The sequence below is a fragment of the Lathyrus oleraceus genome, chromosome 1, assembly GCF_024323335.1.
Source record: "Lathyrus oleraceus cultivar Zhongwan6 chromosome 1, CAAS_Psat_ZW6_1.0, whole genome shotgun sequence".
In the NCBI taxonomy this organism is placed as follows: domain Eukaryota; kingdom Viridiplantae; phylum Streptophyta; class Magnoliopsida; order Fabales; family Fabaceae; genus Lathyrus; species Lathyrus oleraceus.
Window position 1 is genome coordinate 24920024 of NC_066579.1, and position 72089 is coordinate 24992112.

The 72089-nt window shown below is 37.2% G+C and overlaps 1 protein-coding gene across 1 annotated transcript; it reads left to right on the forward strand.

The window, feature by feature from the left end:
* The first annotated feature begins 25442 nt into the window (after positions 1-25442).
* LOC127088083 (uncharacterized mitochondrial protein AtMg01250-like) lies at positions 25443-25928 on the forward strand. Its single transcript, XM_051028999.1, has one exon. It carries the CDS (start codon positions 25443-25445, stop codon positions 25926-25928), a length of 486 nt encoding a protein of 161 aa, XP_050884956.1.
* The last annotated feature ends 46161 nt before the right edge of the window (positions 25929-72089 follow it).

Sequence of the window (72089 nt, forward strand, 5' to 3'; positions counted from 1 at the left end):
AAAAGGAAGATGGAAGAGTTGGAGTAGGTAATAAGGTTATGGGGGTAGCATGTGAAGATGTAATAGATGGTATTTCCAAGACAAGGTGATGATTTACCATAATGGGGGCACTTTATTTTAGGTAAATATACAATAATTTGATTACTTTTTCCACTCCATATTAATTGCTACAAATTTTCATAAATGCAAATCCCTAATTTCCCTCTCAGGAATTCAAATTGATTTGCATCCAAGGCCTTTGTAAAAATATCAGCTAACTGCATCTCAGTAGCAACATGCTCTAAGACTACAGTCTTATCCTCCACAAGTTCTCTAATAAAATGGTGACGGATATCAATATGTTTGGTCCTGCTGTGCTGAATAGGATTCTTTGAGATGTTTATAGCACTCAAGTTGTCACAGTACAATGTCATGACATCTTGTGTGACATTGTATTCAGTCAGCATTTGTTTCATCCACACCAGTTGAGAACAACTACTTCCAGCTGCTATGTATTCAGCTTCAGCAGTAGACAGAGAAACACAATTTTTCTTCTTAATAAACCATGATATTAAATTGTTCCCCAAGAATAAACATCCTTCTGATGTGTTTTTCCTATCATCAACACTTCCAGCCCAATCAACATCGCAATAGCCAAACAGCACAGAGTCAGATCCATGAGTGTATAGCATCCCATAGTCACAAGTGCCATTGACATATTTTAGGATCCTTTTCACTTATTTTATATGGCTCACCTTTGGTTCAGCTTGATATCTAGCGCATACACCTACAGCAAAAGCAATGTCTGGTCTGCTTGCTGTAAGATATAGCAGACTTCTTATCATGCTTCTGTAGAGACTTTGATCCACACTGACACCATTTTCATCTTTAGACAACTTCAGATGAGTAGGAGCATGTGTCCTCTTGTGGCTTGCATTCTCCATGCCAAACTTCTTAACAATAGTCTTGGCATATTTACTTTGAGATAGAAAAATAGAATCTTCCATCTGCCTGACTTGCAGGCCAAGAAAATAGGTTAGTTCTCCAACAAGACTCATTTCAAATTCAGACTGCATTTGTTCAACAAAATGTTGAACCATCTTATTTGACATCCCACCAAACATAATATGATCCACATAGATCTGAGCAATCATGAGCTTTCCTCCTTCATCTTTGACAAATAAAGTCTTATCAATGCCTCCCTTTTTGTACTCATTGTCAATGAGAAATATTGTGAGTCTCTCATACCAAGCTCTCGAAGCTTGTTTCAACCCATAAAGAGATGTCCTCAACTTATGCACATGCTTTGGAAGATTTGGATCTGTGAATCCCTTTGGTTGTTCAACATATACTTCCTCATTCAAGTATCCATTTAAGAAGGCACTTTTCACATCCATTTGGAACAGTTTAAACTTCAGAATACATGTCACTCCTATCAGTAATCTAATGGACTCCAGGCAAGCTACAGGTGCAAATGTCTCATCAAAGTCAACTCTTTCAACTTGAGTGTATCCTTGAGCTACTAATCTTGCTTTATTCCTAGTAACCAGACCTTTTTCATCAGATTTATTCTTGTATACCCACTTTGTTCCAATAACATTTATTCCTTCAGGTCTTAGAACCAATTCTCATGCTTCATTTCTCTTGAATTGGCCTAACTCTTCCTGCATGGCATTGATCCAGAATTCATCAGTTAAGGCTTCTTTAACATTCTTAGGCTCAATCTTTGACATAAAACAGGCATGTGAGATCACTTCCTTTGATCTAGTGGTGACTCCTTTATTTAGATCTCCTATAATGAGATCTTTAGGATGATCCTTCTGAATTCTGATAGAGGGTCCCTTGTTTACTTGATCAGCTTTAGGTTCAACTTGGGTGGACTCACTCTCACTACTCTTATCAGAAGGTTCAGTTGGGGCAACATTCAGAAATGTTTCAACATCGTCTGTGACATCATTCTCTTGATCATCAACAACAACATTGATAGATTCCATCATAACTTTAGTTCTAGAATTAAAAACTCTAAAGGCTCTGTTGTTTGTTGAGTAGCCCAAAAATATTCCTTCATCACTCTTGGGATCCATTTTCCTTCTTTGTTCACGATCAGCCAGGATATAGCATTTACTACCAAACATGTGGAAGTATTTGACAGTAGGTCTTCTTCCCTTCCAGACTTCATATAAGGTGGTTGAGGTCCCTTTTCTCAAGGTTACTCTGTTGTGAACATAGCAAGCAGTGTTCATAGCTTCAGCCCAAAAGTGGTAAGGCAACTTCTTAGCATGAATCATAGCTCTAGCAGATTCTTGGAGAGTTCTATTTTTCCTTTCCACCACACCATTTTGCGGAGGGGTAATGGGAGAAGAGAACTCATGTCCAATCCCTTCAGATGAGCAGAAATCAGCAAATTTACTGTTTTCAAATTCTTTCCCATGATCACTTCTGATTTTGATAACATGATTCTCTCTTTCTCTTTGAAGTCTTTGGCAAAGGTCTTTGAACACATCAAACCCATAGGGTTTTTCCCTTATAAAATTCACCTAGGTATATCTGGAGAAGTCATCCACCACAACATAAGCATACCTTTTTCCACCAAGACTTTCCACCTGCATAGATCCCATCAAGTCCATGTGGAGAAGTTCCAACACTTTAGATGTGGTGTCATGTTTGATCTTCTGATGCGACATCTTTGTCTGCTTTCCAATCTGACATTCACCACATACTCTTCCTTCTTCAATCTTTAATTTTGGGATTCCTCTGATAGCTTCAACAGATATGATCCTCTTCATCCCTTTAAGATGCAGATGACCTAGTTTTTGATGCCATAGTTTCACTTCTTCTTCTTTAGCTAGAGCACATATTGATGAATAGCTAGTTTATTGAGGAATCCACATGTAACAGTTGTCCTTAGATCTGACTCCTCTCATGATCACTTCATTTTTTGCATTAGTAACCAAGCATTCAGTTTTTGTGAAGTTCACATTGAGACCATGATCACATAGTTGACTGATGCTGATCAGGTTTGCAGTCAATCCTTTAACAAGCAACACATTATCAAGGTTAGGAACTCCAAAGCAGTTTAACTTTCCAATCCCCTTGATTTCACCCTTTGCTCCATCACCAAAAGTTACATAGCTGGTGACATGGGATTGAAGGTCAACCAGCAGATTTCTGCTTCCAGTCATGTGTCTGGAGCATCCACTATCAAAGTACCAATCTTCTTTGGCTGAGACTCTGAAGGAGGTATGAGCTATCAAGCTAGTAGCACCAACCCTAGGAGCCCATTGTTTTCTGTTAGAAGAGATGTGTTGTTTGAGTCTAGGTTGATGAGTAGGACTGGGATAACCATACAGCCTAAAGTAGAATGGTTTTATGTGACCAAATTTCCCACTGTAATGGCATCTTCATCTTTAGTATTTTCCTTTTGAGTGCTTATGTTGTCTTCCCTTGTGATGTTGAGACACCTGATGTGACATCTTTGGTTTGCTATCAGAGGGACTACAATCAGGATAAGATTCATTGAACCCAAGGTCAGTCATGTCTCCTGTCATCTTTCCATCCTGGAGGATTTTGTCTAAGGTGTCAGATCCACTGTTTAGCATTCTGACAGACTTAGTCATCTCATCCGGTTTGGAATTCAGGAACAAGGCTTCAATCTTCAAATTAGAAATGGTTTCTAAGTGTTTTGTCTTCTCAGCCTCTAGTTGGGTTATTAGTTTCTTCTGATTCTCCACTTGTTGACACACTTCTTCACTTCTGAAACACAACTTCCTGTAAGAAGTAGCTAATTCATCAAAGGTTAATTCATCATCACTGGAATCTTCATCAGGATCACATCTCCCAGTCAAGGCAATCACAAGATTGGCAGATTCTCCTTCTGTTTCACTTTCAGAGTCATCATCAGACCAAGTAGTAGTAAGACTTTTCTTCTGTTTCTTGAGATAGGTCCCACATTCAGCTCTAATGTGACCATACCCTTCACATTCATGGCACTGAATTCCTTTGCTCTATTTGAATTTTTCTTCAGATCTTATTCTTCTTCCAGCATCATTGGACCTACTGATGTCAAATGAGTTTTATTGACATTAGACTTTGACTTCACATCCATCCTCTTCAGGATTTTGTTGAATTGTCTTCCAAGTAGCACTAAGTCATTTGACATACCTTCATCAGTATCCTGACTACTTTCTTCCTTTTTATCTTCAGTGTTGGACACAAAGGTTATGCTTTTGGCTTTCTTTTCAGATCCATCACTCATTCCCAACTCGAATGTTTGGAGGGATCCAATTAGCTCATCCACTCTCATCTTGCAGATATCTTTAGATTCTTCTATGGTTGTCACTTTCATGGCAAATCTTTTGGGAAGTGACCTGAGAATTTTCCTCAAAAGATTTTCATCTGACATCTTCTTACCCAGGGCACCTGAGGAATTAGCAATCTCAAGAATATTCATATGGAAATCATAAATACTCTCATCTTCTTTCATCCTTAATTTTTCAAACTTGGTAATAAGCAACTGCAATCTAGACATCTTCACTCTAGAGGTACCTTCATGAGTGGTTTTGAGAATATCCCAAGCATCTTTAGCCACCTCACAATTGTTCACCAATATGAAGATGTTCTTATCAATCCCATTGAATATAGCATTCAATGCTTTAGAGTTTCCAAGAGCTAGTTCATCCTCCTCCTTGGTCCATTCTTCCTCGGGCTTCTTATCAGTTGTAACTTTTCCATCCTCAGTAATGAAAGGATGATCCCAGCCTGTTAAAACAGCTTTCCAAGCCTTATTGTCCAAAGATTTCAAGAAGGTTACCATCTGAGGTTTCCAGTAATCATAGTTAGATCCATCCAGAAATGGTGGTCTATTTATAAATCCTCCGTCTCTATCCATAGTACCAGAAAGTAACGTCCCAAGATCTCACCCAGAACCAGAGCAGGATGCCTGCTCTGATACCAATTGAAATTCTGGTCTCAGATATGAGATGTCGAAGGTAATGTCACGACACTAATATCTGAACAAGAAGTGAAATATGAACAGAATAAAAATCAGGAAATAATTGAAAAACGACACAAGTAATTGTTAACCCAGTTCGGTGCAAACACACCTACGTCTGGGGGCTACCAAGCCAGGAAGGAAATCCACTAAACAGAATTAGTTCAAAGACTCTCAGCAAACAACTTCAAGTTACAGTCTTTTCACCTAATCTCTACCCGTGTGATTTCTATCTAAGAACTCTTAGACATGAGACCCTACTCACTCCCCCTCAATCACAACAATGATACTAGAACAAATACCAACAAGAAAGAAGATACACTTCAAGGACACACACTTGATCTTTCTTAAAAGCTTCAATCAAGTAAACAAATACACTCGTACTTCAAAGCTTAGAGTGGACAAATTACAACTCAAAAACTCAGTCCAATTCACACATCAACAAGATGGATGAATGGCTCATAGTTCACAAACTCACACACGACTAAAACCCTAATCCTCACTCACTTCACATTCGTATTTTTTCTGGTTTAAAATAGGGTTTACATAGTCTTTAAATAGAAGCTTTCTAAATGGGTCTGGGCAGCATGAAAGCCTAATTCTATTTATTGCAAATTCCCTAAGAAATAGCAGTGAATCATTCCTTTTTGGGAAACAGAATATACTGGCTTTAAATAGAATTACTCATTGAATAATGCATGCAATATCCACATAAGCACACAAAGTCTTGCATGAAAAGCGCAACAACAAAATACATAACATTCAGACTGAATGTTATGTATGCACATGTCGTAACATCGGGTCTGACATCTTGAATAAATCTCGCACAACCATATTAAACAACCTGCAGAAGGCTGATATCACATATCAAGACTACAAGTGTGAGATCTTGTGATAACACTAAGTTTTACCAAAATTGATGCCAATTCATAGAACCAACACTTGTGTATTTGGTAAATCATGTAGGGAGAAGTTTAAAAAAGCTAAACAAATAACACATGGACCCCTTGATTATATCCATGTCGGTATTTGGGGGGCTGCAAGAAATCCTTCACACTCAGGTGCAAGATACTTTCTATCCATAGTTGATGATTACTCACGAAAATTCTGGGTATTCATTCAGAAAGCCAAGGATGCAACTTTTGAAAATTTTAAAAGTTGGAAGACCCTGGTCGAAAACCAAACTGGTAGGAAGGTCAAGAGGTAGAGGACCGATAATGGTCTTGAATTTTGCAATGAGGCTTTCAATATTTATTATGTTGCGTCTGGTATTGCAAGGCACAAGACTACTACGGTACACCCTAATAAATGGTTTGGCTGAAAGATTTAATCGAACCATTATGAAAAGAGTGAGGTGCATATTGGTTAGTACGGGATTAAAGAAGGTGTTTTAGGAAGAAGTTGTTATCAGTGCAACATACTTTATAAATAAATGTCCCTCGATTTCCTTAGGAAGGAAGACACCTAAAGAAGTCTGGTTGAGACATCCACCTAATCTCGATAGACTTAGAGTATTTGGTTATGTATCCTATGTTCATATTAGGTAACACAAGGTTGAACCTAAAGCTATGGGATGTATGTTTCTTAGATACACTAAAGGATTCAAAGATTATGGGTTATGCTTCCTAGAGCTAGATCACATGAGGTGTCTAACAAGTCAATATGTAGTTTTAAATGAAGCAGAAATGATGTTCAAGAAAACTGATGATATTGGTCTAAATGCAGTGATCTCTGCAGAAGAGTTGGAATAGGAAAAGATTCATGTTGTAGTGGAGCATAATGATGCTGAATTGCATAACCCAAATGAAGTAGAAGAAGAAGAACAAGGTGTTGATGAAGGTGAGGAGACTGATAATGACTACCTATTGGCAAGAGACAGGTCGAGAAGAGTTATCAAGCCACCTCAGAGACTTGGTTATGAATATCTCATAGCATTCTCCTTAATATCTACAAGTGAGATTCTTTTTGAAGAATCTAGAGACTACAAGTAAGTTGTGAGGAGTCGAAATAAGACAAATGGCTAAAAGCCATGGATGATGAGATGAAAACTCTTCATGATAATAACACTTGGGAGATGAAGGAGAAACCTGCTGGAGCCAGGTTAGTCAGTTGTAAGTGGACTTTCAAGGTTAAGGAAAGAATCGAAGGAGTGATGTCAAAGCGATTTAAGCCAAGGTTGGTTGTTAGGGGGTTCACTCAAAAAGAAGGTGTCGGCTTCAATGATGTGTTCTCATATGTTATAAAGGACATATCCATTATAATATTGTTAGCCATGGTGCAAAGTTTGACCTAGAGCTTAAATAGATGGATGTGAAGACAACCTTCTTGTATGGTGATTGGTGACTTATCGACAAGTGTACCGATAATGTCAAAATAATAAAAAGATCGAATCCATTGAGACTTCCTTCAAGCAATACAAAATGTGTGAAATGTATAGAAAACTAGTAAGGGGGTCGAGTTTCAGTGTGAAAAGTAAATAAACGATTAAACAATATCATGAAAGTGGTTAGGTTATGTTCTAGAATCCCATATTTCTCTTTTGTTGATGTCTGATTCCTTGTATGAATGGTCTTATCACTATAACACCATAGCGAATTAACAAAACTGTTATAATTGATCTTTCACGAAATAACACACTAACCACTACTCAGAGCTTTCTATCCCTAGTCCGCCAGCATAAGCAGGGTTAAGCAATATATAGAAAATTAATTCTCTATGTCACTACTCGGGGACTCCTCTTCCTATTCAACCAACGTAAGTACAACAATTTCCCTAGGTCCAACACATAGACTAATAATGGTCAGTATCCCCTATGCTCAATATCAGATTAAAAGAGTATCTCACATAAAAATAATTAAGAACAATAAGCAATTGAATGGCATTATACATCAAAAGGTTCATACAATAGTCAAATCAACATAGAATCCAACAATATAGAAATATGTTCATTATAACACAATCTAACATAGAGGAGCTTAGCTACTCATAATGAAATTAACAATACCATAATTGATAGATGAAAATAACATATGAAATCCTTTGAAGTAATGGCTTCCAATGGATTCAAATGCTCTAAAAATTACCACTTATGCTCTCAAAATCGTGCATTGATCTCCCAATTTCATAACCCTTGTGGAAGTGGAGAAAATCCCCTTTTAAAGGTGTCAGAATGGACCAGAACACGCCAGAATACCCAAGAAAAAGTACATATCGTGCGCGTGATACCTTGCATCGCGTGTGAGATGCAACCTTTATGTCACTAACGCGCGGGTGATGGTGTGTGTGATTATTCCAATGGCTTCACGCTTTTGCTCCCTTTTTTACTCAATTTTTCACCAAGTCCATAATTTTCACACTTGGCTATTTTTTCCTCATTCTTTGGTCATCCTTCTTCATTTTAGCTTAACTTTCACTTGTTTTGCTCCGATTCATCGACTAAATATATGCATTGATGGACTGACATCACAACCCCAAACTTGAATTGTTGCTTTTCCTCAAGTAACTCGCCTACAACTTCAGATTTCAACAGACAACAAGTTGAACAATAACAATCAAATATCACAAAATTAAATATTTCTTTTACCTGACCATTTTTCTAGCTCCCAACTTCTATCTAGCGAATTCGGAAAACATCCTCAACATTGACGAGTACTCTACTTGCCTCTCAACTTACTATGACTCACTCAATGGATAAAGTGATATCTCAATCAACATGCAAAATCAATTATACTTAGCTTGATCATGTTCTAATAGAGTTCATCACAGAAATATCAACACACACATTAGAGGTCTTTTTCAGGTTGTAACTTGGCTTATGTCAGGGTAGGAGATTTTTAGGAAACTAGGTTTAAACCTTTGGAGATAGGTGCCTAATTATCCTTCTATCATCATATCTATTTCTTCCTTTATGATGGTACTAGAGAGTTTTGGTCCTTCTTATAATATCATTCTTTTCTTTTCTCAATTTTTTGAAGAAGTGTCTTTTCCAACTTCTTTTTTTACAAAAATATTTGAAAATTTTTGGACCATCTTCTCTAGTACCCCAACCCCAAACTTAAAACTTTGCTCACTTTCAAGAGCAAACCCAAACTTAATCTTTTTCATATACTTTAGGAACTGTACTTCTACCTAACTCCAAAGAGAGGATGGAAAGAAAAGATCTTTCAAGTCATATGGCTAAGAATTTTAGGCTATCTCACCGAAAGAAAGGCTAAGGCTAAAATTGGCTAGAAATTGATAATACCTATTACTACAGGTTGGTTTATAAATGCTCAAAATTATAAACAAAAACAACCTTTGTGTGTGTTGGTCAAACCAGCTAACATAATCGAAAATAGATCAAACCATATAAAAGAATAATGCATGCATACACTCATACAGAAAAAAGTGAACAATGGAAACATTTGGCTCAAACCTTACTATATGAGGTATTTGTATGTTGAGTACAAGTCCATTGATTCTTTTCTCATTTTTCGCCTTCAAGTTACTAGTTTTATTGTGATGATCAAGTTTCATTTTTCTCATTTGTTCAATGCTAAAGCGCTAAAGTGCTAAACTTGAAAATCTGGAAAGAAAAATCAAAATAGCTACAAACTTGTTTATTAAAGACAATATAGATCTTCATGGAAGGGTTACACTTGAGTAGTAACTTCCTCTTATGGATGGTCTTGAATAAAAATAAAGTAAAATCTGCAACATAAAAACTGATTAAAATGATGGGTTGTCTCCCATTCAACGTTTCTTTTCCGTCGATAACTTATGTCCCAAGCTTAAAACACGTCAGGCGCAAGGGCTACCCTCACGCCGGTGAAAACTCTTTTTTTCATTCTTAAATAGTCTGATTGCTTTGCATAACTTTGGGCAGTGCCATGAAATGTCTTAAAGAGAGCGACCTAGTACGCGATTCGACCCAGTAATTTCTATTGTGGCTAATTTTCAAAATCGTGAAACAATAATTTTAAGATGTTTCAAACTGCCATGACTGCCGAAGAAATTACCTATGCTTCAGCGGTTGTCTTGGACAAATCATTCAAGTTTGAGGGAATGTATTTCAAATATTGGCAACAAAAATGAGAATTTTCTTGAAAATAAAAAATGTTGCCAATGTTTTGACCGATAAAGTTCCTATTGTTCCTTTTGGATTAGTCGAACAAACTAACAGAATTTTTTGTGTGGATTCATATGGAATAGTTAATTCTGATGAATCTGAATTTACTGCATAGATTAAAACAACGAATTTACAGCTAAGGAATGAAATCTCCTTATAGAAAGAGAATGACTATCCAATTCTGAATGGAATCATATATGATCTGTATGATTATTACAGTAACTACGATAGTGCAAAACATGTTTGCGAGGTTGTTAAAAAGAAGTATGACGTTGAAGAAGCTGGAGCTTAGAAGAATGGTTTTAGCAACTACCTGAAGTATCAAATGGTAGATGAAAGGTCTGTGGAGACTCAAATTCACAAACTTCAAAATATTTCTTATGAGATCATCACTAAAGGTATGTGTTTATAATAACAGTTTCAAATTGCTTTTATTATTGACAAACTGCCCATAGTTTGAAAGTTTTTAAAATTATGCTTTGCTGCAAAATAAAAGAATCTTTAATTGAGTGTCTGATTATTTTCCTGAAGAAGAATCTTAGAAACATAATCAAAGATAAAAAGTCTTGGTTGTTTCAAAAAACAAAAAGAAATTTTGTGTAGTTCTGAGGCCATTTGGAAAATAATTAAAGAATCAAAACCACAATGTTATGAACCGAATTAAGAATGAGAACCCTTAAAAGGCCCTGATTACTCCAATTGATAGGCAACAACCACCACCATAACAAAATGACATTGATGTTTTCTCTTAATTCAATTATAGAAAACTATATGATTAAAAAATGTAAGGTCAGGCTTGAACCTCGTGCTGCCCCTAATGCACATGTTAACCTGACTGATGAGCAATTTATTGCTCTGATCACTGAAATCAACGTGATTGGTAATTCTGGTGGTTGGTGGTTAGACGTTAGCTCCTCTCGTCATTTCCGTTATGATTGTGCAATGTTTAAAACATACACGAATAAGAAAGTGTTGTTGGGAGTTGCCCACAATATTAATGTTGTCGGTATTGGAGAAGTGGAACAGAGTCCACCTCTGAAAAACTATAATCTTGAAGGATGTCATGTATACTTTAGAGATTATAAAGAATCTTGTTTCTGGTTTTCTTCTGAATAAGACATGGTTTAGTCAATCTATTGGAGTATATTTGTACAATCACTAAAAATAATATTTTTGTGAAACTGCTATGTTTAAGACTTTTGTGAATGAAATTGAAATTCAATTTAGTAATAAGATTAAGAGAATTCGTAGTGATAAGGGAACTAAATATTATTTCAGTTTATTTAATGAATTTTATAAATAACATTGATTTGTACATGAAATGACAACACCACATTCTCCTGAAATGAATGGTAAAGCAAATAGAAAGAATATATCTCTTACTGAACTAGTTGTTGCTATTACATTGAATTCTGGTGTTGCATCTCACTGGTGGGAAGAAATTTTGTTGACTGTTTGCTATGTCCTAAATAGAGTTCCCAAGTCAAAAAGTAAGATATCTCCTTATTAAATATTAAAGAAAAGACAACCAACCTTGTCTTATTTAAGAACTTGGGACTGCCTGGCTTATGTCAAAATTATGGATCTAAAGCGAGTCAAACTCGTTAATAGAGCCTATGAATGTTTATCCATTGGATATGCAGCAAATAGTAAAACATATAGGTGTTATGGCCTAAATGGTAAATTGATAATAGAATCGAATGATGTTGAATTCTATGAAGACAAATTTCCTTTCAAATTGAGAAATAGTGGGGGCACTTAATCGAGTCACATTTATGTGATAAGAAGCACTGAAAGCAACAATGAAGTAGAAATAGAACTTTGACGAAGTAAAATAGTAAGAGTTTCTAAAGACTATGGGCCATATTATGCGGCTTATAATGTAGAAGCAGATCCAATAAATCTTCAAGAAGTCTTGTCATCTCTGGATGCAGATTTGTGGCAAGAAGCTATTTATGATAAGATAGATTCTCTGGAATCTAAAATGACCTTGCACTTAGTAGACTTGCCTCATGGTTGTAAAACAATCGTTTGTATGTTTTAAAAAAGAAACTAAAATCTGACGGAACAATTGATAAGTACAAGGCTCGCCTTGTAGCCAAAGGTTTTAGGCAAAGAGAAAATATAGATTTCTTCAATAATTTTTCTCTAGGCACTTGAATTACATCCATTAGGGTACTTATTTCAATGGATTTTATTTATAACTTAATAGTACACCAAATGGATGTTAATACAACTTTTTTTTAAAAGGTTACTTTGAAGAAGAAATCTATATGGACCAACTGGAAGGGTTTGTAATTCATGGGCAAGAAAACAAGGTCTGTAAGTTAGATAAGTCTTTGTACGGTCTAAAATAAGGTCTAACGCAATGACATGAGAAGTTTGATAACTTAATGATATTGAGTGGGTACAAGGTGAATGAAAGGCACATATGCGTTTATTACAAATTTGAGAATCGCATTTGCATTATCATATGTCACTATGTAGACGATCTACTCATGTTTGGATCAAACATTCAGGCCGTTAATGATGTGAAATTATTGTTGTGCAATAAATTTGATATGAAAGACCTCGGAAAAGCGAGCGTGATTCTTGGTATCAAGATCACGAGATCCGAACAAGGAATTTCTTTGGAGCAATGACACTATGAATATGTTTAAGAACACTAGTGAAAGTGTTAGGCAAACATAATATGCGAGCATCATTGGCAGTCTTACGTATGCCTCTGATTGTACTAGACCTGACATTGCATATGTCATTGGATTGTTATGCAGGTTTACTAGTAAACTGAGTAATGAGCATTGGCAAGTTATTTAGCGAGTCATGCAGTATCTTAGAAAGACAGTGTATCTTGGTTTGCATTATCATAGATTTCCTGTTGTAATTGAAGGATACAGTGGTGCATATTCGAATATCTTATCATATGATTCTAAAGTAACTAGTGGCTATATACAATATAGTTCATGATGGAGTCTAAGATGATGGCATTAGCAACTTCTAATGAAGAAACAAGTTGATTAAGATGCTTGCTAGCTGAGATCCCTTTGTTGGAAAACCTATGACAGTTATGTTGATCCACTACGATAGTACCACGACTATTGCAAAAATTAAGAACCAATATTATAATGGTAAAAGACGTCAAATTAGAAGAAAGCATATCATTGTTAGAGATTGTATCTCTAAAGGAGCTGTAAGAGTGGATCATGTATGCACTGGTGTAAATTGAACAAATCCATTAACGAAAGGATTAGTTGGAGAGAAATTCCATAATACATGAAAAAGGACGGGACTAATGCCTATAGAGAAATGATTTGCTCATGATGGTAACCCGACCTAAATGACTGGAGATCCCGAGAAATAAGTTCAATGGATAATAACAAGTTATGAGTAATATGAGATGATCATGCAAGTATAAATAAGTAAAGCATGATTCCTGAAGCAATAAGAGGATGAGATAATAGAAACTCTTAATGAGATCTATACTTTATATGAGGGAGTACCTAGGCTACATGAGTACTCTTGATAGACTCACTTATGTGATTGTGGAACTTAGGTCAGTTCTTATGGAATTTCAAGGCAGAATTCCTAAATCCTTCACTAAACTGGGATACACGTGCAGGGTCATTAAAATATGGGATATTAGAATAGACCTTAAGAAAAGGTTGTGTGGGGGTTTGACGTATGAGATAGAGTTCAATATATTTGTGTCACTCTTGTTGAATCGGAATCTTACTTGTTACACGAAGGTTCAAGTTGTAGACACCTTTGTTTATGCACAATCTTAGAAACGTTTGACGATAATTTTGGAACACTTTTATAAATTCAAGTGGAGGATTGTTGGAACATTATATCAATATTCAAATATAGGGAGATGAATTTGAAAAAGTTCCTTAAGTCAAGTCACACATTGTGTGTTAGTTGAAAAAAAATTTAAGTCCCACATTGCTTAGGTGAGATATATTTCCTTCCTCACTTCATTATATAAGGAAATTCCTTTTTTCATTCCAAAATACACCAAAAACTTATTTCGAGTTTTTCCTTCCTCATTCTCATAACTCTGCGTCTTTCAAATTGTTGAAGCACCAACTTCTCCCCCTTTCTTTCTACTCGTTGAAATTTTTCGAGTATTTTCTTGAATTCTCTTTAGAGAATTATTTTAATTTCCCCTCGTTTGAGTTGAGAAATTATCAAGTATAATTTTGGAATTCTCTTTAGAGAATTATTTGAATTTCTCTATGTTTGAGAAATCATTTTGAGTGGTCAAATGACCGTTATTGAATTCTCTTTGGAGAATTATTGGAATTTCTCTTGGTTTGAGAGATTATTATGACTGATCGTTATACCAAATACCACGAGTGGTATTTATACCATATTTGAATGGTCTTTGTACCACCAGATGGTGTATTTTTAGACCGATTATCTACCGTGCAAGTAGTAATCGTACAATATAGAACTGGGTTGTTTTATCCTAGAGGCGGCGTGGTAGTTCGACTACTTTGCATAACTTTGGACAATGCCTCGAAACGTATTAAAGAGAGCGACCTAGTACATGACTCGAGCTGATAATTTCTTTTGTGACTAATTTTCAAAACCATGAAACAACATTATATTACATAAACATAATATTATTATATAGAAGATCATATGCACCCTCAAGATCAAAAAATATTAAGTATAAAAATAAATGAAATTCTATCATATCAATTACAAGACAATTTATTATTGTACTTGATCTATTTTAAGATCGGGATGTGATCATCCGGTCGAGTCCAAACCAATGAAATCAAATCATTAGTAAAAATGAAATTAGAGGAAATAACACAGTAGAATGGTGAACATATTACTTAATGTATTTTTAAGCACTTCTATTGATGTCAATGAAGCATCATCGTTCTCAAAATCTAGAAACTCTATGAACCATAAAAATCATTCCATCATTTAAAGGGAAATTGAACAAACTTGAGATTGTAAAATGCTCAAATGAAAGAAAGGGAAGTTGACGACAATAGTGGTTTGGGAAATCTCAGAAGCAGTAGCGACTTGTTTCAAGTTCTTCAACAGAGACGTGAGAAAAACAAAATATGATTAAGAGAGAGATCTTCTATTTTTGTAAAAATAATATTTATACATTAATGTTAATACAAAAATATTCCTTTATATATGTGTTAAGAGTTTTTCTATACTCTTAAAAAATAGAGAATTTAGTAGGGTAAAAAAATATATAACGGAAACAAAAAGAGAAGAAAAATGGTAAAAAGAAAGAAAAAAAATGAGAGCTATTTTGAATTGGACTAGTTTACAGAAATAGTGGCGGTTGAAACCGCCATAAATTTAACAGTCTTGTTTGAAAATTAACATAGTTTTCCGCAAACTTTGGCGGTTTATTTAACTGACCTAATAAAACCGCTGTTAACGCCATAATTGAATAAGTGTAGAAGTAAACAGTTGTTACATATATATTTTTTATGTCAGTTGTAAAATGTGATTGTAAGAGACTGTTTCCTTTTAAGACAACAAAAGAGATGTTGTTTTACACCGCATACAAGTTGAAAGATCAAAATACAACTGCCAGAAAATATTTAAAAAAACCTCTTAATATTATAATGGTTCAACCCAGAACCATGAAAGTGAATTATCTACCTCACGCACAAGTTTGAAACTTCGGAACTCTATTATGATCAAAATTTATTATAATAATATGTAAAATCATATTTATATGCTAAACAAACACTCTATATTACTAAAAGGAATCTATAAGTCCAAACTACATAATGGACTTCTAAATTGAACTAGTAGCCAACTAAGATATTAAAGTTAAATTTATATAATTTTATCACACTTCAATTAAGAATCTTAGTTAGAAATAAATTATACTTGAAATAATTTGTCTTCCCTGAGCTCTCTAACAAGTTTCAAACCCAACAAAATAGAAAAGTTTTCTTCCATCTCAATTTGGAGTCTCATAGCTTTACTTCTAATACATCTAACAAAGTTAAGTCACTTACATTAAAAGTGGAGCTTACCCCATAGTCATCGGGTTGATCAATTTTGTAAGCATTGTTCTTAATTTTTTCTAAATTTTGAAAGGTACTATCACTTCTAGGTTGGAGATTATATTTCCTCAATAAGGGAGATCTCTCCTTTATTAGGTGCACCCACACCTAATCTTCGAGGTTGAAACACAACTCGTTGTTCTTCCTTTATTATCCTTTTTTTGCATAGGCATCATTGTTAAATTTTATCTTTGACCTTTACATACAATTTTTTTTAAAATTCAACCTTAGCCTCACCATTAAGTATATTAAAGAATAAATAATAGGTAGAGGCAACAAATCAATGGGGTGAGGGGTTTAAAACCATACATAACTTAAAATTGGAAATGGGAAACGTTTCCATGTGGAACCTTATTATATGAAAATTTATCTATAGGTAAACAATCTTTCCAAGCTTTGACGTTATTTTAAAGAAGATATCTAAGAAAATTACCAAGAGTTTGATTTGTTACTTATGTTTTCCATATGTTTGAGAATGACATGAAGTAGAGAAAATAAATTTAGTACCAAGCTTATATCATAAGGTCTACCAAAAATGACTTACGGATTTTGACCTCTATCCAAAATGATGGTTGGTATTGAGAAACCCATTAGGACCAAGATCCAGAAAGTGAAAAAGTCGTCTCAGAAGGCAAGTGTTAAGTTAGCTCTTTTGAAAGACATAGTAAAATCTTTGAATCCAACATCTTTGAAACGCTTGACCCCTTTTTCAAAATCCAACATTCCAATTCCAACCAAAATAGTCAATTCACTTAGGGAGGAGGAGGAGGATCGATTTTTGGGAAGCTCCATCTTATGTTGTGAATCGACTACCAACTCGGATGTGAGGTAATGCATTTTTCGATTTTGAGAAAACCTAGAAAATATTGGAAAAAAGTTCGACAAAAAATCATTAATTTGGGAATTATGGAAATATGAAATTCTGGTATGCAAATATCAGATGTCGTATGCGATGTCACGACACAAATATCAGGACATGTCACACCAAAAAAAATTATAGTTTAAAAAGTAGGAAGTAAATAACACAGGTCAATTGTTAACCCAGTTCGGTGCAACGTCATCTACATCTTGGGGCATCCAAGTCAAAAAGAAAATCCACTATAATAATATTAGTTTGAAGTTCTAAACAATCTCTAGTATTAAAAACTTCTCACCTAATCATTACCCTTGGAATTTCTATCTAAGACTCTCTTAGATATGAGACCCCTTTCACTTTCCTTCAATCACACAATAGTGATAACAACTTAAAACAATCAAAGAACAAAAGACACACTTCCAACGAAACAGAATACACTCTTTCTTAAAAGTTCATGAGTGATTCACAATTACAACTCAATAAACTCAGACCAATTCAAGTATCAAAGAGATACTGGAATGACTCACAAATAATAACGAAAACTAAACTCTAACAATAACAATTTATAGTGCAGCTTTTTCCTTTTCTAAGATTTAGAATCGCCCTTTAAATAGTCCTAGAATAGCATGGACTTCAGGCTAAAATATTAGCAGATCCAAAATAAATCAAATCAAACCAAAACTGATCAAATCAAATTTGATGTCTCTTTAAATGTTTTGACATATGTTCTGCATAATATTTGATCAAACCAAATATGATGTCTCCTTAAATATTTTGACATCCATTATGCAGAATCAAATTTGATGTCTCCTTAAATGTTTTGACATCTATTATGCAAAATCAAATCTGATGGCTCCTTAAATGTTTTGACATCCATTCTGCATAATCAAATCTGATGTCTCTTTAAATATTTTTACATTCATTATGCATAATCAAATATGATGTCTCCTTAAATGTTTCGACGCCCAATCTGCACAATATTCTGCAGAATCAAATCAAATATGAACTAATGTTTTCTTAAAATGTCTCAACATCCCTTTTTATTAAACAAGTGCATAGATAGAAATGGAACAAGAGTTCCTAAAATAAACCTTCTTGGACAGTCAGATATGATAGCTGAATATTCAGAGAATCTACTGATATCTCATAATAAAATAAGTCTTCCAAGAAGTAAAATAAAACCTGCAAAGATGTCTGATCAACATGTCCCGACATCTTGCTCAACATCTTGCTGTGATACAAGTTTTAACAAAATTGTTGTCAATGATTAAACCACAGACCTAACAATCTTCCCCTTTGGCAAATTTTGGCTAAAAGAATCTTTGCAGCATATAGTTGGAGAAAAGATAAAACAACATTAATAATCACAAGCACAAAAACCAAACAACCAAACACTTTATATAACACCAAGACATATCAGAGGCACACGCGACATAAATAAGTAGAAGAAACCCAACCTCACAGAAAATACATAGAGAGAAATAAACTCTCACACTCTAAGCCTCCTTCAGAAACAAAATGTCAATATATTATGTTTGACATCACAACAAGCACACAACAGCCTAAGCACAAACAAAATTCTCTGAAACAAAATGTTAAGATATTTTGTTTGAGATCACATCAAGTACACAACAGCCTAATCACAAACATAATTCTCTGAAACAAACTGTCAAGACATTATGTCTGACATCACAACAAGTACACAACAGCCTAAGCCCAAAAAAATCAAACTCCCCCTGAATGTCATGATCAGTAACACATAAATAACTCCTCCTATCACACATGAAACATACTCCCCCTCAAAGAAACAACCTTCACACAGGAAAAAAATCAAGAGCACAACTAGCACAACTCTACACTACCCACTCCCCCTTTTTAGACAGACAGAATATGATAAACCAAGTATACATTCATCAATGGCAACAAAAAAATAGAGAAAAGCAGTAGCAGGCCATGTGAATTAGAGGTACATACCATGGCAACAAGAGGTGCAATATTTAGGGCAAATGCCCACAAATCAAACCATATCAAATGTCAGAACTGGCATCTATTTCAGTAGCAGCATCTTCATCAGCATTCTCATTAAGACTTACTACCTCCTTACATTCAAGGGCATACTTTCCAAGTTCTCTTTCCAAAGCCAACATCCTTTGCTACACAAACTTCCATTTTTCAACATTCTCAACATAGTGAAAAGAAATGTTGTCAATGGGGACTTCATCCACATTAGCAGGGACCTTTTTCCTAACAACTTTCTTTAGAGGCATGATGTCTTGGACATTATGTTTGACATCATACTCAAAGTCACTATAAGGTTCTTCCTTCCTTTTGTTAGTAAGAGCTATAACCTTGATTCAACCTATAGCAACTCCAACAATAACACTTTTCTTGGGAGCCTTAGATAGCGTGCTTGCAGATGCAACACTCTTCCTTGTTTTATTCCTTAATCTTTTAGCAATACTTGAAGCCAGTCTATTTCTAATAGGCTCATCATCAGAATCTAGATCATCAACATTTATAATATTAATATACTTATCCTTCTTCACATCTTTAGGTTCAGACCTTGAGACAAAGAAAGCATTGTATATCACATATCTAGATCTAATGGTGATCCCTTCATTAAGATTTCCAATAATGAGTTCCTTTGGATGATCTTTCTGAATTCTGATATAGGGACCTTTGTTGACTTAAGGGTTATCTGATTTAATCCTTGTTGGCTAAATGTTGGACTCAACGTCTTCCATATTTTCTAAAGCATCAGTCTGCTGAGGTGATGTTCCAACATCTTCATTGACATCAGTCCCTTTTACAATAATTGAATCATCAACCACAACATTAATGGATTCCATCATGCCCTTGGTTCTGGAGTTAAATACCTTGTAAGATATGTTGTTTGTAGAGTGACCAAGATATATCCCTTTGAGATTCAGATGTTCAAACTTCTGGTGCCACAACTTGACTTCATCTTCCTTGGACATTATGCATGTGGAAGAACAGGTAGTTTCTTGTGGTATCCATAAATAGAAATTGTCTTTAGACCTAATTCCTCTCATCAGAACATCATTCTTCTCATTTGTAACCAAACATTCTGACTTGGTGAAATTGACTTTTAAACCTTGATCACATAACTTACTAATGTTGATGAGATTTGCAGTCCATCTTTTCACAAGAAGAACATTATCTAGTATAGGAAGACCAATACAACCTATATTTCATATACCCTTGATTTCACCTTTAGCTCCATCACCAAATGTAACAAAACTAGATGAATAAGAATTAATGTCCACCAAATACTTCTTGACCCCTGTCATGTGTTTTCAACAACCACTGTCAAAGTACCAGTCTTGTCTAGATGAAACTCTAAGAGAAGTATGGGCTATAAGACTAGAGACAACAACCTTAAGTTTCCACTCCTTTCTAGTTTTAATCATTACATGATTAGCCCTAGGATATGTTGGATGTTTCGGATAACCATGCATTCTGTAGCAGAAAGGATTTATATGTCCATATTTACCACAATAATGACATTTCCAATGGAAAAACTTGACTTTAGTTTGAGTTTCCTGATGTCCGACAGGATGTTGTAACATTTGGTCGGACATCATGGGCTCATACTTCCTTTCTGGAGGAATAAATTTTGTCATATGTGTTTTTCCTTGTTTATTTTGATATTGGTAATTAAAACTTATACCTTTTAAGTTTCCATCCCTTTTTCCAACTTGAAGAATTTCATCTAGCATATCATACCCATTGTTCAACATTCTTATGGATTTGGTAATGTTTTCAAGTTTAGAAGACAATAGAGTTACCTCATTTTCAAGATCAGTGACAATAGATACAAGTTTTTCTTTTTTAGCCTGTAGTTGAGTTATGATTCTTTTATGCTTTTCTCCTGTCTTACACACCTCTTCACTTCTGACACAAAGCTCTTTGTAGGAAGCAGTCAATTCTTCATAAGATACATCCTCATGACAAGAATCTTCATCAGATTCATATCTACCAGTGAAAGCTGTAACATGCTTAGTAGTTTCATCATCAGTTTCACCTTCAGAATCATCAGACAAAGAAATAGACGAGCCCTTCTTTTGTTTCTTGAGATACGTGGGACATTCTAATATAATGTGACCAAAACCCTCACATTCATGACACTTAATACCTTTTCCTTGATTGGTATTTTTTTTTCTTGCTTTTCTCTTAGAATCATTGTTCTTGCTGATGTCGAATGACATGTTCTTGACATCAGGTCTCGACTTCCTATCCATTTTCTTCAACACCTTATTGAATTTCCTCCCAAGAAGCACAAAGGCATTAGAAATTCCGTCATCAGTCTCCAAGTCACATTGATCCTCTTCATCTTTAGTGTTGGATACAAAATTTATGCTCTTGTTCTTCTTTTCAGATTTGTCACTAATACCCAATTCAAAAGTTTGGAGTGACCCAATAAATTCATCTACTCTCGTGTTGTTGATGTCTTGGGCTTCTTCATTGGTTGTGACCTTCAGGTCAAATTTCTTAGGTAGGAACCTCAAAAATTTTCTAACCAACTTTTCTTCTGACATCTTCTTTTCAAAGGCGCTAGATGAATTTTCTATTTCAAGAACATTCATGTGAAAATCATGAATACTCTCATCATCTTTCATATTTAGTGATCAGTGCATTTTGATGCACATTCTTTCATGTTTGAACTCAAGCATTTCTTCGGTTTGCTTTGATTATTTTTATGTTTTAATGTGTTTTCATAATTTATGTTATTTTTGCACTTATTTAATTTTCGTATTTAATTTTCAGCATTAGCAGCTTTTGCGAGAAAAATCATATCTTGAGCTAGGAGTATCGGATTGAGACGTGCTACCAGTCGATGGAAAGCTAAGAAAAAGATCTATAACTTTTGTTCAGAAGTCGAGAGCTGAATCAGATTGTAGCAGGGCCAAAAAAATTCGTTGAAGTTGCAGCATTAGTTTTATTTAAGTTTTGGGTCATTAGTTTTGGGCTTGAGTTATGTTTTCGATCCAGTTGGGTTGTAAACCAAATTCCTTGTTTTCCATATACCTAGCAGCCGCATAAGATTAGGGGAGGATGACTATTCACGAAATACTTGAAAACTTTGGCAAGAATTCTCATGAAGAACTAAACGATCTAAACAATTTGCTGTATTCGGGTTCCGATACCTTGAGATTTTAGTAATTCTTATTCGGGTTTTTTATTCCTTTCAATATTAATATATGTATTTTGTTTGCTTAATCCGATTTACATATGCTATATTGATTTAATCCGATTGATTGTGTGTTCCTAACTATAGTCACGATTTCGTTTGCTTAATTCGTTATCGAGTCCGTTTAATTCATGTTTGCTTAATTCATGAAACTTAATCCTGTTTGCTTAATTCGGATAATAGGAACATACAACTTATGTTATCAATTGCGCTTATCAGTTGATATTATAATCGAATAGGAATAGTTAATCTGCGGTTGGAATTACGATAGTCGATGATAGGCAAAGACCGAATCAGTAAATTGTTGTTAAAGCTTATTTCAATAATCACTTATTTTAATATATTTTTTTAATTGAATCCTAAACAAACCAAAACCCCATTAATCGTTACTATCATTGGTTAATTCATTCAAGAATCCTTGTGAGGACGATAATCCGAGTCAATTTGTCGCTAACTACGTTTTGTCAAAAATACTCGTTTTTGATCCGCGCGCGACAGCGGATCATTTAGATTCTCAAATCTGGTAGTGAGAAGATGAAGTCTAGACATCTTCACTTTACATGTGCCTTCATGGGTGGTTCTAAGAATTTCCCATGCATCTTTGGCCACGGTACATGCGTTTATTAACCTGAATATGTTTTTGTAAACTCCATTGAATAGTGCATTCAAAGCTTTGGAGTTTCCAAGAGACAGTTCATCTTTCCTTAGACCAGACCTCTTTAGGATTCAAGTCAGTAGTAGCCTTCCAATATTTGTCCTTCATGACAGGATGTTCCCAACCCTTGGTGACAACTTTCCAAGTCTTGTTATCCATAGATTTTAGGAATGCCACCATACGTCCCTTCCAATAGTCATAGTTGGTTCCATCTAAGATGGGTGGTATGTTAAAAAATCCTCCTTCCATGGCACCAGAAAGTATCTCCCTAGATCTCACCCAAAACAAAATAGGGTGCCTGCTCTGATGCCAATTGAAGTTCTGGTACGCAGATATCAGATGTTGTATGCGATGTCATAACATTAATATCAGGACATGTCACACCAGAAACAATTATAGTGTAAAAAGCAGGAAGTAAATAACATTGATCAATTGTTAACCTAGTCCGGTGCAACGTCACCTACATCTAGAGGCATCCAAGCCAGGAAGGAAATCCACTATAATTATTAGTTTGAAGTTCTAAATAACCTCTGGTTTTACAAACTTCTCACCTAATCACTACCCTTGGAATTTCTATCTAAGACTCTCCTAGATATGAGACCCCTCTCACTTTCCTTCAATCACATAACAGTGATAACAACTTAAAATAATCAAAGAACAGAAAACACACTTCCTATGAAACATAATACACTTTTGTTTAAAAGCTCATGAGTGATTCACAATTACAACTCAATAAACCCGGTCCAATTCAAGTATCAAAGAGATCCTATAATGGCTCACAAATAACAATGACAACTAAACGCTAACAATAACAATTTCCAGTGCAAATTCTTCCTTTTCTTAGGTTTAGAATCACCCTTTAAATAGCCCTAGAATAGCACGGGCTAAAAAATAAGCAGATTCAAAACAAATCAAATCAAATCAAATTTGGTGTCTCTTTAAATGTTTTGACATCTGTTCTGCATAATATTTGATCAAATCAAATATGATGTCTCCTGAAATATTTTGACATCCATTCTGCATAATCAAATCTGATGTATCCTTTAATGTTTTGATATCCATTCTGCAGAATCAAATCTGATGTCTCCTTAAATGTTTTGACATTCATTCCGCATAATCAAATCTAATGTCTCTTTAAACTTTTTGACATCCATTCTACCGAATCAAATCTGATGTCTCCTTAAATGTTTTGACATCCAGTCTGCACAATCTTCTGCAGAATCAAATCAAATCTAATCTAATGTTTCCTTAAAATGTCTCAACATCCTTTTTTCTGAAACAAATGCATAGCTGGAAACGAAACAAGAGTTCCTAAAATAAATTTTCTTAGACAGTCAGATATGATAGCTAAATATTCAGAGAATCTTCAGATATCTCATAATAAAATAAGTCTTCCAAGAAGTAAAACAAAACCTGCAAAGATGTCTGATCAACATGTCATGACATCTTTCTCAACATCTTGTTGTGATACAAGTTTTAACAAAATTGCTGCCAATGATTAAACCACAGACCTAACAAAAAAGATAAAAATAAAGATTACAAAAAGAAGATAATGGAGATGGAGGCAAAAGACAAAATGATAAGGAACTTCAAGAAGGCGTCAACTAAATCAAATCAATTATAATTGGTTATCTCAACATCAGAGAGAGGGGGGATTTGTTGAAATGTAAGAGAATTAGCCAAGTTATAAGTTTAGGTAAAGCGGATATTTTCCTCATTCAAGAATATAAAATCAAGTATGTAGATTCATCAGTTGTTTGTAGCTTATGAGGTCAGGAGAAGGTGTGATGGTATTATGTAAGTTCCATAGGGAAGTCGGGAGGTTTGATAATGTTGTGGAAGGAGAGTTTGTTAAAACCCATCTTGAGTTTCAAGGGAGTTGGATATCTGGGCATCAAATTCAAATGGAAGGACAAGTTCTAATATGTAGTAAATGTGTATTCCCTTTGTAATTTAGTGCAAAATATGAGAGGTGAAGGAAGAGGTTCGGAGGCATTTCAGTGAAAAGTTCAAGGAGTTAGATCACAAAAGACCTCAACTTGAAGGTATTGATCTAACAGTTCTATCTCATTCTGAGAGGTGTTATCAGGAAGATCATTTTACAAAGCATGAAATTCAAGAGGCGGTTTGGGGCTGTGAGGGGTCGAAGAGTCCGAGTCCGGATGGCTACAACTTTTATTTAATCAAAAAGTGTTGGCATTTCATGAAGGAAGACTTTGTTAGGTTCATTAATGAGTTCCATAGAAAGGCTAAGATATCAAAATCAATAACCCCTTATTTCTTAACTTTTATCTCTAAGAGTAAAAGTCCTAAGAGATTAACGATTATCAACCAATATGCTTAGTAGGGTGTTTATACAAGGCGTTGATGAAACTTTTAGGTTTGGGATCGAAAAGTGTATTGGGTTCTTGATCACAAATTTCCAAAAAACTTTTGTTTTAGGAAGATAACTTTTAGATGGTGTTCTCGTTGCCAATGAGGTGGTGGACTATACTTCTTGAGGAAAGAATGAGTGCTTACTTTTCAAAGTCGACTTTGAAAAAGCGTACAATCGAGTGAGTTGGCATTTTCTTAGATATATGCTGAAAAAATGGGGTTTAGTAGCTTGTGGTTATCTTGGATAGAAGCGACCATCTTTTCAAGTCATATGTCGGTGTTGGTTAACGAGAGTCCAACGAAGGAATTTGCAGTAGGAAGGGGCGTAAGGCAGGGTGATCCTCTATCACCCCTTAGTTTTGTTATCTTGGTTGAAGGGATATCGGGGTTGATGAGGAAGGCAAAAGAGGTTAGAGAATTTAGAGGCTTTATGATAAATGGCAGGAGTAAAGTTGAAATGCTTCAATTTGTTGATGATACGTTGATTATTGGAGAAGGGAATTGGTCAAACGTGTGGGCTATTAAAGTAATATTGAGAGGATTTGAGCTAGTTTCAGGGATGGAAGTTAACTTCAACAAAAGTAGAGTGATAAGAATAAATTTAAGCAACCATTTTTTGAATTCAACAGCAAATATTTTATCTTGCAGGGTTGAAAATAAGTATTTTTCCTTTCTTGGTATTCCAATAGGAGCCAACTAGAGGAGAATCAAGATGCGGGAACCTCTCTTGGCCAAATTAAAATCAAGATTGGAAAAGTGGAAAGGGAGATTGTTATCTTTCGGAGTAAGAATTATGGGCCAGTTTATTTTAACTTTAAAAAAATAGATTTTTTCTTTGTATTTTTGAAAATGAATTCTACAAAAATGTTTTTCAAAATATTACAAGTTTTTCTAAATTTGATTTTTATAAATTAAAAGATTGAATTGTTTATTCTATAACATAAATATACATTATTGAAGATCAAATCATAGTCAAAATCACAATTTTTTCAAAAAGTTGTATCTTAAAAATGATTTTTATGAAAAGTTATTTGAAATAACTTCAAAATTAAGTAATTTTTTTGAAAATTTGATATCCAAAAAATATTTCGATAAAATGATGAAATATCTAAAATAACATTTTAAGAATAACTATTCAAATCAAATTTTCATTTGAAGCTTTTATAAAAAATTCTTTATAAATTTTTTTTACACTAAAATATGTAATACTATAAAAATCATTTTTAAAAAAAACCAAAACAAACGGGTCTTATATTATTAATTAAAATCACTTTTATGCAGCTTGTCGATATTTTGGTCTTCTTTTTATAAAGTGCCGGTGAAAATATGGAAATACATAGAACAAATTCAGTAAAGATGATAGTAGGAGAATTCATTGGGTTGGCTGGAATCAAGTGTGCAAATCGATTGGTATAGGAGATTTAGGGGTGAAGAGAATAAAATATTTCAACTTAGCTTTGATGATAAAATGGAGATGGAGGATTTTAGTGGAGAGAGGAAATACTTGCTCGTATTTTTTGAGGAAAAGATATGGAAACATAACTCATCAAACATTGACCGGTGAAAGCAGAAGTTTCAAGATTCCGAAATCATCTTGGTGGAAATATTTAATTAAGCTTCGAAAGACAAACGTTTTGAATGATTTTGATTTTGTAGGAAATGTTAAATAAAATGTTGGAAATGGGATTAATAGTCCATTTTGGACTGGAAAGAGCAACCTAAAAAATCTATTTCCGGATTTATACAACAGGAGCAGCAAGAAGGAGGAAGTGGTGAAAGGCATGGGTGGCATGAGCAGAGATGAATGGAGGTAGGGGGATTTTAGAATTTTGGAACGAATGGAAAGTTCAAGTTTTTGAGAGAGTTTTGGTCTTTTAAAGAAGATGAAGATACTATTGTTTGGTTGTCGGAGCCTATCGAGGGATATATTATGATTTCAGGCCACATTTTGATTAGTGAGGAATCAGATAGTGAAGAACAAGAGGAAGGTAAATCAGAAGTTTTTGAAAAGATATGGAAAGTTCAAGTTTTGTTTAGAATAAGGGTGTTCGGTTGGAGGGTTTTTCTAAACATGATCGCGTGTAAGGATCAATTGTTTAGAAGAGGTGTTTTATCTTCGAATATTGATATGTCTTGTGTGTTGTGCTTATATGGAGCACATATTTTTCGATTGTTAGGTGGCAAAAAGGGTTTGCCAGAAAGTGAAACATTGATTAGGAATATGAGCAGAGATGACTGTTAATTGTTATGATTGTCTTCAGGTTCACTTGTCCACTACATAGAACGAGCTATGATGATTCAATGTTAGACGTTTTAGCAAATATTTGCATGCATGGATTATGCATGCATGTCAATGCTATACAACAATTTAATATGCTTGAAAGGAGTAAACACACAATCAATGTCTCGTGTTTGTTTGCATCATTAGTTTTTATAAGAGTTATTGAATGTAACGTTTCTTTGAATGACAATGTTATATATAGATAAAAAAAACCTCAAACAAGATCAAAATCACCGGTGGTACTCAAGGTTCAGAATATATTCTTAGAAGTACCATATTGAAGTTTGGAACTTAGTAAATTCTCACAAACATCGACAAATATAATTTACGCACTTTGCAACTTGAGGTTCGATACACCTCCAATCTGGACAGTTCCAGTCTTCCTTGCATATTATAGTAATATCTTCTGTGATGTCAAATAACAAAAAAAATTAATGCTAGTAATAGAAAATAAATCATTATGAATAAGATATAGAAGAAAACTTTAGGAAAAAAAAAACAACAAACTAGCTCACCTTCCCCTTGGATTACAATGATAAATATGAAAAATATAGTAGTCATAATAATATATACAAACTTAAGTATTGTGACCATATTTTTCTCGTTTTCTTATAGAAATAAAAAATTATATCATCATCTTATAGAGTAAAAACCTGATTTAAAGAATTAAAATAATAGCTAAATGTCTCTTGGATGTATCTATATGGCGTGTTTGTCTTTTTAGGTCACGGAAATAATCAGTTAATTTTAATTAGTATAATACAAAAAAGACTTGACGGTGATATGATATCCTTTTTGTGGTCAGTAGTTAAAGTGACCGCCATTCATATTCTTCTCTTCTTAGCTGCTTCTAATAATTGTACCTCTGTCAATGAGATGTTAACACAACTTTTTTTTACATGGAGATTTGTAAGAAGATGGACGGAAGACATGGAATAAGAAAGAAAGCAACATATTTTTCCATGGTCCTCCTATGAAGAAGAGTATCGCCTTAGCCAACGCAAATTGCAAAACTCAATGGCTCTTTTTTCTTCTTCATGAATTGGGAGTTCAACGCACAAAGCCTGTTACCATATTCCATGTCTTCCATCCATAATGCAAACAATCTGGTTTTCCAAGAATGAAAGAAACACATAGAGATGGACTTACACATACATGACAAAATTAAAGCCAACATTATTCATCTCATGATTCACTAAACAAAACAAGTGGCTGACTTGTTCACAAAAGCTTTTCATCTTGGCCAGTTGTTTGTTTTATCTCACAAACTTAGAATGTATTGAATCCATTATAGTTTGAGATAGGGCATTAGACAAAATTAATTTAAGATATTGGGCCTTTTTCTTATCTCCAAGTCTATTGTATTTAGTTTGTAGGCATTTCTTTTCCCACCCTTAGGGGTGTTAGTTCACCACGATGAAAATTCATAAAAGTTTATGGATTCGGATTTTGAAGATGTGTCTCCATACATACTTAAATTATATAATTCCAATACTTTCTTAAGTGAGTCACTCCATGTTACTCAAAAATATTTTCGGAGATACATCTTCGAAGCTATACTAAGGTCAATCCAGAGATGAATCTCTAGAATACACTTTGTGTGGTCAAACCACAAATCAGCGGTAAGAGATGCAAAACCTTGAAGTAAAATAAATATTAAATTCAAAATATGCAACATTGCATAGATAATCATTAACATTACATAGATAACCAATAAAATAAATTTAATATTATATTTTATGAGGACGTTGTAACATCCTTAGAATATCTTCGACGGATCTTACAATCACCGCATCCACTTCGATTTTTCCATTTGCTTTGTAATGTTGAAATGTATTTCACATAACCCTTAAATTTTCATTTGTCTTCAATTCAAAATTGTTAAATCGAATCTTCCCTTCGTTGTCAATCAAGAGAATTGAGAATTGTATTTTAATTTTCTTTTTTCCCGCATAGCATTGTGTATGATTCCCTATGCATCGTCAACTCTTTTATAAGATCATGACGGACAAATTTGTGGTTCTCCTTTCCTTGATCGAGCAAATCTGAAATAACTTGAAAATCGCAGTTGCCATCACCTTTAACATCTACAACCAGCTCAATGTATTTATGCATAAAAAATGACATCTCTTTAATGTGGATATTTTTTTGTAACACTGGTGATGGAGATGGTTTGCTAGTGCCAAACCCTTGAAAACAATTTTTTGAGATTTAGGAGTTGGAGAATCCAAAAAACACGAGTCAACATGTTAAAAGTATGAAGGATACTGCTTTGTAAAATTTTCACTCTCGGTCTGTTTAACCTTTTTTAGGGGAAATATTTGATTTAAACGGTTCTGAGGGTGGCTTCAAATATGTGGTTTCAGGATAGACAATCTTTCTCAATTGCTCTTTGATGTGCAATTTCATGTTGTCATCTACTTTCATAAATCTCTCTTCGATCACTTCCCACTTGGTCATGATAAATATGTTTGATTTATCATCCTTCATCATACCATCAACATTAAATTGGAACTTTTTCTAGTGAGTATAAATCTCATCATATGTATCAGCGTAGAAACCTTCATCTTCTTTGCAATTAAATAAGCACATGAAAGATCGTACGTCTTCCTAAGTGTACAAGTACACTTTGAACTATTTGATCCTACTTTCTTTGCTCATTTGGCTTCATGATAAATAAAACTCAATCATGTCCTAGAGATGTTGCCAACCAAATATGAATAAAGGATGTTGTCTTTGAATCCGTGTTCTAATACAATAATGCTCCACCAAAAGATGTTTATATCTCACTATATTGTTTTCGGAACCTATGGTTCATGAAGTCCCAACCTCTACAAAAATCAGATTTATTGTTTCCTAACCAATTATTCAGTGTAGCATGTTCATATTCAACCCAGTTAGTTGTTGTATTGCCAAGGTGTCTAACTTGATCAGTCCAAGCACATACAATGTTCTCCTTCATCTGGTCTAGAATTGTGCTCTCAACATATTTCAGGAAATATGGATATCTCGCACACACCCTCCTAAACCGTATGACAAATTCTTAATGTGACTTTTTCATAGAAGAATTTATAATATCATTCCAATAATCCATTATTCTTTCCACTACTACACTAACTTTGACCATTTTCCCATCTTCACATTTGATTTGTTTAGTCCCTACTGCAGGTTTAACTTTGTTTCTCACATTTTTGGTTATGTGATACCTATAAAGTAATGCATAGGATGTAGGAAACACATTTGTAACTCAATTCATTAGTGTAGTATTGCAATAGGTTATAATGACCTTTGGCATATTTTCTTGGTCCTTCAATGTATGCATGCACATTACCAAAGCCCTTGTAAAGTTGTTCTCTTTTCTCGCTTTCCGAAAATGCAAAACTCACTAAAAAATTCATATCTTTCAAAGTAACACCAACAATAACTAGAAGTGAAAGTTGATACTTGTTTCTGTTGTATGTTGAATCAATCATGAGCACAATGGAAAATGTGTTGAATAGTTTGATGGAATCAGGATGAGTCCAAAATATATCTTGAACTGTGACTCCATCCTAACCCACTATTTACCTAGAAACATAGTGATCATCATTCAGATGCTTCAACAGATGTTGCATTTCAATTCTTGATCCTTTTATCGCCTTGTTGTTTACGACACAAACATTATCTATTTGCTTGATATTTGAGACATTTTGAGGGCTTTTCTGTTTCAGCGTTTCAAGTATGTTTTTGGGCGGCACCATATTAAATGTCATTTTTGAAACAAATACCTTCTCCTCATGATTAAGATGACATATAATGGGATGATCGGCTAACTTATGACACAAGTAATGATTATGTATACCATAAACTACATTAAATTTCCATGTATTATCCGCCATACAGTATCCACGAACATTAAAAGGATAATCACACTTTCTCGATTCGGTGTCATCCTGTTTCGACTTCTAAATAGGTTGTTGGTTTGTGCCACTTATCAGACCTCCTAATTACAACACCGACTCCAAGTTTGACGGCTTGTGTGCGGATTTATTGGGGCATATGTTCTCGCTCAACAAACTCTTGTATAGTTGTAAATTGTTCATTATCATCTACCTGAACAGAACTGGTTTAACATCCACCTCGACATCAACTAATTTAACATCATATCTGACTTCATCCGTTTAACATCAACTTTGACATCACTCAGTTTAACATCATCATATCATACACATTAGTTTTAAGGAAATTAATAATTCAAACTCAACTTTGATAATTTGCAAAAATACATATTCGGATCATATTTAACCTATTCTAAATATTCATCTCTGGACTCAAGGTTCAAGTTTCATTTCAACCGTCAAAAACCAAATTAATGTAGGTACAATGTAGATGGAAAAAATGATATTTATTTCGCTTATTTATTATTAGAGTGCATAGTACAATTGTGTAATGACATAACTTCTGAGAGAGATTGAATGTAACAACAATTACATAATACAATAATATAATACAAATTGATGATCCAACTTAATTAAAAGACCTAAGAACAAAGACTGAATTAGGAGAAATATCATAAAAGTATGAATATTGTAGTTTTAAATGTAAATATACTCTTAGAAGTGCCAGAAAATTATTTTAGAAGTTTTTTCTCTTTTGATAAACACATCGACAAACACTTCCTACACACGCTGGACTGTTAGGAACGAGACACCGCAATTTAATGCAGTTTTTATCTTCGTAGCAAAATTGTAAATCTGTGATGTCATATAACAAAAAAAAGAAGAATATTAATAATGTTGTGCATAAGATATAGAAGAATTTTGAGGAGAAAAGAGCAAATGCACTTACATCCACCTTCTGTTACAATAATAAACACGATAAGAAAAATTATCATAATATAAGTAAATTTAAAAATCTCTGTCATATTTTACTCATTTTCTCGGGAAAATAGAAAATTATACAATTATTTTATAGTGTTAAAAACCTCATTCTTTTAATTAAAATAATAGTTAATCGTCTCTTTTAATATATATATATTATTTGTCTTTATAGTGCATTGAATTGATCACTCAACCTTAAATAAAAATAATATTTAAAAATCAAGAGAGAAAGTGCCCGCATTTTTTTTCTACGTTTATGATAGTTTGTATAGAGAAAGAAGATGAAATAATTTTTTATGTTTGAAAATATGAGTTTTATTGAGTGATGAATAGTTATTGTGAGAATTGAGTGGGGGGAGTAATTTTTTTTTAATCAATATTTTAAAAATTGGGTTGAATCGGTCGGTTCAATCGATTAAATCAAGAATTGAAGATGAATCAGATTGGATCAATATTTCAAAGTTGTTAGTGGATCAAAATCAGAGTAAAATTGGAAAAATCGAATTGAACCGTTCAAAACCATTCGAATTAAAGAACCGGGGTCGGTTTTGTAAAACCGTTTGATTCAAAAAAACATCAAATTAGTCATTTTTAAATTTATTTTTAAATTTTAATATGTCAATATTAAAATTAATATTTATTCTTCAATCACAAAAAAAAACATATTTTTTTTAAATGATAAAAACTTTTAAATTTTATCACTCCATTATAATTTTTCTTTTAACTACACTCAGTCACCATCACATCATCTCTTTTAAACATAATCAGGATATTCAACTCAATATTGATTGTCATTCAACTCAATTTATTTGTCGTAATTCAACTCAAATTCATTTTTTTTAATTAATAAAATATATTGTATTATTTATTTTTGGTATCTATTTGAATTTTATTTTAATTATTATATTCTAGTATTTTAATTTTGGTTTGAATTAGTTTAACTTATTTTATTATAATTTTTAATTTAATCAAATTATTTTTAAATAAATGTTGAAATGAAGTGCAGACTATGTTATGTTATTATATATATTATGAAATTATCGATATTGTTTATTAATTTTGTAATAGATTTTTGAAATATTTATTTTAATAAGTTGTGAACATATATGATAAATTTAGTTTTATATTATTAATTTAATTAATAAATAGTTCGACCGTAAATTTAATCGGTTGAACCAATTAAATCTTAAGTCGTAAATTTTATCGATTTGATGTTCGATCTAATTTTTAAAACATTGGTGTGGATCGTGGGTTGTCTTTGATATTCTCCATTTTCTTAGAAAATGATTACTTTTATTTTTTTAATAAATATATGGTATAAATGCAGTGTATAATATAATTAGTAATATTAATTTGAAATGTATACACAAAATTTATAATAATAAAGATATTCAATTTTTCAATAAATGGGCCACTGAGGTGTGAATCGTGGTGATACAAAGCAATAAAAAGATATACATGAATGTGATCAAATATGAACTATTCTTTTTATCCTTTAAAAAGATTTAAAAATAATAATTTTAAAACTTCTTTTAAATTCATTTTTTATAAATTAAAAAGCAAAATTTAAAATTCAATATAATAAATATATTATTGAAGAAAAAATATAATCAAAATCACATAATATTTTAAAAATAATATTTTTTAAAATAAAAATAGATGAAGTAGTTCAAGTGTTATATGTTAATTGACTTAAATGAGTGTAATTTTTTTTGAAACAAAAATTCTGATTCTAGATAATAAAAAAAAAGTTAGATTACAAGTGGGTCAAAAACACCACTACCACAACCAAACTCAGCTAAAGAGATTGATTACTTATGGACTTGGACTCCATTAGGGCAACCCGGTTCATTCTCTTTCTTACTTCTAGTTACACAAACTCTAGCCAAAAGATGTGTTGCTTCATTGTTTGTTCTGAGAGGCGAGAAGATCCTCTCCAATGAATTTTTCATCCAGTTTAATCCTAACCATTAATTTATTTTACTGCGTATTAATTATATTATTAAAATAATAATTAAAGGGTAGATATATAGACTGGACTACCTCATGTGAGTTTTCCACGGGAGGGAATCCAAACCCGTTCTGAGAGTGTGTTTGAAATTTGTCTCTTCAAAGCTTTCCTTCCGTTTCTGTCAAATGCAATTAAATTTCTGTTATTACTTACTAGTTTTTCAAAAATAACAGAATTTAATTGTTGGGTCACTTTAGTTGTATTTTGAGTTGTATTTTTTGTTATTCTCTCAATGTATAAATACTCTTGTAATATTCCCAATTCCAATTAATGCCAAATTTACTATTCATCCAATATCATTATGTTCTCTCTAATTCTCTCTCAACTTCATCTTCCCCAATTTCTTATCTTTCATCATTGTCAAACCTTCAATTTGAGTCTTTATGCTCTAACATTTGGCATCAAGAGCTTTGATTGTTGATCCTAATCCGCTGCAACAATGACAACCGTTTCCAATGATCGAATTTCCACCAATTCCCCGATTCTTGATTTGAAGAACTATGATAAATGGGCGAAACAAATGAAGGTCTTGTTTGGTTATCAAGAGGTGCTTGAGATCGTCATCAATGGAGTTACACAATTAGGGGCAGAGGCTACCGACATTCAAAGAGCTACACACAAAGAAGAGAAGGAGAAGGATCACAAAGCCTTATTCTTGATTCATTTGTGTGTTGATAGCGACAATTTCGAGAAGGTCGGCGATTGTGAATCGGCGAAGCAAACATGGGAAATCTTGGAGAAAGCATATGCCGATGTCGTCAAAGCGAAGGTTGTAAGGTTACAAACTTACAAGCGATAGTTCGAGTTAACACAAATGGAAGACAAAGAAACGATAAACGACTACATTAATCGCATAACCCGGTTAGTTAATCAAATCAAATCTTGTAGGGAAACGATTCTTGAGCAGAATGTTGTATCGAAAGTATTGCGTTCGTTAACGTCGCGTTTCGACAACATAGTTGTGGCTATTGAAGAATCAAAGGATATAACAAATTTGAGCAAGGATGAATTGCAAAGTTCGTTAGAGGCACATGAACAAATGATGGAGGAGAGAGGCGCCGACAAAGCCAAAGCGGAGATTGCTTTGCAAGCGCATTTCAATGAAAAGAATAAGAGGTCGAAAGGAAAATTTGCGGCGAGAGGTAAATCAAATTTTCAGAATTTTGGTTCAAACGATTCGTAAAATTCAAAGCATTCGACGAGTGAAAAGGGTGAAAGTAGCTCTAAGGATAATGGTCATAGCAATGGTTTTAAGAAGCGTGATATGAGTAAGGTGCAATGCTACAAGTGTAGAGAGTTTAGACACTTTGCAAATTCGTGTCGTGGTAAATCGAATGAGAATCACAATAATGAAGCCAAGGTTGCTAGGGAAGAGGTAGATGATGAGGACACACTTCTAGTAATGATCACGAAGGAGAGTTATGGCATTACGGATGTTCCAGGCAGTAACTACAGTAGTGACAATTTGCGGGACAGCAGTTGTACCGTTCCGGAAAATAGCAGGAAAACGCATTCGGATCGAAGTGCATTGGTTACCGTTCGTGATGGAGTCCAAGGGAGAGATGAGTGGTACTTGGATTCCGGTTGTTCAACACATATGACGGGTCGAAAAGATTGGTTTGTGAAAATCAATCAAGCGGCAAAAAGTAAAGTCAAATTTTCCGACGACACCACTTTAAGCGCTGAAGGGGTAGGAGATATTTTGATCGGAAAAAGGAATGATGGACATTCAAGGATCAAATATGTATTGTATATACTGGGAATTAAGCGTAATATTTTAAGCATTGGCCAATTACTTTAAAGAGGATACAAAATTCGTTTGGCGAATAAGATTTTACGCGTTTTGGATTCAAATGGTGTGTTGATTCTAAAAGCGCCGATGGCTGCCAATAGAACCTTTAAGGTTGAGTTAAAGGTTATGGAGCATCGTTGTCTAGCTACCGCGGTAAGTAGAGATGAGTGGTTATGAAATTACCGTCTTGGTTACCTTAATTTTAGGGATCTAAGAATGTTGCAACAAAGTGAAATGGTAACGGGGCTGCCACACATTAATATTCCAATTGAATTGTGTGAGGAATGTGTGAAGGCTAAACAATACAAGAAGGGGTTCTTCCAACGAGAAGGTATAGACTATGAGGAGGTATTCGCACCGGTGGCTAGATTAGAGACTATTCATTTGGTTGTTGGTATTGCGCATAGCAACAATTGGATGGTTTACCAAATGGATGTCAGATCTGCGTTTTTGAATGGTCCTCTTGTTGAGGAAGTCTATGTGGGACAGCCACCCGGTTTCGTGATAAAAAAACAAGAGATGAAGTATTACAAGCTACACAAGGCGTTGCATAGTTTGAATAAGCTCCAAGAGCTTGGAACAAACGTATTGACGGCTTTCTTATTGACATTGGTTTCAAACGATGTGTATCCGAACATGGACTTTATGTGAGATCGGATACGAATGATGGTGTTATTATACTTTGCTTGTATGTTGATGATCTCTTGATTACGGGCAGCTATGACAAGAGTATTTCAAGGTTAAAAAGTGAGCTCATGAGAGAGTTTGAGATGACGGACCTTGGTGTCATGAATTACTTCCTTGGCATAGAGTTTCACAAATAAAAAATGGGGCTGCTTATGCACCAAAGGAGGTATGCTCTAGATATTTTGAAAAAGTGTGATATGGAGCATTGTAATGCTTCTATTACACCTCGTGAGGCTAGAGTGTAGTTGTCCAAAAGTGATGAGGAGGATGATGTCGATCCAACGCTTTATCGGAGCTATATTGGATCGTTACGGTATTTATGCAATACGTGACCGAATTTGGCTTTTAGTGTCGGTATTACGAGTAGATTCACGGAGAGACCTAAGGTGTCTCACTTGGAGGCGGTCAAGAGGATCCTTAGATATGTGAAAGGTACTCTTGGCTGCGGAATTCTCTTTCCCGCATCGGACACGGGGCGTAAGTGAAATTTACTTGGCTACACCGATTCTAATTGGTGCGGAGATAAAGATGACCGAAAATCGACGGAGGGGTACATCTTTATGTTTGGTAGTACACCAATCTCTTGGTGTTCGAAAAAGTAACCAGTTGTAGCACTCTCTTTTTGTGAGGCCGAGTACATTGCAGCGTCGTTAGGTGTGTGCCAAGCTATGTGGCTTATGAATCTATTGAAGGAATTGGGATGTGGTGATGATGTTGCCACCACACTGTTTGGGATACGGTGAACTGACTTTTATGTGTTTTTAATCGCAATGTCGCGGTTAGCAAGAGTCGCCACCGACTTTTCTTTTATCCAATAAGGAAAGGTGGAAAAGAACAGGAAAGACCTTAATTTAGATTCTTAGGTTCGGGAGGTACATTATACAAAGGGAAGGTGTTAGCACCCTTTGTACCCATGGTTATCCATGGGCTCTTAATTGCTCAATCATTTATGTTTTTCTAGTTTGAAAAAGTGTTTGAGAGATGTGTAGGAAATGTTTTGAAAAGAAGAATTTAACTTTGTAATGATTCTTGAATGAATGTATACAAAGTGGTTATCTCGTTTAGTTTTGAAAATAGTTTAGAAAAAATATAACTCGGCAATGATTCTAGTGCGAATGTATGCCAAGTGGTGATTTTCTGATGGAGGTTTTGAAAGGTGTAAGGTGTGAAAAGTAGTTTTAAATTGTGAATAAGCAATTAAGAGTTATACCTATCCGAGGTCTTTCCGGGCATTTCCTATCCTTATGAGGGTAAAACTGTCCTTACTATTGAGAAGTAAGTATTTTTATCCTTTGGATGTGAAAGGGTCATCGATTGGTCATTGAAGGCAACAGTTGTGAGGATACCTTAGCATTCGAAGGGACGATCATCATTTAACTGTAGGCTACACCGAAGGGTCATCGAGGGACAAAGGCAACATTCGAGGGACTATGATGATTTAACCGAAGGGTCTTTGCTAAGTGGATCCCCATATTCGCGGGACATGACCATAATACCGTAATCGTAGGGAACAAAAGAGAGGTCCACGATCGCATATTAAAAGGCAAAGTTTTACAATTAATTAGGTAACCGTAATCAAGTAGGTAATTAGGTCCATATTAAAATCAGTACATTAAGATCAATTAAGCCATTAGGGTGGATCTTCACCCTGAAATTAATACATTAAAATCAATTGAGTAATTCAGGATGAATCTCCATAAGGGTATCCCACACATAAAGTGGAATACCTAGCCGGCCATTTCCTCGGGAATATGTAAACCTTTACACAATTCAACACACGGGTTAGAGCATTGAGATAAAGTATGATTTGACAATTGCACCATAAAATAAAACATAACAGTCATGAACTCAGGCCAAATGATGCAGAACTATAATAAATCATGATTAGATAAACATAAGATAGAACAGCAAAGAGACAAAGCAGCCACTGTCCTGTTCGCCTCTGCTTCGCCTAGCGAAGGCTCAGCGAATGCTCGCTTAGCGATGTGCTAGCGAGCGGCCACGGGTTTGGAGTTTGACAGCAGCATGACCTCCGAAAACCTGAACTTTTATGGCATTTGATTACAGGAATAGCGTGGACAAACATTTATGATATTCAAGCATATTTAAATTCGCATGTGAAATCAAATTACATATTCGAAACTTCAATCATGATGCTTTATGTATATAGAGATTACCGATTAAAATCATAAAACAATAGTGATGCGCAAACCTGCTTGCAACTAAGCTGCTATGTTGAAGAGACTTATCGCTTTTGGTATCAGATGGAGTTGGGCGGCGGTAGCTTCGGAGCGGAGGAGCGGCCTTCAGGGTTTCTTCACTCGGAACTCTCTAAAGTAGCCTCCAGGGTTTCTATGCCAGGGTTTCCGTCCGTCTTCCTCTTGGTTCCCCCTCTTCATGACTGAAACTTGGCTATTTATAGTGATTGTGATGACCTAATGGGCTCAGAATGAAGCCCAGAAATTCTGCTATTCGCAAGCTTCGCTAGGCGAAGGAGTTGCTCACCTAGCGAGCCAGCTAGTTTGGGCTTTTACTGGATCTGATGCTTTGCTGGGGCGAGTGTCATAACGAAGTGTTCGCTAGGCGAAGGAATTGCTCGCCTAGCGAGCAGGCCAGTTTGGGCCATTTTCTGGATTGGGCCTGTTGTGAGCTGGGCTTTTGTTCCTTTGAGGTCAGTGTCTTGCAGAACAAGTCGGAGTGCCTTGAAAAATGTCTTGAAATATTAATGGGCAAATTTTGGGGTATGACAGCTGTCCCTGTTCAATATTCTTGAACCGAGAGAGTAGAATGGTATGTGCACCATTCGTGGTCTGGAGGTGGAAGATTATTGAACACTAAAATGCCCCAAAAATTTGCGCTTGTCAACCAGGAGCTAGTCTTGATGGAGATGGGCTTAAAGATGCCATCCAGGGAATTTGATGATGAGAACTTCAGAGTGCGTCGTACATTAGACGATATGGGTGTCGTACCGAGTCATACGATAGGCCGTATAGTGAGTCATCCATTATGCTGTCGACTTCGCTGGGGAGTCAGAGTGTGTTACACGCTGCTAGGGGTAAGGGATCAGAATGGATCATATGCTAGACCGTATCTGAATACCCGAGTGAGTTGTTCATCAGGCGGATGACTTTGCTGAGGATGAAAAATCAGAATGGATCGTACGCTTGATCGTCTCTGAGTTGCACAATGAGACCTCCATTAAACGGGTGATTTCACTGGGGATAGAAGATAAGACCGGATCGTATGCTAGATCGTATCTGAGTTGTAGATCCAAATGGGTCTTATGCTAGACCGTATTGGGGTTGCAGGATGAGTCGTCCGTTAGGCTGTGTCTGATGATGAAAGGGGGTAGTCATATGCTAGACTACACTTCAGAAATATACCGTACACTAGGTAGCATCTGAGCAGATGAAGGTCTAATTGGGTCGTACATTAAACCGTATCTGAGCAGAATGAGCCGTCCATTAGGCTAAATCTGATTATAAAAGGGGGTAGTCATATGCTAGACTACACTTCAGAAATATACCGTACACTAGGTAGCATCTGAGCAGATGAAGGTCTAACTGGGTCGTACATTAAACCGTATCTGAGCAGAATGAGCCGTCCATTAGGCTGAATCTGCTTATAAAAGGGGGTAGTCATATGCTAGACTACACTTCAGAAATATACCATCACTAGGTAGCATCTGAGCAGATGAAGGTCTAACTGGGTCGTACATTAAACCGTATCTGAGCAGAATGAGCCGTCCATTAGGCTGAATTTGATGATAAAAGGGGGTAGTCGTACGCTAGACTACAATTCAGAAATGTACCTGTCACTAGGTAGCATCTGAGCAGATGAAGGTCTAACTGGGTCGTACATTAAACCGTATCTGAGCAGCATCTGGTCTAACTTGGTCGTACATTAGACTGTATTTGAGCAGCATCTGGTCTAACTTGGTCGTACATTAGACTGTATTTGAGCAGCATCTGGTCTAACTTGGTCGTACATTAGACTGTATTTGAGCAGCATCTGGTCTAACTTGGTCGTACATTAGACTGTATTTGAGCAGCATCTGGTCTAACTTGGTCGTACATTAGACTGTATTTGAGCAGCATCTGGTCTAACTTGGTCGTACATTAGACTGTATCTGAGTGGCGTCAGAGGACTTGAAGGTCTAACTTGGTCGTACATTAGACTGTATTTGCAGAATCTGACTTGAGGGTCTAACTTGGTCGTACATTAGACTGTATTTGAGCGGAATCTGACTTGAAGGTCTAACTTGGTCGTACATTAGACTGTATTTGCAGAATCTGACTTGAACGTCTAACTTGGTCGTACATTAGACTGTATTTGCAGAATCTGACTTGAGGGTCTAACTTGGTCGTACATTAGACTGTATTTGCAGAATCTGACTTGAGGGTCTAACTTGGTCGTACATTAGACTGTATTTGCAGAATCTGACTTGAAGGTCTAACTTGGTCGTACATTAGACTGTATTTGCAGAATCTGACTTGAGGGTCTAACTTGGTCGTACATTAGACTGTATTTGCAGAATCTGACTTGAGGGTCTAACTTGGTCGTACATTAGACTGTATTTGCAGAATCTGACTTGAGGGTCTAACTTGGTCGTATATTAGACTGTATTTGCAGAATCTGACTTGAAGGTCTAACTTGGTCGTACATTAGACTGTATTTGCAGAATCTGACTTGAGGGTCTAACTTGGTCGTACATTAGACTGTATTTGCAGAATCTGACTTGAGGGTCTAACTTGGTCGTACATTAGACTGTATTTGCAGAATCTGACTTGAGGGTCTAACTTGGTCGTACATTAGACTGTATTTGCAGAATCTGACTTGAGGGTCTAACTTGGTCGTACATTAGACTGTATTTGCAGAATCTGACTTGAGGGTCTAACTTGGTCGTACATTAGACTGTATTTGCAGAATCTGACTTGAAGGTCTAACTTGGTCGTACATTAGACTGTATTTGCAGAATCTGACTTGAGGGTCTAACTTGGTCGTACACTAGACTGTATTTGAGTGGTTGAAGGTCAGAATGGATCGTACGCTAGATCGTATCTGAGGAGATGAAGGTCAGAATGGATCATACGCTAGATCGTATCTGAGTTGTTGAAGGTCAGAATGGATCGTATGCTAGATCGTATCTGAGTTGAAGGAGTCATATGTTGAGCTGAATCAGAATGAACCGTACGCTAGGCTATATCTGCTAGTATTTGTATATGTTGTATTTGCAATGAATGTCTGGGATGTACTCATAGATGCCATCGTTAGGAAGATGTCAGAATGAATGTTGACACGGAGTATATCTGAAAGCTGTATCTGAAGAAGAAAGTAGTCGTACGCTAGACTACACCTCGGAATGTACCATATGCTAGGCAGTATCTGAGGGACATAGTTGAATCTTGAATGTAATTGATAAAGATGTCTGTCTGAATGGGCCTTTGTTTTGACCGTATCAAGAGGATGATGAACCTGAAAAATAAAGTTAGCTTCATGCCATGTCATGATGCATGAGATGCAAATGTTGTATGCATGTGTGTGCTGTGAAATGATGTAATGAGTGAATTATGCGTCTGGAATAAATGAGAGCATTGTATACATGTATATGTTATGAAATGACGTAATGTATATGATGTGGAATGAAAATTGTATGTAGGTATGTGATGTGAAATGATGTAATGAATGCACTATGTGTCTGAAACGTTCTTCCAGGGGAATCTACTGGGGAAATAAATCTCAGTCTGCTGGTCGGAGATATTTGTATGGATGACCCTTCCTTAGCTAGGGGTATTTGAATTTTATCTGATGGCAGAGATATTGAACAGAGCCTGGCTGGGGGTAGAAGAGATGACCAGTCTAGTGATGCCAATTTCTTCTGGGGAATAACTGGCGTTGCCGGGGAATCGAATTAGCAACGGATTCATTGGGAAGCATGGTTAGACCTTCTCCTTGATCCTGAAGTCGTGTAGTAATTGCTATTACCATTCTAGGCATTTTTGGTAAACATTGATCATATTCAAATGCATAAATTAATTCAAGTTAAATCAATGGACGTTTACGCAAACAAAACAGAGAAAGTGAAACAAAAGCATCTTTTTGGAAATGAAATTGTATTGATTTTGAAAGAGGGCATGTAAACAGGCAATTTGTGTACAAGGAGACAGAAATCCTAGTAAGAGGAAATCGTCAAGAAAACAAAGAGAAAGCTATGCAGAAAAAGTCCTATTGATTTTAATTCCACTACTGTCATTATGTCTTCAAGCGTCTCATCTCCTGTTGTCGGATAGAAGTGATTGGCTTGTTCAGTCCTTGGAACTTGGTTGAAGCTGACTGAGAACGGGACATAGTCTTACGCTTTAATCCCTAATTTTTTCCTGGACCGCCTTTTCAGGTTTTCAGTCCATCAGGATACCCTTTTTTGCCCAAACCGCCTTTTCAGGTTTTCGACTTGCCGGGTGTATGTTAGATGCCCAAAAGTGCTTATTTAAGCTATCATATGTAGGCATCTTTCACTCTTTTGCCTTGCTAAAATTGTCAAAATCACATTTATTTTACATGGAATGCGTTACATTGATAAACAAGCTTGGTGCCTTTGATGTGTTTGTTATTGTGCAGGAAAGGCATGAATTAATTGATAATAAAGACACAAGAGAATTGGCAAAGGAACCAAAGCAAAGGAGCATTTCATCTGCCTGCTCGCTAGGCGAGGCTGTGGCGAAGAATGGGTTCGCTAGGCGAGCTCCTGGCGAACAGCTCCAGTAAATTAGCAAATTAATTCGCTAGGCGAGCTCATGGCGAAGTCTGCAGCGAATTCATTCTGTTTTGGTGAAAAAGTGCAGCCAACACTCACTCGCTAGGCGAGGCTCTAGCGAGTCCCCAGCGAGCATTCCAGTAGCAAAACCTCTCAACCTCGCTGGGGGCGAGCTTGAAGCGTTTCCTTCGCTAGGCGAAGGTATGCTCGCCTAGCGAACATGACAGTTCTGCACTTGTCTATAAGTAGCAGGTGCCACTTTTGGGCACCATACCTCATTTTTACCAACTTTTCCATTTTTTGTACTTTCTCCTAGATATTTTACAGCATTGCTTTGTGGGAGATTTTATGCCCTAATTTCATTTCTCTTCATCTAGCAACCATCTTCCACAAAAAGAAGGTGGATTCCCATCCAACTTCGATTATTCGACTTGGATGTTGATCAACCCTCTTTCCTTACTTGCCGACCAAGCTACCATGAAAATGAGTAGCTAAGTCTTCCATTTGTCAAGGTTAGATGTAGGTGATTTCCGAGCTTTGTGTGTAAATGTAAGGATCCTCATATGTAAACTCTTTAACGGTAAATATATGATGAAAACTTTGTTTCTATTTAAAACTCTTTGTGTTGGTATTTGATCGAGAGATGTTTACCGATTCTTGACCTAGGTTTTCATCCAAACTTGTTTGTTAGCTAGAGATAGTAACGAATGATTTTGTTCACCATAAGGTTGAACCAAAAAGTTGTCATTTTGATAGATTGTGTTCGAGAGAAACAATGGATCAAAATGGCAAAACTCACAATGGGTGTTCGAGAGAAACGCATTGAGAGGACCTTGTGAAATAATTTATCATCTAAAGGAGTTTATAAGATGATTGGCCGAGCAAATACATGCAAAGCAAATGTAATCATTGAAACCTAATTTTGACAATATTTCTCATATTAATCAAAACGTAACTTTTACCGCAATTAATTACTTTGTATGCAAGATAACTTGATTAAAACCAAAACCCTAGTGTTACATTAAGTTAAGATTAATTCAACCATTGAACGGCAGTGATATCTTACAATCTCTGTGGATACGATAACAAAACCCGACACTTAAAAACTGTCTCAACAAAATGGCGCCGTTGCCGGGGATTGTAAATTGATATTGCGAGCATCGCATTGGTTGTTTAAGTTTTAGCTTGTGAATTTTTGACTTGTGCTTGTAATTTGTTTGGTTTAGTGTGCAGCTTACGTTTTATGCGAGGGAAAATCCCTGTGGACGAACTTCTTTTTGATCCTGAGATCGAGAGAACCGCAAGGAGGCTCAATAGCAAAACAAGACGTAGGAGGCAACAGGCTAGGCAACGCCAAGAGCAAGGAGAAAGTTCTTCAACCATAAATCCACACCCATTCGTACCAAACATGGAGCCACAACCACCACCACCGATTTCTACTCCATGTATCAACAGTCCAAGGAACACCGCTCAGTTTGCCAACCAAACTGGAAGGCAAGCTGAGATGAAGACGGGAACTCTGAATTTATTGTATGGGAGTCCATTCACCGGAATGGACCATGAAGACCCATTTGCTTTTCTCACAAAATTCTATGAGATAGCATTGGCTGCCAGAGTGGATCAGGCTCAGGAGCTTCCGTTGTTCAGACGTTTATTTCCTCACGCTTTGCTCGGTAAAGCAAAGGATTGGTATCTCGATCAAACACCAGCCGTAATGACCGACTGGAACGTGTTAGAAGAGAAATTCATTGAAAGATTTTTCTCTCATAACCGATTCATGGAATCAAAGACGGCCATCTCGGTGTTTTCTCAAGGAACCAGTGAATCTTTGAATGAAGCGTGGGAGAGATTCAAGTCCATGCTTAGGAAATGCAAAGGGCATGGATTTGATGAATTAACTCAAATCCATATCTTCAGAAATGGACTTCAACCAAACTGTAAGACGTTGTTGGATGCCACCTCGGGTGGCTCGTTGATGTCAAAAAGTGCCGAAGAAGCCACGAACATTATCAATCGCATGGCTTTGAATGATCTTCAGAGTCAAAGTCGTGGAAATTCTTTGAAGAAGGCGGGAGTGCTTGAGTTAGGGACGAATGATGCCATACTTGCCCAAAACAAGCTCATCTCACAACAAGTGGAACTTTTAACGCAACAAATCAAAGAGTTAAGAGAACCGTCAAAAGCTAAACAAATAGCTTGTTGTGAACTTTGTAAAGGTGAACATGACACTGGATTTTGTCCACCTCCCGGTTTTGACGAAGTAAATTACATGGCCAATCAACGGGACTATCAACCAAGACAACAACAACCTTATCAACCGCACCCTCAACAACAACAACAACAACAATTCCAAGGGAACCAAGGGTTCCAACCTAGAAGCAACTATTATCATAACCAAGGTTATGGAGGTGGTTCTTCTAGCCGTCAAAATCCTCCCCAAAATCCGTATCAATCTCAACAACCGCCGGTAGTCAATTCTAAATTGGAAGAGACATTGACGCAATTCATGCAAATGTCAATGGCCAATCAAAAGAGTAATGACGTGGCCATAAAAAATCTTGAAACTCAAGTTGGGCAACTTGCCAAGCAACTAGCTGAACAACAAACCGGTCCTTCTTTCTCGGCCAATACGCAAACAAATCCTAAGGAGCATTGTAAGGCGATTATGACGAGAAGTGGAAGGGAGTTGGGTAGTGAAAATGAAAAAAGAGTTGAGAGTGAGCCAAGAGAGAAAGAGAAGGAGATTGAGGAGGAAATAGTGGAAGAAAATGTTAATGGTGAAGTAGGAGTGTGGAGTGATGAGGAAGTAGTTGAAAAGAATAAAAATAATGGTGAAGTTGAAAAAGAGAAAGGTGTGGAGAGTGAGGAAAATAAAAGTGATGAGGTAATAAGGGAGGTAGTGAAGAAGCCTAGATGGAAAAGTGCTAGAATTGCAAAGGGAAAGGAGGTAGTGAGCGCTACTCCGGTCCAAAATCTTCCTTACCCTCATGCCCCTTCCAAAAGGGAAATGAACGGCATTACGCCCGGTTCATGGATATTTTTAAGCAATTACAAATTAACATTCCGTTTGCTGAAGCTTTGGAACAAATGCCAAAGTATGCCAAATTCATGAAGGACATACTAACCAAAAAGCGGAGGTATACGGAACCGGAGACCATCGTCCTTGATGCGAGCTGTAGTGCCATCATTCAAAGGACACTTCCTAAGAAAGAGGTTGATCCGGGAAGAGTTACATTGCCGGTTAAGATTGGTGACGTTTATGTCGGGAAGGGACTAATTGACTTGGGGTCGAGCATAAATCTTATACCTTTGTCAATTATCAAGAGGCTTGGCAACATCGAGATTAAGTCCATCCGAATGACATTACAATTGGCGGATAAGTCGACGACCCATCCTCATGGCGTAGCCCAAGATGTGTTGGTGAAGGTCGACAAATTCTTTTTCCCGGTGGATTTTATTGTAATTGATATGGAGGAAGATGATGATGCTCCGCTCATATTGGGCCGACCATTCATGAAGACCGCAAGAATGATGATTGATGTTGATGACGGTTTAATGAAGGTGCGTGTTCAAAATGAGGAGGTCACATTTGATCTATTCGAGGCGATGAAGCATTCCAAAGACAGAAATGATAGCTTTCGCATCGATGTGATCGAAGACGCTATTATGGAAGTTTCAAAGCATATTCACGAGATATCTCCTATGGAGTTAGCTCTCGACGACTCATTGGAGGTTTTCACTGTTGAAGAGGAGCTAGCTCTTGAGGAATGTTTGAAGGAACTTGATAGCTTGGAAGACCTACAACCGTGGGAAGTAGAGGAAGAAAATTTGAAGAAGGAGGTAATTGACGAGAAAGCGCCAATTGAATTAAAAGAGTTACCTTCGACTTTGAAATATGTGTTCCTAGATGAGACCGAGGCAAAGCCGGTCATCATAAGCAACCTTTTGACAAAAGAAGAAGAAGCCCGTCTAATCATTGTGCTAAAAACCAATCAAGAAGCTATGGGTTGGACTCTTTCCGATCTTAAAGGAATTAGTCCATCCTATTGTATGCACAAGATTTTGATGGAGGAGGATTTCAAGCCGGTGGCTCAACCACAACGCCGCTTAAATCCTACAATGAAAGAGGTTGTAAGAAAGGAAGTGGTGAAGCTTTTGGATGCGGGAATGATTTACCCGATCTCGGATAGTCCGTGGGTTAGTCCCGTGCACGTGGTTCCGAAGAAGGGTGGAATGACCGTAATCCGTAATGACAAAGACGAATTGATCCCGACTAAAGTTGCAACGGGGTGGAGAATGTGTATAGATTATAGACGGTTGAATACCGCGACTCGTAAGGACCATTTTCCACTCCCATTTATGGATCAAATGCTTGAAAGACTATCGGGCCAACAATACTACTGTTTTTTAGACGGCTACTCCGGGTACAACCAAATTGCGGTTGACCCGGTTGATCATGAAAAGACGGCTTTCACGTGTCCGTTTGGAGTGTTCGCATACAGAAAAATGCCTTTTGGGCTTTGCAATGCGCCGGCGACATTCCAACGATGTGTCCAAGCTATTTTTGCCGATCTAATAGAAAAAACAATGGAAGTCTTCATGGATGACTTCTCGGTGTTTGGTGGGACGTTTAGTCTATGCTTGGCAAATTTGAAGACGGTGTTGGAAAGGTGTGTGAAGACTAATTTGGTGCTAAATTGGGAAAAGTGTCACTTTATGGTGACCGAGGGGATTGTGCTAGGCCACAAAGTCTCTAAAAGGGGGCTTGAAGTGGATAGAGCTAAGGTTGATGTAATTGAAAAATTACCCCCTCCGGTCAATGTGAAGGGCATCCGTAGTTTTTTGGGGCACGCGGGGTTCTACCGGCGCTTCATCAAGGACTTCTCAAAGGTGGCTAAACCTTTGAGCAATTTACTCGCCAAAGATCAGGTATTTCTCTTCACCGACGATTGTTTGCAAGCTTTCGAGGTTTTAAAAAAAATTGGTTACCGCTCCAATAATAGTCGCTCCCGATTGGAATGAAAATTTTGAACTAATGTGTGACGCGAGTGACTATGCCGTTGGAGCGGTACTTGGCCAAAGAAAGGACAAAACTTTTCATGCTATACATTATGCGAGTAAGGTTCTTAACGAGGCTCAAATAAATTATGCCACAACGGAAAAAGAACTACTCGCAATAGTGTATGCGCTAGAAAAGTTTAGGTCCTATCTTATAGGGTCTAAAGTCGTGGTGTACACCGACCACGCGGCGATTAAATATCTGCTGACCAAGCCGGATTCGAAGCAAAGGCTCATCCGTTGGATCCTCTTGTTACAAGAATTCGATGTCGAAATTAAAGACAAGAAGGGGTCGGAAAACTTGGTAGCGGATCATTTATCCCGCTTGGTGAATGTCGAGGTTACCGCATCTGAAAAGGAAATCCGGGAAGAATTTCCTGATGAAAAATTGTTTAAGGTTCAAGTTAGGCCGTGGTTTGCAGACTTTGCAAACCACAAGGCTAGTGGTTGTGTGCCGGCCGACCTAACTTCGAACCAAAAGAGGAAGTTCCTTTCGGATGCGAAGTATTATGTTTGGGATGACCCATACTTGTTTAAGTTGGGTAGCGATAACCTGTTAAGGAGATGCGTAACTGGTGATGAAGCCCAGAGCATCCTTTGGCATTGTCACAACTCGCCTTATGGCGGACATTATAATGGGGTTAGAACGGCCACAAAAATTCTTCAATCGGGATTTTATTGGCCAACTATTTTCAAAGACGCACATACCCATGCGCAAAGTTGTGACAGTTGCCAAAGAAGTGGTGGGATAGGTAAGAGAGATGAGATGCCTCTCCAAAATATCCAAGAAGTGGAAGTGTTCGATTGTTGGGGCATAGATTTTGTTGGACCTTTCCCACCATCTTACGGGAATGAGTACATGCTTGTAGCTGTTGATTATGTCTCTAAGTGGGTTGAGGCGATTGCCTCACCTCGGGCGGATGCCAAAACGGTGATAAATTTTTTAAAGAAAAACATCTTTTCCCGTTTTGGAACCCCCCGAGTGTTGATAAGTGACGGAGGGTCACACTTTTGCAATGCACCTTTGGAAACAATTCTAAAACATTATGGTGTGTCGCATAGGGTGACAACTCCGTACCACCCTCAGGCTAACGGGCAAGCGGAGGTCTCTAATCGAGAGATTAAGAGAATCCTAGAAAAAACCGTGTCTAATTCTAAAAAAGAGTGGTCCCAAAAATTGGACGAAGCATTATGGGCCTACCGTACGGCCTTTAAAGCTCCAATTGGCCTAACTCCGTTTCAATTGGTATTTGGTAAAACTTGCCATTTGCCGGTTGAATTGGAGCACAAGGCCTTGTGGGCCCTAAAATTTCTAAATTTTGAACATGAGTTGGCCGGTAACAAAAGGAAAGTACAACTACTTGAGTTGGAGGAGATGCGCAATGCCGCATACCACTCAAGTTGGTTGTACAAGGAAAAAGCAAAGAAGTATCATGACAAGAAGATCCGTACCAAAGAATTTGTGCCCGGACAATTGGTCCTATTGTTCAACTCCCGGTTGAAGTTGTTTCCCGGGAAGTTGAAATCGAAATGGTCCGGGCCATTTCGGGTGAAAGAAGTAAAAGAGTACGGGGCCATTATCATTGAAGACATGGACGAGAAAGACAGTTGGACCGTGAACGGCCAACGATTGAAAGTGTATCTCGGCGGTCATGTGGATCGCGAGAGTTGTGCTCAGCCGCTCGATGCTCCCCTGTGAGCATCGCACCGTCGAGCTTAGCCGACGTTAAACAAGCGCTAGTTGGGAGGCACCCCAACATTGTAAGTATTTATTGTTTTATGTATCATGTTGAATTCTGTTACAGTGTGCGAAACAAGGCTGGATGACTTGCAAGTGCTGCATTTGCAAATGCATTTGCTGTCATGCTCGCTTGCAGCTCGCTAGGCGAGGCAGAAGCGAGCATGCTCGCAAGCTGCTCGCTAGGCGAGGCAGCAGCGAGCGCTGCAGTACTGTTTTCTATTTAAACACTTCAGCAGAGCCATTTTGCCCTACCTTCAAAAATTTGTCTGAACGGCTCTGCTGAGGATTTCGTGCGTGGCTTCTCAAACTCCCTCTGTTGAATCTTTATCACCGACACGTGCTTCTTTCGCCAATTGCAAACTCTCCCCACTTCTCTTTTCCAAATCCGTTTACCAAAGGTTTGCCCCACTTCTTTTTCTTTTTGTTTACTCTTAAATTCCAAATATGCATAGCAAATAGGATAAATTTGGTATGGGAAACATGGAGGTTGCATGAGATATTGTGGAGTTTGCAATGTTAGGTCGTTTAGGTTTTCAAATTGGGGATTTCATCTATTTTAGGTTTTGCATGCAATTAGCCAATCCCCAATAGCATAGAACGACTCATTGTCATTAGAAATCATTAGGTTTTGTGTAGGAACCATAGAGTACGGGTATTGGGAGAAACATCCTTGAAAATGCAGAAAATCCCAAAACCCGTAAGGTTCGCTAGCAGCTCGCTAGGCGACCTGGGGCGAATGTTCGCTGCCTCTGCGCAAAGCGAGGCAGCAGCGAACATGACAGTATTTTGAATTTTGTTTTAATGGCTAATCTGTTTGTTGGTGTGTATTGTTTCTTTGTATATTTTGCAGAATGGAGTCTAGATCTGGAGCTGGTAAGAAGAGAAAAGGAGATGCAACTACTTCCAGGACCGTGCCGATTCAATTCGACCACGACAAGTTTGTAGGCCCGAAACAAGCGGCACGTTACATCGCTTTGGAGAAGCGAAAAATCCTTCCTGAGAGGCGTTTTCTGATCAACCCGCAGGGCACTTACCGAACTTTCGCCGGGTTGATAGACGCCAAGAAGTGGGATAGGTTGATAAGTCCCTTGGAGCATTATGACATTGGTACAGTGCGGGAGTTTTATGCTAACGCACTGCCCGACGACGACGAGCCCTTCACTTGGGTTTCTAGAGTTGCCGGGCGTACTATTCCTTTTGACCGGGATGCGATCAACAAAATCCTAGGGGAACCGCTCCAGCTGGGAGCTGATCAGAGAGACCAGTACCACACCGACCTCAGACTTCATCGAGACGTCGCTGCCATTACCACCGACCTGCTTTTGGCTGGGAGATCGGTTGAGCCGAACCCATCTGGGGTTCCTGTGAGATATCACCGGGAGGACATGACTCCCATGGCTCAGCTGATTCTACTTCTGGTTTTAACCAACATCCAACCCAAATCACACACCTCTACTGTGCCGATCCCAGTGGCACATTTAGTCCATTCCATCCTCACTAATGTTGAGATTGATGTGGCGAGGATAATCGCCAATGAGCTGAAGACTGTGGTTGAGAGTGGGCTGAAATCGGGGGCTCGTGTGAATTGCCCACTGGCCTTCCCGTGTTTGATTATGAGCTTATGTATTCAGGCTAGGGTCCGGCTTCCGTCTCGTGGACAGGTTAGAATCCCGGCACCTATAGATGATAGGTATGTGGCTAAGTACTGTAGAGCTAAGACTTCTGGTGGCAGTGCAGCCTCAGGAAGTACTCGGGCTGCTGATGGTCCTAGTGCTTCTTCTCCCGGACTTGATCCGTACCTGAGGGCTGTTTGTGACTACAGTTTTGAGTGGATGGCAGCATCCCAACGAGCTATGATTGATATGCATAACAGTATGCAGAGGTTGGAGCTGCAAGGTAATGACCCCTCCGGTGCTCGAGCATTGTTAGCGCGTGAGCAGTTTATGCTTAACGCTAATTGGCCTGTGGACAGGCCAGTCTATGGTGAGGGGGTGGGAGCTGAAGCTGATGCTGATGATGATGATATTGATGATGAGGCTACCGGTTCTGAGGCCGGTAGCGAAGAGGAGTCCTGAGCCCTTTGTGGGTTAAGCTTTTGTTTTTGTATTTCAGTTTTTATGTCATTTTTATTTGCACCTTTGAATTTTGTATTTTGACCATGGGTTGTACTATTAGGGTGTTTTGTCCCCCACGAACAAATTTTTATTTTTCAATTAATGTTATTTAATTATGTTTTTAATTTTGTGTGTTTAATAAATTTTTGGTTGAATGAGTGGCAAACCCTTCTAGATTGGTTGCTCCTCAAGAAGTACCCAATGAAGGTGCATCCGAGCTTGGATGGCAATGATAAGAATAACAAGTGAATGAAGCCAAGGTACATGGTTACCGTCGGCTAGAATTTTAGAATGCATTAGGAACTTTACTCTTTTTGGTAAATTGAATATTGTCTTTGTGCAACATAATTGAATGAATGTTTCATCTAGAACTTAAAACCACAAAGTGTGAGGAAACCTCCATTGTTCACTTAAATGCTGGATTCTAATAAGTTTTGTTGATTCATGTAATTCATGCTTTGTCTTTTATTATTGTGAAATTGTGGAAGCAATTAGAAATGATCAAGGCACTTGTTTTCTTTCGAGCACAACTACATCCAAAAACAACTTACCTGTGAGCAGAGAGAGTATTTGTTAACCCCTTTGAGCCTGAACAGTTGAATCTCGGCTTGAAATAAAGCGAGATCTCAAAAATCTTTTTTACACAACCCGGAAAATCTTGTTTATTGTTCTTTTGCCGTAAAAAGTTAAGAGCATTCACTTAGGGTGTGGAAGAAATAAGTTGGGGAGAACGAAAAAGAATTGATAAGTACCACAACTCTTGAAAAAGAAAAGAAAAACCGAGCAAGCATAGAAAAATATATGTATAGAAAATGTAGAAAATAAACATCTGTTTTGTATATTTGATGTGAAAGAAAAGAACAAAAATAGAAAGAATGAAAAAAAAAAATGCTTGCTTGGAAGAAAAATAGTGAAAAATAAAAGTGGAGTTGTGGAAAATGTGTTGTGAAGGTTACAAATAAGAAACAAAGGAAACAAAGTCGAGTAGTGTGAATAATACTGTGAATGTCTCTTTTGCATCGGCACTTTCGTTTCAATGGCCTTAGAAATGACCCTTGTTTGTTAACCTAACCAAGCTTCAACCGAAAAAGCCCTTAGTGATCTTTATGCTTCCACAGTACCATTTTTAATTGATTAGACATTGTATGAATCTGTTTGATTTCTTCATTATTTGTTAGAGAGTGAGATTAGTCCCGCGGTTGCAAACGCGCAAAATCTTCATTCCTGATTCGAAGAGGAGAGATAGGATGATTCATTCAGAATAGTATTGTTGTAGATAGATAAATATTTTGCATTGCTATTTAAGTTTAAGTTCCTAGGTATTATTTTATTCAAACCGTTGGGAACTTGTATATGCGAATTTCGCTTGTGTTTGAGCCGTTTATCCAACTTCGGAGAAACCGTTTCTTTATGCAAATCATCTTGTCTTTCAAGAGGCATACTTTGCTTGAGGACAAGCAAGAATCTAGTTGGGGAGAGTTGTTAGATGCCCAAAAGTGCTTATTTAAGCTATCATATGTGGGCATCTTTCACTCTTTTGCCTTGCTAAAATTGTCAAAATCACATTTATTTTACATGGAATGCGTTACATTGATAAACAAGCTTGGTGCCTTTGATGTGTTTGTTATTGTGCAGGAAAGGCATGAATTAATTGATAATAAAGACACAAGAGAATTGGCAAAGGAACCAAAGCAAAGGAGCATTTCATCTGCCTGCTCGCTAGGCGAGGCTGTGGCGAAGAATGGGTTCGCTAGGCGAGCTCCTGGCGAACAGCTCCAGTAAATTAGCAAATTAATTCGCTAGGCGAGCTCATGGCGAAGTCTGCAGCGAATTCATTCTGTTTTGGTGAAAAAGTGCAGCCAACACTCACTCGCTAGGCGAGGCTCTAGCGAGTCCCCAGCGAGCATTCCAGTAGCAAAACCTCTCAACCTCGCTGGGGGCGAGCTTGAAGCGTTTCCTTCGCTAGGCGAAGGTATGCTCGCCTAGCGAACATGACAGTTCTGCACTTGTCTATAAGTAGCAGGTGCCACTTTTGGGCACCATACCTCATTTTTACCAACTTTTCCATTTTTTGTACTTTCTCCTAGATATTTTACAGCATTGCTTTGTGGGAGATTTTATGCCCTAATTTCATTTCTCTTCATCTAGCAACCATCTTCCACAAAAAGAAGGTGGATTCCCATCCAACTTCGATTATTCGACTTGGATGTTGATCAACCCTCTTTCCTTACTTGCCGACCAAGCTACCATGAAAATGAGTAGCTAAGTCTTCCATTTGTCAAGGTTAGATGTAGGTGATTTCCGAGCTTTGTGTGTAAATGTAAGGATCCTCATATGTAAACTCTTTAACGGTAAATATATGATGAAAACTTTGTTTCTATTTAAAACTCTTTGTGTTGGTATTTGATCGAGAGATGTTTACCGATTCTTGACCTAGGTTTTCATCCAAACTTGTTTGTTAGCTAGAGATAGTAACGAATGATTTTGTTCACCATAAGGTTGAACCAAAAAGTTGTCATTTTGATAGATTGTGTTCGAGAGAAACAATGGATCAAAATGGCAAAACTCACAATGGGTGTTCGAGAGAAACGCATTGAGAGGACCTTGTGAAATAATTTATCATCTAAAGGAGTTTATAAGATGATTGACCGAGCAAATACATGCAAAGCAAATGTAATCATTGAAACCTAATTTTGACAATATTTCTCATATTAATCAAAACGTAACTTTTACCGCAATTAATTACTTTGTATGCAAGATAACTTGATTAAAACCAAAACCCTAGTGTTACATTAAGTTAAGATTAATTCAACCATTGAACGGCAGTGATATCTTACAATCTCTGTGGATACGATAACAAAACCCGACACTTAAAAACTATCTCAACAGTGTACATTTGTATATGTTTATCCCTAATTTTTGCCCGAACCCTTTTGGTTCGCCGGGATGCCCTTACTTTTGCCTAGATACGTCGACCTAGCGGGTCTCTTTTATGCGTAGTATTTTTTTTGACTATGTCCGTGTTCACAGGATGCGGGGACTCTCCGCCATCCATTGTAGCAAGCATCATGGCTCCACCAGAGAATACCTTCTTAACTACAAATGGCCCTTCGTATGTGGGAGTCCATTTACCTCTGGGATCACCTTGCGGTAGAATGCTACGCTTGATCACCAAGGTGCCAAGTTGGCACACCTGTCTCTTGACCTTTTTGTTAAATACCTGGATCATGCGCTTCTGGTATATCTGCCTATGACAAACAGCCGCGAGTCTCTTCAATCAAATTTATCTGATCGAGTCGAGTCTGAATCCGTTCATCTTCATCTAAGCCCGCCTCTTTCATGATTCTTAGAGAGGGAATCTGAACTTCCACTGGTAAGATGGCTTCCATTCCATAGACTAAAGAGAACGGAGTTGCCCCTGTCGAAGTGCGCACTGAAGTGCGATAACCGTGGAGAGCGAATGGTAACATCTCATGCCAGTCTTTGTACGTTACTGTCATCTTTTGTATGATCTTCTTGATATTCTTATTAGCAGCCTCCACGGCGCCGTTCATCTTTGGCCGGTACGGAGAAGAGTTATGGTGTTTTATTTTGAACTGCGTGCAGAGTTCAGTAATCATCTTGTTGTTCAAATTAGTACCATTGTCAGTGATAACTCTTTCAGGAGACAGCAGGTTTCTCAAATAGATATTTGATAGAATCCATCTTAGAAGTCAATAAAGTGGTATGATTCAACATATACTGTCTTAGTCGGCGAGCAGCCCAAGCCAAAGCACAGCAAGCTTTCTCGAGTTGTGAGTATCTTGTTTCACAGTCGGTACCTTTTGCTAAGGCAGTATATGGCATGCTCTTTTCGACCAGACTCGTCATGTTGCCCCAACACACACCTCATTGAATTTTCTAACACGGTCAAATACATGATGAGAGGTCTTTCTTCAACTGGTGGTATCAGAATTGGAGGTTCTTGGAGATACTTCTTGAGTTTGTCATTCATCATTCCATACCCTTGATTTTTCTTTTTTAGTAATTTGAAGATGGGTTTGCAGGTAGCAGTCAAGTGTGGAATGAATCGGGCAATGTAATTCGAGTGCCCCAAGAAACCTCTGACTTCTTTCTTGTTTATTTCAGTACCCAGATTTACAATTTCAATTGATTCCTCATGCGGCTGTATGGTCTTTTCTCCTTGTAGTACCAGTCTGGCAAGTTTTCCAGGGACTTCACAATCTTCCTCGCTTCCATCCTCGGCTTGGTAGATCGGATTTTCACAGTCATAATGAACAGTAGCAGAGTCATTACCAACAGGATCCAGAGTGGATATGGATCGGCAAATTGTTACGTGAGTGTGTGCAAGAAACATAGCTTGTTTGAAAAATGACAGGAAAGATAAAGAGCGCAATATTTGAATGCAAAAAGTCCATTGATTTATTGAATATGAATATGCTTATGAAAATAACAAACCCTTAAAATTAGCTATTATGCCCCGGGTATAGACACAATGCTTTTGAAATACTAAAATAGCAATAACAATTACTCCCGACTAAAGGAAATCGGGATAGTGTCTTCAGCCTTCCAATTATTGAGTCTGTCACCAATTGTTGGGTAGACCCAGCTATCCAGGTCGCAATCGCTGTCATTATCCTCTATAGCATTAAGAGTTTTGTCATGATCAGGCAGAGGAGCAGTGATGACCTTAGGAGTCTCAGGCGGATCCAATTCAAATTCTCCGGCGTCGATCATATCTTGAATTTTATTCTTCAACGACCAACAATCGTTCGTATTATGCCCGGGGCTATCGGAGTGATACGCACACCTGGCGTCGGGATTATAACTAGGAGAAGTAGTGTTGGGTTTTACAGGAGGATCTCTGAGGGTAATTAAATTTGCTTTTAGCATACCCTGCAGTGCCTGTGCTAAAGTCATATTGATCTTCGTAAACTGCCTTCTTCCCGGATTAGTGTGCCTCACAGATTTCTTGTCTTTTTTCTTCTCGAGCAAGAGAGCCTTCAATTCTTCCTGCCCCTTGGATAAGTTCAAGATCATCTCCTGGAGTTGAGCATTCTGAGCATGGAGATCTTTGACAGTTTGTTCGAGGTCCATTTTTCTGTTTGGAGGAAAACCGTGAGAACATTGATCCCTTTAGAACACCTGTTATGCAATGTTATGCTATGCAATGTATGAAATGTTTTCAAGGACTTTTGGAATTTAACTTTGCATAAACTACCAAAAAAGGAAACTTTTTTTTTTTTTTTTCAAAATAGAGTAAAGTTAAATCCCTAAGTCCTCGAAATGGTTAGTACAATGCCATGATGTCATGATGTTAAGTAAATAACAAGCACAAACAAGTCACACAACCATCATTCCTAGGTTTTAAGGCTTGCATGAATTCCATAGGTAAGTACCCTCCCCACTGAAGTTTAGTTGGTTCAACCTGTCCTAGAATAGTAACCGGGTTCTAGAAGGATCTCAAATCACCGACCTTCCTTTAAGTCCACTTCAGTGCAACACCAAGTGGTTGACCGAAGCTTCCCTAAAGTCCAATCTCAAAGAGTGTAGTATCGAGTCTCAACCAACCCCAGTCGGAACCGAAGTCAGTTATCTCACTACTTTCTAATGGCTAGGATGAGTCAATTAGGGTTCTAAAGGTCTGGTTAATGCTTTGATGACACCACGCGAATGCCAAATTTTTCCTCAAGTAAACATGAGGAACATCAGGACATCCAAAGTGTCACATTAACCGTAGCCATCATTTTAACCATTCCAGTATACGCCGGATAGTCGCGATGATCTATTGCTACTTACCTAAGGTACACTAGATCCGGGTGTAGGATCTTTCACTCAAGCATAAAATACCCTTAAAAGAAGGAACAGTTTAAAACATAAATGATTTTTTAAGGTGACCTCTCTTTGTAGTCCCCAGCAGAGTCGCCAGTTCTGTCATACGGTGAACTGACTTTTATGTGTTTTTAATCGCAATGTCGCGGTTAGCAAGAGTCGCCACCGACTTTTCTTTTATCCAATAAGGAAAGGTGGAAAAGAACAGGAAAGACCTTAATTTAGATTCTTAGGTTCGGGAGGTACATTATACAAAGGGAATGTGTTAGCACCCTTTGTACCCATGGTTATCCATGGGCTCTTAATTGCTCAATCATTTATGTTTTTCTAGTTTGAAAAAGTGTTTGAGAGATGTGTAGGAAATGTTTTGAAAAGAAGAATTTAACTTTGTAATGATTCTTGAATGAATGTATACAAAGTGGTTATCTCGTTTAGTTTTGAAAATAGTTTAGAAAAAATATAACTCGACAATGATTCTAGTGCGAATGTATGCCAAGTGGTGATTTTCTGATGGAGGTTTTGAAAGGTGTAAGGTGTGAAAAGTAGTTTTAAATTGTGAATAAGCAATTAAGAGTTATACCTATCCGAGGTCTTTCCGGGCATTTCCTATCCTTATGAGGGTAAAACTGTCCTTACTATTGAGAAGTAAGTATTTTTATCCTTTGGATGTGAAAGGGTCATCGTAGGGTCATCGATTGGTCATTGAAGGCAACAGTTGTGAGGATACCTTAGCATTCAAAGGGACGATCATCATTTAACCGTAGGCTACACCGAAGGGTCATCGAGGGACAAAGGCAACATTCGAGGGACTATGATGATTTAACCGAAGGGTCTTTGCTAAGTGGATCCCCATATTCGCGGGACATGACCATAATACCGTAATCGTAGGGAACAAAAGAGAGGTCCACGATCGCATATTAAAAGGCAAAGTTTTACAATTAATTAGGTAACGTAATCAAGTAGGTAATTAGGTCCATATTAAAATCAGTACATTAAGATCAATTAAGCCATTAGGGTGGATCTTCACCCTGAAATTAATACATTAAAATCAATTGAGTAATTCAGGATGAATCTCCATAAGGGTATCCCACACATAAAGTGGAATACCTAGCCGGCCATTTCCTCGGGAATATGTAAACCTTTACACAATTCAACACACGGGTTAGAGCATTGAGATAAAGTATGATTTGACAATTGCACCATAAAATAAAACATAACAGTCATGAACTCAGGCCAAATGATGCAGAACTATAATAAATCATGATTAGATAAACATAAGATAGAACAGCAAAGAGACAAAGCAGCCACTGTCCTGTTCGCCTCTGCTTCGCCTAGCGAAGGCTCAGCGAATGCTCGCTACAGGCTCGCTTAGCGATGTGCTAGCGAGCGGCCACGGGTTTGGAGTTTGACAGCAGCATGACCTCCGAAAACCTGAACTTTTATGGCATTTGATTACAGGAATAGCGTGGATAAACATTTATGATATTCAAGCATATTTAAATTCGCATGTGAAATCAAATTACATATTCGAAACTTCAATCATGATGCTTTATGTATATAGAGATTACCGATTAAAAGCATAAAACAATAGTGATGCGCAAACCTGCTTGCAACTAAGCTGCTATGTTGAAGAGACTGATCGCTTTTGGTATCAGATGGAGTTGGGCGGCGGTAGCTTCGGAGCGGAGGAGCGGCCTTCAGGGTTTCTTCACTCGGAACTCTCTAAAGTAGCCTCCAGGGTTTCTATGCCAGGGTTTCTGTCCGTCTTCCTCTTGGTTCCCCCTCTTCATGACTGAAACTTGGCTATTTATAGTGATTGTGATGACCTAATGGGCTCAGAATGAAGCCCAGAAATTCTGCTATTCGCAAGCTTCGCTAGGCGAAGGAGTTGCTCGCCTAGCGAGCCAGCTAGTTTGGGCTTTTACTGGATCTGATGCTTCGCTGGGGCGAGTGTCATAAAGAAGTGTTCGCTAGGCGAAGGAATTGCTCGCCTAGCGAGCAGGCCAGTTTGGGCCATTTTCTAGATTGGGCCTGTTGTGAGCTGGGCTTTTGTTCCTTTGAGGTCAGTGTCTTACAGAACAAGTCGGAGTGCCTTGAAAAATGTCTTGAAATATTAATGGGCAAATTTTGGGGTATGACAGAGGGGTACATCTTTATGTTTGGTAGTACACCAATCTCTTGGTGTTCGAAAAAGTAACCAGTTGTAGCACTCTCTTTTTGTGAGGCCGAGTACATTGCAGCGTCGTTAGGTGTGTGCCAAGCCATGTGGCTTATGAATCTATTGAAGGAATTGGGATGTGGTGATGATGTTGCCACCACACTGTTTGTAGACAATGTTTCCGCAATAAATCTTACGAAGAATCCGATTGCACACGGAAGGAGCAAGCATATTGAGATGCGGTTTCATTATTTTAGAGAATTGGTAGGTGACGGAAAGCTTAGATTGAGCTATTGCCGAAGTGAAGACCAAGTCGCAAATTTTTTGACAAAGGGTGTGACAAATGATGTGTTCAAGAGGCTGAAGAAGTGCTTGAGCATGGTGGACTTGGAGCAACTAAAGTGAAGTGGTGTGTTAAATGCAATTAAATTTCTGTTATTACTTACTAGTTTTCCAAAAATAACAAAATTTAATTGTTGGGTCACTTTAGTTGTATTTTGAGTTGTATTTTTTGTTATTCTGAGGATTATTCTTATCGAGGTGAGAATGGTTAGAGTCTAAATTTTGAAGCTGATAATGACTACCTTTTATGGTATTGACGTAAACTTTTTTATTCTTATCACTATCCTTGTTTATGTGTATATCATTTTTTATATTATCGTAGTTGCCATCACCTTTAACATCTATAATCAACTCAGTGTATTTGTGTATATCGTTTTTCATGTTATCGTAGTCGCCAACACCCTTGAAATTTTTTTCTTTAGATTTAGGAGTTGGAGAATCCGGAAAACGTGAGTCAGCATGTTCAAAGTAAGAAGGACACTGTTAGTTGTAAATTTACGTGTCGGGTTTTTGTTATCGTATCCACAGGGATTGTAAGATATCACCGCCGTTCGATGGTTGTATTAATTCTAACTCAATGTAACAATAAGGTTTTGGTTGGTTGTCACGTTATCTTGCATAAAAAGGTAATAAATTGCGGTAAAAGTTATGGTTTGAATAAATGAGAAATATTGCCAAAGTTAGGGTTCGATGATCACTTTGCATGTATTTGTTCGGTCAACAATCTTATAAACTCCTTTAGATGATAAATCATTTCACAAAGTCCTCCCAATATGTTTCTCTCGAACACACATTGTGAGTTTTCCCATTTTGATCCATTGTTTCTCTCGAACACAATCTATCAAAATGACGACTTTTTGGTTCAACCTTATGGTGAACAAAATCATTCATTACTATCTCTAGCTAACAAACAAGATTGGATGAAAACCTAGGTCAAGAGTTGGTAAACATCTCTCGATCATAAACCAACACAAAGAGTTTTAAATAGAAACAAAGTTTTCATCATATATTCACCATTAAAGAGTTCACACATGAAGATCCTTACATTTACACACAAAGCTAGTAATCACCTACATCTAACCTTGACAAATGGAGGACTTAGCTACTCATTTTCATGGTAGCTTGGTCGGCACGTTTCGGAAGAAGGTTGATCAACATCCAAGTCGGATAATCGATATTGGATGGGAATCCACCTTCTTTTTGTAGAAGATGGTTACAAGATGAAGAGAAATGAAAACTAGGGCATAAAAGCTTCCAAGAACAATGCTGTAAAAATATCTAACAAAAGTACAAAAGTGGAAAAATGAGGTAAAAACTAGGTATGGTGCTCAAAAGTGGCACCTAATACTTATAGAGTAGTACTGGGCTGTCATGCTCGCTAGGCGAGCAGAAAGGCTCGCCTAGCGAGGGTCTAATTGTGGCACACAAGGCACATGTGCCCAGAGAAACAGGGTCTGTTGAACTGTCATGTTCGCCTAGCGAACAAACCTTCGCCTAGCGAAGGACACGCTCCAACCTTCGCCCCAGCGAGGTTGAGAGGTTTTGCTACTGGAATGCTCGCTGGGGACTCGCTAGAGCTTCGCCTAGCGAGTGAGTGCTGGCTGCGCTTTCCACCAGAACTGAACGAACTCGCTACCACCTTCGCTATCAGCTCGCCTGGCGAATTTATTGACATTTTACTGGAGCTTTTCGCTGGGCGCTTGCCTAGCGAGCAGGCTTCGCCACAGCATTCGCCTAGCGAGCATGATGATGAATGCTTGTTTTTCTTTGGTTCCTTTGCCAACTTTCTTGTGTCTTAAATTTCAATTATTTCATGCCTTCTTCCTGCACAATAACACACAAATCAAAGGCACCAAGCTTGTTTATCAATTTAATGCATTTCATCTAAAACAAAGGTGATTTAGACAATTTAGCAAGGAAATAGAGTGAAAGATGCCCACATATGATAGCTCAAATAAGCACTTTTGGGCATCTAACAACTCTCCCCAACTAGATTCTTGCTTGTCCTCAAGCAAAGTATGCCTCTTGAAGGACAAGAGGATTTGCTTTAAGAAAAAGGTTTCTCCGAAGTTGGATAAACGGCTCAAACACAAGCGAAATCCGCATATACAAGTTTCCAACGGTTCGAATAAAATAATACACAAGAACTAAAACTTAAATAGCAATGCAAAATATTTATCTATCTACAACAATACTATTCTGAATGAATCATCCTATCTCTCCTCTTCGAATAAGGAATGAAGATTTTACGCGTTTGCAACCGCGGGAATAATCTCACTCTCTAACAAACAATGAAGAAATCAAATAGATTCATACAATGTCTAACAATTATAAATGGTACTGTGGAAGCATAAAGATCACTAAGGGCTTTTCGGTTGAAGCTTGGTTAGGTTAACAAACAAGGGTCATTTCTAAGGCCATTGAAACGAAAGTGTCGATGCAAAAGAGACATTCACAGTATTATTCACACATCTCGACTTTGTTTCATTTGTTTCTTATTTGAAACCTTCACAACACATATTCCACAACTCAATTTTTATTTTTCACTATTTTTCTTCCAAGCAAGCATTCATTTTCATTCTTTCTATTTTTGTTCTTTTCTTTCACATCAAATATACAAAACAGATGTTTCTTTTCTATATTTTCTATACATATATTTTTTTTTGCTTGCTCGGTTTTTCATTTTTATTTTCAAGAGTTGTGGTACTTACCAATTCTCCCCAACTTATTTCTTACTCACCCTAAGTGAATGCTCTTAACTTTTTACGGCAAAAGAACAATAATCAAGATTTTCCGGGTTGTAAAAAAAAAGATTTTTGAGATCTCGCTTTATTTCAAGCCGAGATTCAACTATTTAAGCTCAAAGGGGTTAACAAATACTCTCTCTGCTCACAGGTAAGTTGTTTTTGGATGTAGTTGTGCTCAAAAGAAAACAAGTGCCTTGATCATTTCTAATTGCTTCCACAATTTCACAATAATAAAAGACAAAGCATGAATCACATGAATCAACAAAATTTATTAGAATCCAGCATTTACATGTACAATGGAGGTTTCCTCACAATTTGTGGTTTTAAGTCCTAGATGAAACATTCATTCAATTATGTTGCAAAAAGACAATATTCAATTTACCAAAAAGAGTAAAGTTCCTAATGTATTCTAACATTCTAGCCGAAGGTAACCATGTACCTTAGCCTCATTCACTTGTTTATTCTTATCATTGCCATCCAAGCTCGGATGCACCTTCATTGGGTACTTCTTGAGGAGCAACCAATCTAGAAGGTTTGCCACTTAATCACCCAAAAATTTATTAAACAAACAAAATTAAAAACATAAATAAATAACATTAACTGAAAATATAAATTTGTTCATGGGGGACAAAACACCCCAATAGTACAACACCAAAGTTAAGATACAAAATCCGAAAATACAAATAAAAATAACATAAAAACTGAAAAGTACAAAAACTTAACCCTCTAAGGGCTCAGGACTCCTCCTTGCTACCGGCATCAGAACCGGTAGCCTCATCATCAACATCATCATCATCATCATCATCAGCATCAGCGCCCACCCCCTCACCATAGACAGGCCTGTCCACAGGCCAGTTGGCGTTAAGCAGAAACTGCTCACGTGCCAACAATGCCTGAGCACCGGTGGGGTCATTTCCTTGCAGTTCTAACCTCTGCATACAGTTGTGCATATCTGTCATGGCTCTCTGGGATGCCGCCATCCACTCAAAATTGTAATCGCACATAGCTCGGAGGTAGGGATCAAGTCCAGGAGTAGAAGTACTAGGACCATCAGAAGCCCTGGTACTCCCTGTAGCAGCACTGCCTCTAGCATTCTTCGCTCTACAATATTTGGCCACATACCGGTCATTGATAGGTGACGGGTGTAGCACCTCAAATTTGCACCTATCATTGCACATACCATTTCATATTAAGTCATAGCATATCATGATCCATTGCATAGCATTTGCATTGTCCCCAGTTGCCTCAAGAGCAAGCAAGCAAGAATTAGGTCAAACTGATCAGGAGATCAGTCAACCGATCAAGCAAGGGTGTTTCTCAAGGAATCGAGGCCCTAGGGTTTGTCCAACAAGTTCACATGTCTTGGAGTACAATTTGAAATGTTCAAGTCAAGGGTTGAAGGCTCAGATGTTATCAATCAATGCAAAGCCAGGACAGAAACCCTAGATAATCAACAGTCAGTCAAAGCAGTGGATGGTGGCCATTCTTGTGGAATTTGGGCACCATGGTCATCAATCAAGAGTTCATATGTCTTGTTACATCATTTGAAGTCAGAGTCTCAAAGAACTAGGGTTTGGAATTCATCAGTTCATGCATAGACAGTCAAAAACCCTAGAAAGTCAAAGTTGGTCAACTGTGGTTGATTCTTTGGTTCTGATGGATGGAAATGGTTTGAAGGAGTTTATTCATGTCCTAATAAACCTCATATGTCATGGCAATCAACATCATTGAAGAATTTGAAGCAAACCAGAAGATTTCCCAAAATAGAAACTGGACCTATAATTTCAACTGCCAAAAATAGAAACTTCTTGATCCTCAACTTACATCATGATACAAGCTTCAAATGAATTTTTGCCCAACATGAAAGTTGAAGATCTTGTTCTCCCATTTTCAAAAAGTCCAAGAACTCTCAAATCCCATGTATGGTTGTCAAGATATGATCAAATCATTTTCATCAATTTGTGAACTTCAACTGAGCATATCTCCCAAACCATAAGGCCAAATTTGGTGGGGTTTTTTCCTACAAACCACATTTTTCATCCTCTTTCCAAAAATATAAACTTCATGACCTAAAACCTTGCCAGTCAAAATGGCATTTTTGGACCTATTCCTTTAAAAATCCAAGTTTGACTCATAGTTGACTTTTTGATCTATGGACTTTTTCTTAATTTGGCCAATTGGGATTCACTTGATATCATATTTGTGACTTGCTCCAAGCATAATTTCATGTCCATTTCATCATTATGTCATAATTTTGGCCAAAGGTATAAATTGGTGCAATTTTGCAAATGGCATATTAAAAACAAAAACAAGTTGACAATGCATGGTGCAGACCAAAAACAGTGGAGTTACAAGCCATTGTGCAGCCTGTTGAGGCCCAATTCGACCAACCCTTGGCACCTTCCATTTCCATATGTGTAATTAGCAAACTTTGGCAAAAGAATTCACAAGAACAAAACCATGCTAGCAGCTCAAGTACAGACTATAAACAGCTTTTGCTAAGGCCAATTGCAGCCTGTTTTGAGGCCCAGCTCGGGCAATCCATACCCTCCTTTTCACTTGTGCACACAATTGGTAAATATACAAGTGATGCATTTTAAACCAGACAAATTTAACACTTGATTGGCAGACTACAAACAGCAAAATTAAAGGTCTGTTTACAGCTTGTTGTGAGGCCCAAATCAAGCAGCATTCCACCATATACCTCCATATGCATCTTTTGGCCAAGATTAGCAATTTCGCAATTTGGTTCAAATAAACAAAACAAGCTTAGCATTCAATTAACATGGTTTAAACAGAAGTATATAATATGTTTTCTGTCACTTTGAACAACCCTAACAGCCTCTAACAGATCATAATACATCCATTCTCTCTAACTTGCACTTTTGCACATTGTTTCTTTCTGGCCAAATTCTCCAAACCCTCGAGTTTCCTTTGGTTTCTCCATCATCCAAACATCATTTCAAGCTCATTCCCATCGCTATTTCATAACTGGAAGAGGGTTACACGACTGTGCTTCAACATATCCATCCATGGCAAATCGTGATTTGAGCAAAAACAAGACACATTGAGTCAGAGCATCTTCATTATTCACCATTGGAAGCACAAATCTCCATCTGTTCGAGCTTGTCCTGGCCAAATAACAACTGAGTTCCAAATTTCTTCAAGAGCAAGTAAATTTTCGACTATCCTCTTTCTTTAAACCATGCTATGTTTAGGATAGATTCTTGTATGCTGAATCCACTGCAACTTGTTTCATTCAATATGGTTGAGTAGGTTGTTAGAAATCTGGATTTGAAATTGTTGTTCATATGCTTTTTTTTGATCGATTCTCTTTCCACAGCATGTTTCCATGAAAGTTAATGATAGATTTGTCTTTACCATGCTATGATGCTTCTATTGGTATGATCATTAGCCATTTCTGGGAAATTTCATTCATCAACAAAGTTTGATGTTCATAGTTCTTTTGGTCGATTCAATGTGTATGTGTTGTTTAAGTGGAAACTAATGATAGATTCATGATGTCCATGCCATGCTGAACATTTGTGTGTATTTAGTTTTGTTTTCTGGGATTTTTGTGGAAAAGCACGATTTTGGTGATGATGAATGTTCATGTTGCTGCTTTGAAAAACCCTAAGTTTCTTTTTAAACCCAGAAAAATGGATGGTGATTGGCTGTTGTTGTTGGTGTTACTATTCCATTGAAAATTAGCCAATCAGGTTATTTCGTGTGTCCATGTGAAACGCGGCCGTTTAAGTTAGTGGGGGCCTTATTTACAAATACGCCACTCGGTCAACATAGTTTGACCTTCCATTCATGTCTTTTGTTCATGTTTATTCCAAATGATCACTCAATTTCAAAAAATCATTTTTCCCTCATTTTAACTCCAAAATTCATGCCAATTTTTGCATCATGCCCTGTTGAATGTCTAGTTTTTTATCATCATTTTTAATAATTTTTCTGATCATTGGATTTTAATTGGCTCTAGGGTTTGTGTTATGTGACCAAAATTGATACATCTTACCATTTCAATTGTGAAATACTCTTGACATATCCATTGCCTTTGAAATTTTGTGTGATGAAACTAGACATGTTGAACTTTGTTTCCATATAGAGTTTGTGGATTTCCCATTTGTGGTTTGCTGTTTATGATTTTTTGAAGTCATGTGTTACATTTGTTGCTATACCATGATCATGCATTTTCCCCAATTTTGTTCACATGCTTCCTTGCATCCAATTGACCCCATTTTTTGCATGAATGATCCTTTGTATGTCTATTTCATGTATGAATTTTCTTGGAATTAATCTTGCTGTTTTCCATTTGATTGAGAATTTTCTTCCATGCTTGGTCATTTGTTGACTTTTTGTGCTATGCCTTGCCAAATCCTTTGTGAAATTCTCATACCATATCACATGACCATGAAATTTTATATGTGATAACTAGACATCTCAAGCTTTGCATTGGTGTTAATCTCATTCATTTCTCTTCTGTTTTCAAATTGATATGATTTTTTGAAGTTGACCCATGCTTGTTGACTTTCACCATGCTTACTTGAATTTGGTTCGATTTCATGATTTTAATTGCCTGCCTTCCTCTCATCCAAATGCTTTGAAATTTTACATGTATACCATGTTAGATGTTAGGATTGAGTGTGATTTATTTCATGATTTTTGAGATTGCTTATGTTGACTTTTGATGCAAGTCATTCTGTTGACTTTTGTATGCTATCCTTTGCCTTGTTTTGATTTCAAATATTCATGAATTGATCATGATGCATGATTTGAATGTGGGCCCAATTGTGTTTGCTTTCTAATGGGTTGACTTTGACTTTGAGTTGACTTTTCCTTGCTTGCCTTGACTTTTTCTTTCATGTTTGACCCTAGGCTAGTCCTAGTGGTCCTTTGGACTTATGTTGAGTTTATCTGTTTCAGGTTGAGCATAATGCTTCAAAGATCACTCAAACTTGTTTGAATTTGATTTGTTTATCCCATGCTAACCTTTGTTTTGCAGATGGTTTGACTCATAACTTGGGTCTTGCTTTGCACAGTTGACCTCCTGTGGTTGACTGTTTATCCATTTCTTTTGATTTTGACTGTTGACTTGTTTACTAATGAGTTTGACTTTTTTCAGGTACTTTAGTTGCCTAAGTTCTTTGAACTTGCTTGCTTTGCTTTTTAGCATTTGCTTTGAGGTATAATTACTTCTTCTTCATGTAGTCTGGAGACCCGGTCTGTTATTTGACCGGGCAAGCTGTCTGAAGTCCTCCTTAAGAGGCAATGCCTGTGTTTGTTTAAATTTGTCCTAAGCAGGAAAAGTCCTTCAAGTAAGGCAATTGGTGGAAGGTAGGGATAAGTAATCTATCCCCCACTATTCAGTGTGTCCTCTCTTTGCTCCCAGTACTTGGTTGAAGCATTGAGATAAATACCCAAGATCTAATCGAGTCAATAATGGGGAAAGAGTTCCATCTTTCTGGACTCCCCCACTTTCTATTTGATGCTCTCTCTTATTTGAGATAGAAGCAATGAGGCACACCCCTTATCTCCTATTCATCTGCTTCACCTGAGCCCCTCAATGGCCAGGTTAAGAGCAACCTTCACCCATTACAGTGGACTTTCAAAGTCAAACCCTCTTGTGTGAGCCCCCAATTGTTTGGCTATAGAGTGTGCTGTTTGCTATTCATTGACTGATTGCTTGCTCTATGTGCATTTGCTTGCCTATATGTTATGCATTTATCACCATCAATTGTCATTAATGCATGAGCATCTCTTTTGTCTGTTTGACATCATTATTGTTGTTTACCCATTGAGGACAATTGTAAGTCCCACAAGTTGGCATTTGTTCCTATGATATGGAAGTGAGTGTAAGACCATCACATTGGCCACTCATCTTACTTTTGTTTTGTTGCCTTGTTCCTTTGTATGTGAGGATACAATTGTAAGTCCCACAAGTTGGCAGTTGTTTTCCTAGGATCATACTGTGTGTTAGAGTAAGTCCCACAAGTTGGCATCTGACATCTACTGTTTTATTTTATCTGTTTATGAGAGGATGCAATTATAAGTCCCACAAGTTGGCATTTGCTTTCCTATGATCATGTGTGGGGTTAACCTAAGTCCCACAAGCTGGCAGTTGACTTCCATATTTCTTCATTGTTCTCTTTTTGAGGAGATTAGTGTAAGACCATTGAGTGGCCTCTGATATCCAGTTCTGTTTTAGGAGATTGGTGTAAACCCAGCCATTGGTATCCGATATCCGCTTTTGTTTGTGAGATTGGAGTAAGACCATTGAGTGGCATCCGGTATCATTTGTTTGTTTGCTTTATTACTTACTTTCCATTCCAAAGGACACCCTTGAATCATCCTCTATATGATCTCAAGAAGTGAACCTTCTAAGAAGTTTTACTATCCATCCTTCATCCATTCATCCTCATTGTGTCTTAGAACCTTTTCACACTTTGATCTTAAACTTGACATAGACATTGTGCAAACTTCTTCATGTTTTCAAACTAAAAACCTGGACTCAAGTCCTTGACTTTTTTCAAACTCCATTTCATAATACTTCTTTTGAAATTAATCTTAATCATACTTTGACTTCACTTTCATAATCACAATCAATTAACTTCACTCATTCACTTGTTTTGGCCATGTCCATTAATCTTTTCATGCATTAGCCGTAGGTTTCAATTATCATTGTGGTTGATGTAAACCTCACCTTATCTTTAGTGAGTTGACAGTAAGACTTCCGTACCGAAAATAGGGTTAACCCCTCTCGTACGTCGAAGCTATCCTCGCATGGTGGATGTTGGTTTTGGTCGAGTGTTCTCCCATTGATAATGAAAAGCCTCAGTGCTATTGTTTAAAATTGAATCCAACTCACTTTTGGAAATCTTTTAGCCGAACTACGGCGTTTTGATCCTTACCTTTGATGGAAGGTACGTAGGCAGCGGGTTCATCCGCTCAAACCCAATAAAACTTGTACATTCTTTTCTCATCATCTCACTCCTGTTTGCACAATGCATATGTCTTAACAAATAACAATCTTTTACAACAAGTGTGAAAAGGGCTCCCTAGGAGTACCTAGGACGTAGTGGGTGCCTAACACCTTCCCATTACGTAACTTACCCCTTACCCGGAATCTCTGATCTTTTATTAGTTTTCTACGTGTAAAACTTCTTAGGCTTTTGTTCGCTTTTTAGCCAATCCTTTGGATAAATAAAAGTGCGGTGGCGACTCGAAACTTCATTGTATTGCTTTGCTTATGGTTTAATTGATAAATCATATGGCGACGAATACACCGCTACAGAAAAGTGGCGACTCTGCTGGGGACCCTAGTTTCCTTGGCGGTAGTGCCTACTTTTCACCTTTGTTGTGATATATTGTTGTTTGTTATTTGATTTATTCTTGTACCATTTGGGATCACTGTATTGATTGTAATGTGTGAATTGCTTGATATACATTGCTGTTTGCTTTGGTGGTCTGTGAGATGAGTTCTATACCCGAACTCGAGTGCACTCTAGGATAGGAGAATGGCATAGTCTTGTCGACTGGTGTGGAGTATTCCTTAGCCAGTTGACTTGCGAGCCCATTCACTTGGTGGAGGTCATGTTGAACTAATAATGTCACACAAGTCATTTGTGGTTAGGCATTATTCTTTCAATCATGCGCCGCAGAAGCCAAGGACCTTAGTTTACCAAACCCATCTTGGCCTATTTTTAGGACCGTAGTGCGGAGGTCGTTCAGATGTCAGTTCTGATACGATTGTCACGCGATACTACACTCATAAGAGTTTCTCTTGAGAATATTCTCGGAATACGAGTATTCGTTCCTCCGATAATATTCGAAAGATGGAACGATGATTATGGGAACCTCTGATAGAACATGTCTGGCAGGTTTAAACCCTAGTACACTCCTTTTGGGTGGTTCTTAACCGAGACCCCATGCTCGTGACTCTCAACAAACCCGTGATTCGTGGTTGAGTCGTTCAAACACCGTTAATATCAATGGATCCCGGATCGGGTGCAAAACCTAAAATCCACCAAAGCGGCTGGTTGATATTAGGGATGTTTGAACCGGTTCACGTACCGTTAATATCAATGGAACCTGGGTGTCGATAAGGTGAAAACCTAAATCCACCAAAATGGATGATTGATATTAGGGATACATAGAGCTTTCCCACGACCTTTGTTTGGTGTGACTTGCTTGATTCTTGAGTGTGTTTGTTGCATTCATACATTCATGCACTCATCCGCATACATGTCATCATCAGAAAAAGAAAATGTTCAAGGAACTTAAAGGGTTTATTTGCAAATTTTTCAGACAATGGAAAAACCAAAAAGACATACAAAGAAGTACAGCTTCAAGCAGCCCGATGTAAAAGAGTTAAGGAATCTGACATCATATGTATTAGATCCCTTGGGTTTCAAAGCTCGCTATGGGAAGCTTCTGCCTCTGCTCACCACTCAGGTTGACGAAGGGTTGATGAGTACTC

What these genes read in the sequence shown, in the direction of transcription:
- LOC127088083 (XM_051028999.1), top strand. Translation starts at nt 25,443, where the DNA reads ATGGGGTTTAGTAGCTTGTGGTTATCTTGGATAGAAGCGACCATCTTT.